Consider the following 72,089-nt stretch of genomic DNA (forward strand, 5'->3'; position numbering starts at 1 on the left):
CATGAACTAATCTAAAGTAGAAGTTAACTATTGCGAACATATTCTCTTCGATGCTTATAACCAGAGTTTGTCAAAAACCATTCGTCAAAACAGTTTCCTACCGGGTACCCAGAGTTAGCTAGTTTGTATGCCTTGTTCGCAAGTCCCCATTCCCATACATTCTGATATGGGTACGCCAACAGGTTAGTCGATCCACCAGGTAGAGGGTCCCCGTTCAGAAAGAATGCATCCTCGTAACCGGCTAGCTTAAGGTTTTCATCAACAATTACCATCTTAGCGAGTCGGCTCATGAAATATGCCTTTGCGTAGACAGGAAGTTCTTCCGGAGTTACGCTTGGAAAAGCTTTTTTGCACGCTGTAGAATTTACAAGTGCTCCGTGCGGAATTGTTTCGCCACCCAGATTGAAGTATTGCAGAGGCATTATATCAATATGATAACGCTTAATTGTCTGGATCACAGTTCTCATGAAATTATATGTTGATTCAACGCATGGATTCATAGCGTCATCATTAAACATTTGAACTGACAAATACTCGGATGTATCTTCAAGGTCCGTCAGGAGATGGTCAATGTCATTACTATTCCGAAATCGTTCCTCCATTGCTTTAATGGCAGCATGGGCATGTGAGGGCATTTGAAATTCCGGGATAATCTCGACGTGTCTCGACTTGGCGTGCATCAGGATATCTTGATAGTCGTTCTGGCGGTAGAAGCCTGACCCAGGTGCAACTGGCCGCGGGCCTGATGCCAGTTGAGGGATGATACAAGTCTTTTCATCTAAGTCATGACATCGTTTAGCACCAACCTGGAACATCACCATTAAATACCATTTGTGTTCTTGTGAAAACGGATGAAAACATGCGTTTTATTTACCATTTCAGACGCTAAAAATTGTGTGTAAATGTAGGTGTGATTTTTTTGGTAGCAACTCGATAGCAAAGCGGTACTCACGATATACAATAAGTTCATAAATGTCACCAGTTTCACTAACAATTAGACATAAATGTTGTTGGGAGCATTACAAATAGGCAAACTATGTGAAAAAAAACGAGAAACAAGCTCTATATCATACAAAAACAGAGACTGTGGTATACAGAACGGGTTATTTTTCAACCTGTCGTCGAGATTAAGCGTGTCGTATGAAAGCAGAATCTGACATGAATTCTAAAGCAAAGTACACAAACCGAAGTGAGTTCCGGCAATGAGGGTATATCAAGACGCCACGCCTCATCGTCTGAGAGGTGAAGGTGCAGCTTATTGAGTTTGTACTGAGCCATGCTGTCGAGGAGATCTATAACAGTCTCCTTAGGCTGGAAGTTTCGTGCAACGTCAAGGTGGATACCACGATACCCGTATCTGTAAACACCCCCAAACAATGGTTTAAACATATATTGACAATGATTTCAACATTGGATATTGCTTACTTCAATACATGTACGCAATTAAGTAAGAGTAAATGTCAAACATGTTTTCTAATTCCTTGAACAGGAGAGTGCGCAGCGTCAAGCTTTCAGTCAAATTACTCGTATTTCTTCAAAAAAACTCTCATACAACTGTTTTCAATTGACGCAAAACAAACGGGGTTTTTTTTAAATAAAATGTAATTTGATTCATGCACCTGATGACTTTATATAGGATGTCATATTTCAACAAGTGAGACAACGTAAAACCTGCCATGATCTATACTGAAACAACCCAATACGCACAATGGTAGTGTATACAACTAAACCAACACACAGGTTCATTTGTCAGAAACCACTCTCACTTTTATCATCTTCCCAACTGTTGACGTTAATGTGCTATTCCAATCCATAAACAAACTGTATGCCTAGATTTTTGCACGATTGTTTTCTTGACAGTTATACGAATATCATTGTAAGGAAATACATATCAATTTCAAATCTACTTGTTTTCCATGTCACGTACTATTATAACAATGCACGTCAAAAAGTATTTTTCATTTCCTATATTATTGCATCATGTTTGACATTTCATTAAAAGCCAAAGAAAGAATCCCTCTGGGGAACAAACCACGTCCCTGGAAGAGGTGATTGAAACTGTTCATTGACATCAATATCGAGCAAAGGCTTAGCTTGTACACGCATCTGATAGTTAAAAAACAACAACACTGAACACGTGTTATACTGACCGTTCAAAGGCAGTCACCTGAACATTAATCAAGATGTAAGCCTAAGCTCTAGTCTATGAAGTATACATAGTAATATAAAGAAATATATTAAACTCGTTTTAATTACTTAATATAAAAAAATACCGATGCTTTTATCATCTTTTTAACAACTTATATATGATATAGCTGGATAAGAAGGAAGTGGTGACATTTAACAGCTAGCTAATATCCATGAAAGCCAGCTGTTTTAGTATAATGATCCTGAATGGTGTTCATTCGGTGTCTCGGTTTCATTGTAACTTATTGTTGATTACAGAACTAGCAATACCTGGGTGCGTCCATGAGTGATGATTACAGAACTAGCAATACCTGGGTGCGTCCATGAGTGATGATTACAGAACTAGCAATACATGGGTGCGTCCATGAGTGATGATTACAGAACTAGCAATACATGGGTGCGTCCATGAGTGATGATTACAGAACTAGCAATACCTGGGTGCGTCCATGAGTGATGATTACAGAACTAGCAATATCTGGGTGCGTCCATGAGTGATGATTACAGAACTAGCAATACCTGGGTGCGTCCATGAGTGATGATTACAGAACTAGCAATACCTGGGTGCGTCCATGAGTGATGATTACAGAACTAGCAATACCTGGGTGCGTCCATGAGTGATGATTACAGAACTAGCAATACCTGGGTGCGTCAATGAGTGATGATTACAGAACTAGCAATACCTGGGTGCGTCCATGAGTGATGATTACAGAACTAGCAATACCTGGGTGCGTCCATGAGTGATGATTACAGAACTAGCAATACCTGGGTGCGTCCATGAGTGATGATTACAGAACTAGCAATACCTGAGTGCGTCCATGAGTGATGATTACAGAACTAGCAATACCTGGGTGCGTCCATGAGTGATGATTACAGAACTAGCAATACCTGAGTGCGTCCATGAGTGATGATTACAGAACTAGCAATACCTGAGTGCGTCCATGAGTGATGATTACAGAACTAGCAATACCTGGGTGCGTCCATGAGTGATGATTACAGAACTAGCAATACCTGGGTGCGTCCATGAGTGATGATTACAGAACTAGCAATACATGGGTGCGTCCATGAGTGATGATTACAGAACTAGCAATACCTGGGTGCGTCCATGAGTGATGATTACAGAACTAGCAATACCTGGGTGCGTCCAAGAGTGTTGATTACAGAACTAGCAATACCTGGGTGCGTCCATGAGTGATGATTACAGAACTAGCAATACCTGGGTGCGTCCATGAGTGATGATTAAAGAACTAGCAATACCTGGGTTCGTCCAAGATTGAGAATCCAGGGAGGGTACGAAATGTCTCTGTGCCGTTCACCGTCAACAAACTCAGTAACGACTGTACGCCGTAAAACACTCCTGCAGGACTTTGACCTAGTGTAATACAAGTACATTGATATTACAACATTGCGTGATAACATAATAATCACCAGTGTAAACACTTTAAATTATGATAAGTTGAGTTAATGTATGTTCATTTATCCAATTATTCTCTTAAATGGTATAATCCTTGCTTTAATTTACTTCATAATAGATCTTACCTTTCACAGAAATGACGTCTGCACAATCAAGCGATTTTATTAAGTAGGATTCAGGGTCGTCAATGCCGGTGTTGCCGATCTCAAGAATAATTGCCCGAGTTGCTACGGGCGTATCAATATGGGGAAGTCGCAGCTTTGCTGCAATTACAGACACATATACAGCATATATGCACGCTGAGTGGCGATGAACACTGGTACAAGGATCATGTTAGTTGTTTTTACAACACAATATACCCTTTAAATGATATGTAACGGTGCCAGCAACTTATAAATGATTTAAGGTAAAACTTCTTCGTTTTATAATTAAAATGACGTATTCTTCTGAAATTATTGTGTTATCTCATTTTTATTTTGGGGGCAAACATAAAAGGGTGTATTCGTACAAAAATTACCTCCAAGAAAGTTTGCTTCATTTAACAAGCTCGGTGCGGCTGTAATTATCCATGAGTTGTCGATCGTAACAGGTCTGCTGGTGTCAAAGCCGACCTCTTTAGGGGTAGGTATTATCCCATATTCTACTGCGCTTGAACCGAGGTCGTACGCCTTCATTCGATTAAACCGGTCTATTGGCGTGAAAGGGTTATACTTGTCATCCATATAGCGTTTGTATTGGTTTGGATCAATGAATTCTTCTACAAATGAAAGATCATCCAGCGCAGTCGCATCAAGAACAGTAGGTGTCAACCCCTTTGAGACTATATACCAGTTGTTGATAACGTCTGTCCTTGACACTGCCCAATCTTGTATGGTGATACGAATTTCTTTAGATTCATTTGGGAGAATTATCCCCAACGATGGGAGAAAAGTCATCTTGAACAGCATGCCGTTGATATGATGCAGATGAACGTGATTCCTTCTGGAAATGTATCCTGCAGGTTTCGGTAAATGGTCTGGCTCAACCATGAAGAAACTATGGAAGAACATATCGACTTCTCGGAGTTCCATTGGTCTTTGTCCTTTGTTTAAAAGAGTAATGACCATTGTATGACGTTTTCCGTCGTATTTGAGGCTGTCCGTCAGCTTTACTCGAACGTCGAGCTTTTGGGCTACATAGTTTAACTCCTGCTGGGTCAAGCTAAGAACATACTGCAAAGCTGTGGATAAAGGTAAGAAAACATATGTTACATCACGTTCCGTTGCAGTACCTGAGTTTTGTAGTTTTGCAGAACAGTTTTATTTGTAGAATAAAAATACTACATGAACTACATGAACTATATGCACTAGTACCAACTGCTATATCTAAAAGTAGACCCTTTCTTGCTCATCATAAAATTGAAAACCTAAATTCATAAATATATTATTTTTTTAGCTTATCTTAATAAGCTTTGCTGCCTATATATGGCAATCATTTAATATTATTTAGTACCGGCAAGAATTCTAATGGTTTTATTATAATTGAACAAAAAACGATCAGCTGATAAACTGAGTAATTTTTATCAAAATAAAAAAAAAGTTGCATAAATACCAATTTAGATAAACTCGAAACCTTTTTTATTAAATTTTGTTTATGTTTAACTAAATAAATATAATATGGGAAATAATTGTGCATTTAATATTTTATTAATTCATTCGATCGTTCGTTCGTTCTTTTGTTCGTTCGCTCGATCGTTCGTTCGTTCGTTCGTTTGTGCATTAATTCCTACATTCATTTCTACATTGATTTAGTTATTTATAAATTTATTTTCTTTTTGTTTATTTAATTAGTGTCACATTGCAATGTTGTTTTCATTATTACGCAAATAATGTTTGATTTAAGAAATAAAGTAAAAACTATAGCCACAAAAATATACCTGTAAATACGAAAGCAATTTTTAAAGTCCACATGTTAGTCCTGTGTTTACTCAATAAGTTGCAGGGGCCGTCAGTTTGAACGCGAGCTCTGAGCCTGCTCTGTTGTAAATGGCTTGTCAAGCAATTAAACGGTCACTTTTCGTAACCGCTACTGTGAGTATTTGTAATTAAAGGCGAAGTAAAGTAGTGGAGGTAGGACCATAAAATTTCGAATTTAATTTACATTCAACACATATAAGTGTAAATAGAGGGAGATATACATATAATATATTATAATATAAAGAATAAAGTAATCAACCAGGCTTTCGGGGTTAAGAGCTATAAACTATTTTTTGTAACTATGCAAAAGACATAATTTCCTTAATCAAATTCTATACATACCAGTGTGTACAGATACATAATATACTTATAATTGGCATTAGGTATAACAAATCATTTATTGGAGATCAGTTAGGTTGTATTACTGGTAGGTTCCTAAAACATTAAGTAAAAACGAGATGAATTTGCTGATGTGATGTTAATCTTTTGACAGTCAATCTAATACATTATCCTTTTAAAACATAAAATATTTGTAGTATTGCTTTTCTTCTATTATTTACAAGTGGTTACATTTCAAACGATGGTGGAATTCATAGCCGATATAAGTTGGTTGCAAAAAAGTACATTTGCTTTCATTTCTTTCAATACCTTTTTAACTGGTAAATGGCTATTTAAAAGTCTAAAATATATGAGAGACTGGATACACTTGCCTGAGATAGGAATATAAAATTCTTAAAAGTTGTGTTCAGGTTTTGTAAATTTTGTATTTATAGCCTTTTGTTAAGTCATTTACATGACTTTCGTGGAAGTACTGGTTCTGCCATATAGTGCTTAATCCACAATCATTAAAATATGTTTAACACTGTCTATCCATGAAGATTTCTTTGTACCAGAATCCTGTAATGCGTTTTAATAACAATACTTAGAGGGAATCGGCCCAATTTGCCATAAAGCATTACATGTGGAGTAAGTCGCTCTTCTCTTTATATTTAATATATGCGTCATACAATCAACCTGTATTTTCTCCATTGAATTTAAATCACCAATGCCCCACAGTTCACAGCCATATAACAACAGTAAAATTATTATCAACAACTTTCAATTGACATTCACAGGTAATTCTAATTTTTTTTCTTTGGTATATAAACTGTATAAAGTGTTTCTAGTTTGATCAATAACATGTTATTTGCGGTTACAACTTTTCTATTTTTTGAAGAAAAAACACACACACCTAAATGGTCTTTTAAAAGCAAGCCCCTTCGTCCGCCATATGCATAGTATCATAGTTCAAATGAGGGTTAACATAAGTTGAAACATTCTAATATGTTGTTGAAATTAGCAGGGATGACATGAATTGATATATAACATATCAAATAAGAGAGCGCCATGTTTTAGGAAACACGTTGAATATCAAAAAAAACATCTATCCACCTCTAATGGTTAGTGTTGATTCGGATAATACCTTAGAAGAAATATTGTTATACTTATGTTATTTGCAGATGACATGGTAATAATTTGGCATTCCTCCGAAGTCTTGGCAAATAGTTTTGCAAAAAATTGTTAGATTCATATTGTAAAAGTTTGGGATTAGATGTTAACCCTGATAAAAGTAAGATTGTCGTGTTCAGAAAACGCGGTCCCGTCAAAATCGCTTAAAAGTGGTAATACAATGGCTATAACTAAGAACCAGTGTGTTTACAATACTGGATGGTTTATACTAAACCAATCAACACTAGCAGGGAAAGGCTTAAAGGCTCTTGATGTCTTTTGTCTTTCAAAATCAATCCTCTAAAACCAAGTACGATATATCGATTATTTGATGCAATTGTATCATCAGTTTTGAATTATGGTTGTGCAATTCTAGGGTTAGGAAAAAAATGAAAAACGACTATACTAGGTAAGGCCTAGTATGATGAAATTAATTGACCTCGTGCAAAAATACGAGCTATTCAACTTCATTTGTGCAAAATTATTGCTAGAACATTCGAACGGTGATATTGTTTTGTTACCAATACCACTTAGTCGAGTGCTAACGTTTAGAATTTAATTCTATTAATTATATATATATCTTTCATCATACATTATAATTCTTAATATAAACATGTTTGTTATATGATACGCTACTGTTCGAGGCAAATAGAATATAAATATTTTACTCAACATTTGTTTGTCCATCCTCAATGTTAGGCCACAACAAGTTGATTAATTGTTTTACGGATTTGGCCAGAAAAAAATAGGAGCGAGCGAATGAAAAAATATACCTTTTTTAATTTAAGGCCAATCAGAGGCGAGCGGAAGCGAAAAACATTTTTTTTTTAAATATGAATATTTCTCACCAAACATATCATACAATTATGTATAAAATGTTTTATGCAATGTGGCACCGTTCATAATATTTAGTGCAGCTGGTGGAATAACGATGTTTCCGTTTCGAGACCTCGTCTTGAAAAAGAATAACATGACGGCCGCCGTTACTTCAATGTCCGTGTGTACGTTAAACAAACAGGTCACTAATTCTAATCGGTCAGTGATCATTTCAAAATAATTTTACTGACTGTACATTTTCATTAAGAAAATAAGTGCGATAAGACCAAAAATTGAGGAATATAAAACACATTCATTTTACTTATAAAGGGTTTTAATATTCTGCCTTTACTGATGTTATTCTGTATTATATGTGTAAATACAGACTATTTCTAGACTAATTTGTTTCGTTTTTCAATTTTAGTTATGGCGAATCTTACGAACAAATGAACAACTTGTTGTGGCCTTAAGTGAAAAATAAACTACATGTATAACACGAAACTAAATCTTGATACAAAACAGAGGTCAGGGGCGACATATTGTCAAAAAGAAAGCCGTTGACAAGACTACTGTGAAAGATTTATTGCTAGGCATTACCAGTTTTAACCATACAACTAATACGAGCATTTACATTAACTGTCCTGAACAATTTTATGAGGGATTTCAGCTTATTTTATTTCACAAAAAGATGATAAAACATTTAATTCATGTTACGGCAACTGTGGTGTGTTTGTTTTGTCGTAATGATGTCCAAACGATAGCAATTGTTTGGGCACATTCAGCTTCAAGAAATGTTGAAAAACATAAGGCTTACCTTTTCAATATGAAATTGTAAGACTTGTTCATTTACAAAAAAGGACTGTGTTAAAGATTAAACATATACTGGTATAATACTCTTTTTTATTATGAAATCGTTATTTTGATAGATCGTTTACTTTTTCAAAAGTTAGTTTTTCATTTCCAATCATAGGGAAGTTTCTTCAACAATAAAAGTAGTTCTACTAGTTGTTATTTTCATTGCTGTTATTTCACTGAAAAAAATCCCCATTTCGACGAAAAGCATTGAAGGAAACTTTATTGTCCCTTTTAAGAGGAAATCAAATGAATGACCCAAGAAATATTCATTCTTTACACGTGTTTATATCTTCTCAATGTGATTGTATTATGTGACATGGGGTCGATTTTTTGTTTTGGTGAAAAGGAGACCGTTGTATTAAAAATAAAACTTCCGATTGTATTTCTTGAAAAATAAGTGCGCTTTATCCGGCAAACGAAACATCAATTTGGTATGGCCTTCTGACAAATGGTACCTTATCTCAAATATAGTGAGCATTATGAGCTAAAGACTATAATGCCGAAGGGATAAATTAGTATAATTTCTTTAACAGGGACGTAACTCATATTATCATTTGTAGTAATATCTTTGGAGTTATGCCATGATGACGTTTGTTTTGTGACGTCATACCACATGTTTTCAGCTCGGAACAAAATGGCACCCGCCCACCCGTCAACCCCTTTAATTCAAATGTTAACAAAGTACGTTAATGTGCAATGTCTGCTCTCTTCTTTACTTTAATTTTCAGAAATTTCAAAATCAGCTGCACCAATTCCCAGCCAATCTGGTTTCATGTTTTTATCACGGGCATACGAGTATAGAACAATTTTCTAGTATGTGTAAACGAAAAAACTAACTCATTCAAGATTACTTTGCGATATTGGAGGAAAAAATGACAATTAATCCATGAAAATATGAACTCACATTAGAACAATACTTAAGTGATAATCATTACAAACAATTTGACATCATCGTCTATGCACTGGATACCTTATCCATACTGTTTGGAATCACCAACAGATAAAAGTATATTTCTTTGTCGTTTGTACAGTTATTTGTACTTAGGCATTGGATTACAAGCCAATGTTGTTTGTTCGATTTATTCATTATATAATTATTGTTTGAATATTGAATTAGTGATTGTATGTAGAAACAATGATAGCAATATTGATTGATTTCTATAATAATTGATTGACTTTGAAGTTTGATTATTACTGAACACTGAAAACTGTTGTCGACTGCCAGGCCATATTCTTCCAAATAATAAACTGTTGTATGGATACAAGTATTGTTGAATTTATTTCCGAGATAATAACAAAGGCGATCGACAAGTAAAACTTTTTTTGTTGTTGTGAAGCCTTCGTACGAAAAGGCAACTTTGAAAATATGTGTCCAATATACTGCTTATGTGAAATGCTTTGATTTTGTTGAAATATTATGGCTTACATTTAACATAACTGTGTGTGTTAGCCGGATCAAAATTGTATACATTTGATCTATTATTGTTTTATATTTCAAAGACATTATTTATAAACGGTTTTGACAACAAAAAATCTAAATACAAATAATTTATTTAAACGAAAAATACCTGTATTTGATTTGTTGTAAACACATCTGCTATAGAATAATAGTGTGTTTGTGTGATGTCTTACGCCGTGTTAATTAAACGCATATAATGTCCAGAGAAGGTAGACAAAACAAATGCATATGTATTCTGTGTATTCACCGACACCAATGGCCAGGTATTAAGTTCTCCCTGTGCCTGTCTGCAGCCGAACCTTCCTTGTATAAGACGATATTTGCTAGCATAGCGCTTACGCAGTGACCTCCCCTATACCATTACATACACCTTGTACAACTATTGCATCGTTTTTGGACTAGGGCACTTGTGGCCTAGTTCATAGCCATAACCGCGATGTCTGCATTTTCAAGCCGCATCTGGGGGTTCACTGACGTAATGTATTCATACGCTGTATTTTGATTGGATTGCGGTTAGCAAATTTGAATAATCAAAGTAGTACCGGAACTGATTACAATGAAAACATCCAATAAAAATAGTTCTCCTAACAATTCAAGCTAACTGTATGTTCTTTTAATGAAGCACAAGAAATTCATACGTAGCGAGTGGGTTAATCGGGTTAATTACATGAATATTCTTGCATACGGTCAAATTATATGCAATAAGAATATGAACATATTGGAAAAGTACGCAGCGAAATTTTTCCGTTCAATGCTCTGTATTGATAGACTGGTACCCTCTTTCTCTTTTATCCGAAAAGAAACCAGTATCAGCTAACCGCGGTGCCCGTCACGCATTCGAAATGTCTTGTGAATTCATACGTAAAGCGAATAAAGCGTGCGGTCTAAGAAGAAAACAACCAGGAAATTTGGTTTAAAAAAAGTATTGTTATCCTTTGCATACAATGTTGGTATTCCGAAGTCGGTCCCTGTTCTTTTTTTCAACATAATTTGCATGTTTCCGTGATATTTTCTTTTCGATACAAAGTTTTTTTAACTTATCATCGCATGGCACATTTTTAAATATAACACGATTTTTGGTATTTATTGATCAAATAGTATTAATGTTTACTAAAAACCATATGCCCCGTACCTGTATAACTTTATATTTTTTAGGAAAAGTAAATCAGGGTACCAGTCTACTTATTGACCTCAAAATTTACTCTGATCAGAGCGGCCGAATGATTCAGACAAACATGTATGTTATGCTACTTCCGGATGCTGATGATGTGAATTTCATAGTGTTTTATTGAGGAAATTTATCAATAAAGCCGCCATTGAATGATTACCACCATCAAAAGGATTTATTTTCATCTTACCGTGGGTAGCATTTTTAATTTGACACGTAAAATTTCAAGCAATACTAGTTCGTTTGAAAAAATCATTTGATTTCAATTTTGCAAAATGGAGATAAAAAAATATCAAATATGCGCATACTTATTTATGAAGTTTCATTCTAAATGAAGCCAAATGTATGAATATGTGCACAGCATCTGTGAATAAGATGATTGTTTACCTATGTGCATAGAATGTCTTGGAGTCACTCTCAGTGTAAGTACATGACATTGTGATAAACCATCGCCATTGATAAAACAATTTTGCATGCTCAATTTTGATTTCCTCTCTTACCACAGGGGCAGGTTGCGTTGTTTTGACATAAAAGTTTTGATAAAGTTATGGCTTCTTAAACAGGGTCATGTCAGCAAATATATGGAAATTCAGGATAAAAAAACAACAACAAAACGGACAGGGGCGTGGTGTGTCAAAACAACACAACCTGCCCCTGTGAAATGCACCAGTCAAAAATTTATATTAACATTAAAGTTATGGAAGCTAGAACTAGTGGCCTCGCAATGCCGGGTGATTGCGGTGGTTTTGTCTTCCCTCAAAATATATCAGGGAATTGCTCTTATCTTAGACCCCTTGGGTGCGGGGGGGGGGTATTCATGGGATTTTACCACCAGTTCGTTCTCGCAGGGCAGGGATTTTACTAGGGATTGGCTGGACCGAAAGTCAAAGTACCTGCTATTCCCTTGGGGGGGGGGGGGGGGGTTCGTGGTTACAACTGACTGGTGCATACTTTACAAGTTCTTTTTCTGAAGACACTTTGTGCTCACTTTTTTGTTTTCTAGCCAAGTATGAATATCAAAAATCAGTCTAAGATACTGTATGGTGATGCATTGTTGTTGATAGATCAATATAAATTTGTGAAATATTTGAGGGAAAGGTACTTGGTTAAATTATTTACAAGTGTAACTTTTGAGCTTTATTTAACAATGCAGTGCCGAATATTGTGGAGATAGAATTGAATTTGTATTAATTAATCAGTTGACATGTGGCGTTTAGGAAACAAAATTAAAATCAAAATATTCAATAAAGTTCCCTTATCATCCAATGTTGAGGAATAGTGAAGTAATAAAGATTTAACCTGAAAACAGTCTTTCTCAAATGCTGCCCAGGCTTTTTTATGCTTAAGAATAACTAACCTCGCGATGTCAGACCAGAAATCATCTTGGCATGAGATTGGATCACTATGGATCATTATGCACCAGTCAATTGTATTCACGGCTCCCACATCCGGGGGTATACCGGGGATTTAGTGTGGATGGGGCTTAACATAATGTCCCTTGGGTGCGGGGCATTTGGTGGGGACTTTACCATCAGATTATCTCTGCAGGGCGGGGATTTTAGCTGGGGTTGGCTGGACCGAAAGTAAAAGTCCCCGCTATTCCGGGACCGGGGGGGGGTCATGGTCACAATAGACTGATGCATTAGCTTGTGTATTCAGATAAAGTTAAGAATATATATTTATTTATATAAGTTATACTTTGCAATCAAAATCAAATATTTGAAAAAGGTATCCTTTATCAATAAATGCAAGTATACATAAATGACTGTGCAAATCTTTATGTATCATCCAAATATGAGTACCTTGCAGGGTGAATGTTATTTGTAAAAATTATACTAAGTGAGCTTTCAAGATTACCTTTCCAATTGCATACACAATGCAGTTTGAAACCTGGATAATTAAAACAAATCTTGGTTGTAGACCATTACTATTAAATATTTGATAAGTCACAGACATTATAAGGTACAGTTTAAAGGGGCTGTACTCAGTTAATGATGAAAAAGCAAAAATTTAAAGAAAAGTGTAGAAAATTGACATAAACTTGGTATAGATGTGTACAATTAATGCATTGAAACTTACTAACTGATGATCCCCATAGTTTACAAATGATTTATTAATAGCAGTTATTTCGTGTTTTTCCATTAAAAAAAAGATTACTAGGTATGTCTACCGAGTAAAATTCATTCCTTATGCGTGATCTGCTGTTGATGTTATTACATGATATTAGCGAGTTAGGTATACATTCGGAAAATTCCACCCAGTAAAAGTAAGTCTTCATATCATAGTGGATACGACACTTCACTGCATTTTTTTATTTTGGTATTTTATTTACAATAACGATATCAAAGAGTAAAGCATTTTATTAAAAAAGTGTCCTTAGATTCGTTACAGGAAAAAAAACTTTTTTGGTGCCAATCTGGTGTTACAGTACTTTCACAATCGTCATTAATTATAAATGAGCTAACTGTCAAATAATTTGAAAAGAAAATTGAAATAATTTTTATTTATTATATTAACCACCAACATGTTATCTCTTGTATGAGCAGTGGTAAGGGAGGTTGCCGTGGATTTGTCTGGCTGAAAACAGGACTGTTCTCATAATTGAAAGACTACTTTTCAGTTACTTGACTAAGTGTCCAAATAGTAGCTAAACATTTCTTATTTTCTTCCTTTTTGGCCTGAGGTCTTTGATCTTTAAGCAATGAATAAAATAAGATAATAATGACAATAGGCTACTATGCTTCTCCCAATAGCAACTAATCGACAATTTCCATATTCGTTGGAAATGGACCTCCAAAATTAAGTCCAAGATCTTGCGCTAGTATGTAAATGTTATGTATAAGTAATGTAATATTCTAAATTTCTAAACAAATCAACGTATTAACAATATCTTGTCAATAAAAAATGCATATAAAGGATTTTATATTGATAGTCAAACAATGGACACTACAGGGTAATCCATGTTCGATGCATTAGAAATGTATGAGCTTGGCGGATTTCTTGCGCTATGGCGTCTTAAATATTTCTTGCGAGGAATAACCGAGGGTTATATTAAGCTTGTCACTATATGGTTTAAAAGATCATTGAGATCCCATTAATAAATAGTAGATAATAATAATAATCCTATAATAGACCTCAATACGGTAGATGACATAATAGACCTCCATGTACGGTAGATGACATAATAGACCTCCATGTACGGTAGATGACATAATAGACCTCCATGTACGGTAGATCGCATAATAGACCTCCATGTATTGTACATACCATAATAGACCTCCATGTACGGTAGATGACATAATAGACCTCCATGTACGGTAGATGACATAATAGACCTCCATGTATGGAAGATGACATAATGGACATCCAAGTACGATATATTACATAATAGACCTCCATGTTCGGTAGATGACAGTCATAATATACCTCCATGAACGGTAGATGACATAATATACCTTTATGTTCGGTAGATGACATTATAGACCTCCAAGTACGGTAGATGATATGAAAGACCTCCATGTACGGTAGATGACATAATAGACCACTATGTACGGTAGATGGCATGATAGAAATCCGTATATGTTAGATGACATAATACAACTCCATGTATGGTAGATGACATGATACACCTCCATGTACGGTAGATGACATACTAGACCTCCATGTACGGTTGATGACATAATAGTCCTCCATGTACGGTAGATGACATACTAGATCACCATGTACGGTAGATGACATGAATGACCTCCATGTACGGTAGATGACATAATACACCTCCATGTATGGTATATGACATGATACACCGCCATGTACGGTAGAAGACATACTAGACCTTAATGTACGGTAGATGACATAATAGTCCTCCATGTACGGTAGAAGACATACTAGACCTCCATGTACGGTAGATGACATGAATGACCTCCATGTACAGTAGATGACATGATACACCTCCATTTACGGTAGATGACATGAAAGACCCCCATGCACAGTAGATGACATACTAGACCTCCGTACGGTAGATGACATACTAGTCCTCCATGTACGGTAGATGGCATGATAGACCTCCATGAACGGTAGATGACATACTAGACCTCCATGTACGGTAGATGACATGATATACATCCATGTACGGTAGATGACATAATATACATCCGTGTACGGTAGATGACATAATATACATCCATGTACGGTTCAAGACATAAAATATCTCTATGTACGAAAAATGACATAATAGACCACCATGTATGGTAGATGAAATGATTGACCTCCATGTACGGTGGAAGGCATAATTGACCAACATGCAGTGTAAGATGACATTAAAGATATACATGTACGGTAGATGACATATTAGACATCCATGTACGGTAGATGAAATAATAGACATCCATGTACGGTAGATGACATGATTGACCTCCATTTTCGGTAGATGGCATAATAGACCTCCATGTACGGTAGATGACATGATTGACCTCCATTTACGGTAGATGACATGATTGACCTCCATGTATGGTAGATGACATGATAAAAATCCATGTACGGTAGATGACATAATAGATATCCATGTAAGGTAGCGGAAATGATAGACCTCAAAGGACGGTCGATGACATAATAGACCTCCATGTACGTTAGATGGCATGATATACCTCCATTTACGTTAGATGACATAATAGACATCCATCTATATAATAGACCTCTAAAAACGGTAGATGACATAATAGAAATCCATGTACGGTAGATGACATTATAGACCTACGTGTACGGTGGATGACATAATAGACATCCATCAACATAATAGACATTTTAAAACGGTAGATGACATAATAGACCTCCATGTACGGTAGATGACATGATAGAAATCAATGTACGGTAGATGACATTCTAGACCTACATGTACGGTAGATGGCATAATAGACATCCATGTACGGTAGATGACATAATAGACATCCATGTACGGTAGATGACATAATAGACACCCATGTACGGTAGATGACATAATAGACACCCATGTACGGTAGATGGCATAATAGACCTCCGTACGATAGATGACATAATGTTCCTCCATGTACGGTAGATGACATAATAGACCTCCGTACGGTAGATGACATAATGTTCCTCCATGTACGGTAGGTGACATAATAGACCTCCGTACGGTAGATGACATAATGTATCTCCATGTACGGTAGATGACATAATAGACATCCATGTATGGTAGATTACATATTAGACATCCATGTATGGTAGATGACATATTAGACATCCATGTATGGTAGATGATATATTAGACCTCCATGTTTGGTAGATGACATAAAAGACCTCCGTACGGTAGGTGACATAATATACCTCCATGTACGGTAGATGACATAATAGACATCCATGCATGGTAAATGACATATTAGACAGTCATGTATGGTAAATGACATATTAGACCTACATGTATGGTATATGACATAATGGACACCACCCATATACGATAGATTACATAATATACCTCCAAGTACGATAGATGACATAATAGCCCTCCATGTATGGAAGATGACATAATAACCCTCCATGTATGGTATATGACATAATGGCCCTCCATGTATGGTATATGACATAATGGCCCTCCATGTATGGTAGATGACATAATGGCCCTCCATGTATGGTATATGACATAATAGCCCTCCATGTATGGAAGATGACATAATAACCCTCCATGTATGGTATATGACATAATGGCCCTCCATGTATGGTATATGACATAATGGCCCTCCATGTATGGTATATGACATAATGGCCCTCCATGTATGGTAGATGACATAATGGCCCTCCATGTATGGTATATGACATAATGGCCCTCCATGTATGGTATATGACATAATACACATCCATGTACGGACGATAGATGGCATAATAAGCATCCATGTATGGTACATGCCATAATATACCACTATGTACGTCACATAAAATAATGTACCCCATGTATGGTACATACCATAATAGACCTCCATGTGTGGTACATACCATAATAGACCTCCATGTGTGGTAGATCGCATAATAGACATCCATGTGTGGTACATACCATAATAGACCTCCATGTGTGGTAGATCGCATAATAGACATCCATGTATTGTACATACCAAAATAGACCTCCATGTATGGTTCATACCATAATAGACCTCCATGTGTGGTAGATCGCATAATAGACATCCATGTATTGTACATACCATAATAGACCTCCATGTACGGTACATACCATAATAGACCTCCATGTGTGGTAGATCGCATAATAGACATCCATGTATTGTACATACCATAATAGACCTCCATGTGTGGTACATACCATAATAGACCTCCATGTGTGGTAGATCGCATAATAGACATCCATGTATTGTACTTACCATAATAGACCTCCATGTACGGTACATACCATAATAGACCTCCATGTGTGGTAGATCGCATAATAGACATCCATGTATTGTACATACCATAATAGACCTCCATGTGTGGTACATACCATAAAAGACCTCCATGTGTGGTAGATCGCATAATAGACATCCATGTATTGTACATACCATAATAGACCTCCATGTGTGGTACATACCATAATAGACCTCCATGTGTGGTAGATCGCATAATAGACATCCATGTATTGTACATACCAAAATAGACCTCCATGTGTGGTACATACCATAATAGACCTCCATGTGTGGTACATACCATAATAGACCTCCATGTGTGGTAGATCGCATAATAGACATCCATGTATTGTACTTACCATAATAGACCTCCATGTACGGTACATACCATAATAGACCTCCATGTGTGGTAGATCGCATAATAGACATCCATGTATTGTACATACCATAATAGACCTCCATGTGTGGTACATACCATAATAGACCTCCATGTGTGGTAGATCGCATAATAGACATCCATGTATTGTACATACCATAATAGACCTCCATGTGTGGTACATACCATAATAGACCTCCATGTGTGGTAGATCGCATAATAGACATCCATGTATTGTACATACCAAAATAGACCTCCATGTATGGTACATACCATAATAGACCTCCATGTGTGGTAGATCGCATAATAGACATCCATGTATTGTACATACCAAAATAGACCTCCATGTATGGTACATACCATAATAGACCTCCATGTGTGGTAGATCGCATAATAGACATCCATGTATTGTACATACCATAATAGACCTCCATGTACGGTACATACCATAATAGACCTCCATGTGTGGTAGATCGCATAATAGACATCCATGTCTTGTACATACTATAATAGACCTCCATGTGTGGTACATACCATAATAGACCTCCATGTGTGGTAGATCGCATAATAGACATCCATGTATTGTATATACCATAATAGACCTCCATGTGTGGTACATACCATAATAGACCTCCATGTGTGGTAGATCGCATAATAGCCATCCATGTATTGTACATACCATAATAGACCTCCATGTACGGTACATACCATAATAGACCTCCATGTGTGGTAGATCGCATAATAGACATCCATGTATTGTACATACCATAATAGACCTCCATGTGTGGTACATACCATAATAGACCTCCATGTGTGGTACATACCATAATAGACCTCCATGTGTGGTAGATCGCATAATAGACATCCATGTATTGTACATACCATAATAGACCTCCATGTACGGTACATACCATAATAGACCTCCATGTGTGGTAGATCGCATAATAGACATCCATGTATTGTACATACCATAATAGACCTCCATGTGTGGTACATACCATAATAGACCTCCATGTGTGGTAGATCGCATAATAGACATCCATGTATTGTACATACCAAAATAGACCTCCATGTATGGTACATACCATAATAGACCTCCATGTGTGGTAGATCGCATAATAGACATCCATGTATTGTACATACCATAATAGACCTCCATGTGTGGTACATACCATAATAGACCTCCATGTGTGGTAGATCGCATAATAGACATCCATGTATTGTACATACCAAAATAGACCTCCATGTATGGTACATACCATAATAGACCTCCATGTGTGGTAGATTGCATAATAGACATCCATGTATTGTACATACCATAATAGACCTCCATGTACGGTACATACCATAATAGACCTCCATGTGTGGTAGATCGCATAATAGACATCCATGTATTGTACATACTATAATAGACCTCCATGTGTGGTACATACCATAATAGACCTCCATGTGTGGTACATACCATAATAGACCTCCATGTGTGGTAGATCGCATAATAGACATCCATGTATTGTACATACCATAATAGACCTCCATGTACGGTACATACCATAATAGACCTCCATGTGTGGTAGATCGCATAATAGACATCCATGTATTGTACATACCATAATAGACCTCCATGTGTGGTACATACCATAATAGACCTCCATGTGTGGTACATACCATAATAGACCTCCATGTGTGGTAGATCGCATAATAGACATCCATGTATTGTACATACCATAATAGACCTCCATGTGTGGTACATACCATAATAGACCTCCATGTGTGGTAGATCGCATAATAGACATCCATGTATTGTACATACCATAATAGACCTCCATGTACGGTACATACCATAATAGACCTCCATGTGTGGTAGATCGCATAATAGACATCCATGTATTGTACATACCATAATAGACCTCCATGTACGGTACATACCATAATAGACCTCCATGTGTGGTAGATCGCATAATAGACATCCATGTATTGTACATACCATAATAGACCTCCATGTGTGGTACATACCATAATAGACCTCCATGTGTGGTAGATCGCATAATAGACATCCATGTATTGTACATACCAAAATAGACCTCCATGTATGGTACATACCATAATAGACCTCCATGTGTGGTAGATCGCATAATAGACATCCATGTATTGTACATACCATAATAGACCTCCATGTGTGGTACATACCATAATAGACCTCCATGTGTGGTAGATCGCATAATAGACATCCATGTATTGTACATACCAAAATAGACCTCCATGTATGGTACATACCATAATAGACCTCCATGTGTGGTAGATCGCATAATAGACATCCATGTATTGTACATACCAAAATAGACCTCCATGTATGGTACATACCATAATAGACCTCCATGTGTGGTAGATTGCATAATAGACATCTATGTATTGTACATACCATAATAGACCTCCATGTACGGTACATACCATAATAGACCTCCATGTGTGGTAGATCGCATAATAGACATCCATGTATTGTACATACTATAATAGACCTCCATGTGTGGTACATACCATAATAGACCTCCATGTGTGGTACATACCATAATAGACCTCCATGTGTGGTAGATCGCATAATAGACATCCATGTATTGTACATACCATAATAGACCTCCATGTATTGTACATACCATAATAGACCTCCATGTACGGTACATACCATAATAGACCTCCATGTGTGGTAGATCGCATAATAGACATCCATGTATTGTACATACCAAAATAGACCTCCATGTATGGTACATACCATAATAGACCTCCATGTGTGGTACATACCATAATAGACCTCCATGTGTGGTACATACCATAATAGACCTCCATGTGTGGTAGATCGCATAATAGACATCCATGTATTGTACATACCAAAATAGACATCCATGTATTGTACATACCATAATAGACCTCCATGTGTGGTACATACCATAATAGACCTCCATGTGTGGTACATACCATAATAGACATCCATGTGTGGTAGATCGCATAATAGACATCCATGTATTGTACATACCATAATAGACCTCCATGTACGGTACATACCATAATAGACCTCCATGTACGGTACATACCATAATAGACCTCCATGTACGGTAGATGACATAATAGACCTCCATGTATGGTACATACCATAAAAGACCTCCATGTACGGTAGATGACATAATAGACATCCATGTATGGTAGATGACATTCTAGACCCCCGTACGGTAGATGACATAATAGACCTTCATGTACGGTAGATGACATTCTAGACCTCCGTACGGTAGATAACATAATAGACCTTCATGTACGGTAGATGACATTCTAGACCTCCGTACGGTAGATAACATAATAGACCTTCATGTACGGTAGATAACATAATAGACCTCCGTACGGTAGATGACATTCTAGACCTCCGGACGGTAGATGACATAATAGACCTTCATGTACGGTAGATGACATTCTAGACCTCCGTACGGTAGATAACATAATAGACCTTCATGTACGGTAGATGACATTCTAGACCTCCGTACGGTAGATGACATAATAGACCTTCATGTACGGTAGATGACATTCTAGACCTCCGTACGGTAGATGACATACTAGACCTCCATGTACGGTAGATGACATTCTAGACCCCCGTACGGTAGATGACATACCAGACCTTCATGTACGGTAGATGACATTCTAGACCTCCGTACGGTAGATGACATACTAGACCTCCATGTACGGTAGATGACATTCTAGACCTCCGTACGGTAGATGACATACTAGACCTTCATGTACGGTAGATGACATTCTAGACCTCCGTACGGTAGATAACATAATAGACCTTCATGTACGGTAGATGACATTCTAGACCCCCGTACGGTAGATGACATAATAGACCTTCATGTACGGTAGATGACATTCTAGACCTCCGCACGGTAGATAACATAATAGACCTTCATGTACGGTAGATGACATTCTAGACCTCCGTACGGTAGATGACATAATAGACCTTCATGTACGGTAGATGACATTCTAGACCTCCGCACGGTAGATAACATAATAGACCTTCATGTACGGTAGATGACATTCTAGACCTCCGTACGGTAGATGACATACTAGACCTCCATGTACGGTAGATGACATAATAGACCTCCGTACGGTATATGACTTTTTCAATAAGGACTAAGAAATATTGACGTTTTTTCAAGTGAACTGTTTGATAAAATATTGTTAATTACAGTGGCGGCTCTACCGGGGGGCACAGAGGACCCGTGCTTCCCCCTCCCCAGCTGCCCGGCAAGTTTTATTTTTGGTGCACATCTTTATTGATTTAACTGTACAAATAAGTTGTTTTGTTACAATTTAAATTTTAGCAAATAAACAACTGAACCTGATTAACGTGTTCCGTTATTTATGGTATGCCAATTTCAAAGTATAATATAGTATACGACACGAAGAAGTTCATGAAAATGACATCGGGGCCCGAACATTCGATAAAGATAAATCGGCGCCGCATTTTACACAGACAGCTAATTAAAAGTAAACAAATATGGCTGCATACGGGTAAGTCTACTGTTTTCAGTATATATCCTATAATACAAGAAATATAAATTGAAGGTATTACATATACAAATGTATATGTACAGTAAAACCACAAGATATTTTAACTACTTTTGCGGGCCATTTCCGACTATAAATGCGGATTGCAAGTGTTGTATCAATCATGTGTTTCCGAGACGGACCCTTTTGCCACGTTGCGTGGCGGCTTTTGCAGGAAACACATGGACTATACGTGAATGGAGTAGTATTTGATACACACGGTAAGCATGTATTACGTTGATAGTTTACGTTGCTTTCGTTGTTCAATACATGTATTGTCTTTAAAAAAATTGAGTGAACGTGTTCAATGAAAACATATAAACAGGCAATTTGTCAAATATGAAGACATACATGTATTCTTTTAAAGGTATTTACATGAATAACAGAAAGCACATGCATATACAGAAATAATATTTAACATAATACATCATTCAAACACAGTATACTTCTTTCACAAAACTTATCTACAGCGCACATTCACTTGTACTACTTTGGCAGACACTATGAAGGCACACATTAAGTTTCACGTAAGTTTTATGTTAAGCCTAAGTCACACATTCAGGATGTTTACTGCCGTCCTTGATAGGACCATTCCCGATTAAAATGTGACAAAAGTCTGATCAATATCCTGTGATTCGTGGCTGGAAATTCAAACTTTTTTATTAAAATTTGTAAAAATATTTATTTAATCACGACAACCATCAGATACTGTTCAGGAGGCGTCCCGATCCAGCCGTTTCCAGTAGAATTCGTCCCGATTATCCCGTTCTCAATCCGATTTTGATCCGATTTGTATCTTTGTCATGGTAAAAAACGACCGAATCTGTCCCGACAGCGTCCCGATTCTCCCGAATGCGATCCGACAGAGATCCGACAGTGACCAGACAATGAACCGACGCTGACGGCAAGATCTAGACGCAATCTGGACTCAATCGGCAAGAAACGGCAATGCAAAATTTCTCCAGATCATGCCCGTTCCACAGGACACTGACCAGACAACACAGGACATTGTTACGATTTTGATCCGATACAGCAGAATCTGTCACGACATAGTCACGATTGTAATCCGACTAGACAAAATCGGCTGAGTTTCCCGAATGTTACGGGACGCACCTAACTGTCGGGAGTGCTTGGCCGACCTCTCCGGACCATTCCCGATCCGTAGGACTCTGTTACGAACATATACGACTGCGTTCAGACAATGATAGGACATTCCAGATCATTGAGGATAGTAATCCGACTTTTTCGCTTTTCGTGTCGTAGCGCTGTCTGATCTCAAACGGGAGCCATAATCGGCACTGTGTGAACGCCGCACAACATTAATTGTCAACACGTTTTTTCTTGTTTGGCACAGCCAAATTTCATGTCCGTACATTAATAAATATTTCATCACAATTTTTGTCTGACCACAGTCGTCAAATTCAGGATTCACAGAATTATAATAAAAACATTTTAATCGAATCATCAAAAAATTAAACATATATCACAATTTTCTAAAACGAGTACAATGTAAATCATCGAGTTCAAATATCGTTCGTTATAATTTAACGAACATCACAACACGTTATCTTCTTCAGCCGGTAGGGATGTATTCCTGTGTCTCCTTCATCTCAACGTAAATATTACTCGATTGGCACGCTCTGAAAAATCAACACAAGTGACTTCAAATTCCAAAACACCGACTGGCTAGATGTATGCCTAGATCAAAATTGGTATGTGTTTCGGGTAAACCAATCATACCAATGCTGATCGAGTTCAGTTTTATTCAATGACTTGATTGGCTCCTTTATAGAAGAAAGTAATTGCAAATATAAGTGGAGAAGAAAGGTTCACAAATAAAGTAAAGCATAAGTAAAAAAATGAAATTAATGCACTAGAAAAAGAGGAAATAATATTGTTGAGCCTTTACTCGAACAGGGCATTGCCGAAACAAAACACAAGGCATGTAATTTGAAATGTACTGAGGAGTATAGCTCTCCTTTCCTGGCCTCCAAAGTTTCGTCCCAGACTCGAGGTGCCATACCCGGGAGGTGAGTTTCCAAGAGACGTTTTGAGGTATATGTAAAGCAAAGTAGTGAACAATGTTCTAGTAACATTACAATGACATGGCAAATATCATAGGATGTTATAATATTCGACATAGAAAGAAACCTGAACATCACAAATAGTGTACATGCAGGCGACAATTTGCAAATAATTGTTTATATTGTACATAAGATAAAACAAGGACATTACAATCCCTCATGAGACTTTGTAGTTCATTGAAATATGATGTATGCTCTTCACAACAAATGCGTGCGACATTTTCAGTCAACAGTTTCCATTATTGTCGTTAATGGTACTCCAAGCAATCGTAACGTATGTCTTTTATATAACATGTATAATTTGTTAACAAATGAATGCATCAGATCTGAAGTTGTTTATATTCGTTATTAAGTCACATAATAAGAGAAGTATGCTTACAATCTACAATTACATGTACACGTTGTTCCTGATAAAAAAAAAATGCCACAGCAAAAGTCGCTAAGATGACATGGTCTACACCAAAGTCTGAAAATAATTGACATCATTTGTCTAGAAGAATTCCGTTTCGATATTTAGTATACTATACAAGGCATGTTATGCGTGATGGCACATACATCTGGCAAAACGAAAACTGTACCGACCTTTCTGTCGAACATAAATAATATGCATTTTCTTATGCATATTGCTTTTCGATCTGGGAGTCAAAATATTTTGTATAAAAACGGTAAGTTTAGTCGGTATATTTTATAGCTCAGCCTGTTTACTCCTAGCAATATATTCAACCATATCCGACCATGTTGAGATAGGCAAGCATGAATTACGTTTCACAAGCGGATTTGGATGGGACGCACCTGACGCGTGACCCCTTTAAAATCGTCCAAATTTAGGTGTTATTGCAAAATGGGAGAAAAAAGATATATGCACCATTTCCGAAACAAATTGTCATAACTTTCTAGAAGGAGTAAGTAAAAAAAAAACATGCAAACAGTTCATACCATATACTTTCTGTTCCGAAGGAGGGGCGCGTGTCAACAGTATGCGTTTAGCTATTGAAATTTGTCAAATACAGAGATTACGATCTAAACTTTACCAGATTTGTGTGGGAATGTTTTTATTACATAAAGACATGACAAAGACGGTAAATTATATGTCGACGAACGGAACGTAGATTACAATTCTCGAAGCCTACCCTACATTGTCAGGCTCTACTTAAAGAACTGAAATGGTTTAAAACTGATCGTCCGGTTGTAAATCACGCTGGCCGGGCTACGAACCTTATAGCCTATGAAATGGTCTCAGCCTAGATAATTTGTAACTGAGAAAATAAAAACAACTGTCGGGGTTTTTGTTATTTGCCTTTGCATTTGACAAGTCAAATGTTATTTGTAGATCTCAATATATCCACTTATTATAGTGTTGACTGCAGTGCCAAAAATGCAGAGGCTTGATTTATCAATATTAAGTACTGAAAGATTGGCAGTTACAGAAAAGTTGGTCTTACCGTCGCCGACGACGCCGTTGCGCCTTGCCAACGTTAACACATTGACAATGTGAGGGAACCTCAACCGGAAGGAAGGTTACGGGAGGCCATGTGCTCAATCGTTCGTCCCAAACCAGCATCCAATGGTGACGAAACATCTGCAGACATTCCCCGCGACTACACGTACTGTTTGGTCTGCCAAATATGTTCAAATTTAAAATAAATCATACATATGTGTTTGTTTGATCCTTGTTTCTCTAATGGAATTTTACTATACTACATGACGATGAAGAACTAGTAGGTTAAAAGAGATATAACAGAGCGGCCACGGTGTAATAGTCGGAAAGAAGAATGCCAGGCGTATTGAAGAACACGTAAACACCTAATTTGAAACAGGCTATTTGAAACAGTCAATAAGGAAGTAAAATATATTCTGGTACGTACTTGCAACGTCCTGTTGGTACAAACTGAAAGGCCTTGTCAAAGTGAACGACTTTAAACTCTTGACTGTTTACAGATGTAGTGTTGAATATTTCATATCTGTAGTCTCTAAAGGAAAAATAGAAAACACATTATTATGAAAAAACGCGTTGAGTGATAAAACGGTAGTTTACCAATGCGTACATTTCTGTATATATATGCATAGCTGTTAATGACACTGCAGAATACGTTTTCATCAATAGTATGTTTGATCGCTCTAAACAACTCTTGCTTTGAAAATAGATTTGCACTAAGAGTTTTATTAACAAATACCAACTGTTTCTTAATATATAGATTCAACATTCCGCGGATTTACAAACTGAGTTCAGAGCATCCGAATCAGAAGCAAAATGTAAATGAAGTCAAATGTTTCTGTATTCTTGTTTTTTTAAGTATGAACAAATCATTTAATTGCAAGTTAACAATATTGCAAGGTAAACTTACGTGTAGCAACAACCAGGATTTATAAACTGGTTGATATGTGGCAACGTATTGGCAACGTACGACTGTAGATTTGCTTCTCCAGGATTTTTATGAAGCTTTACAACAGGGAGTTTCGACAAATCATCCCTGCCTACAAACAGCCCTCTGTATGAGTTCATAACCACCTCACGGACTGAGTCTCTCGACTCCCAGTTGGAGCATTGGCAGCCGTACAGCCACCATCTCTGGTGGGTGCATTTGGTGATGGTAACCAAAAGAGCGAACCACACCACACATAACACACTGGGCACGTTTATTGCTTTGTTCATCACACACGTTAAAGACATTATACACTGATTTAATCTAAAAAAAATATTAATCAAAATCATAATCAAAATAAAATACATGAAATAATAATATTCAAAACAATAATAATTATTATTATTATTATTTTATTATTATTTTGATTACAATTAATAATAATAATTATGCGTATATATGCGGCGTCGTATGTTAGTGTACATGTTTATGTATTTGCAATATATTTTTGTAAATTGTGATTTTTTAAATTTATGTATATATAACGTTGCGTACGATGTTGGCGTACATTAGCGTAACCGACGTTATCGTCATTTTTAACCGTTTTAACGTTGCATGGATTACTTGAGGTGTTTTTCGATAGTATGCTATTTTTTTCTGCTCCAGTTTCGAACTTCATCTTAATAGTGGAGATGAAAGTATTTATACATTATTCATTTTAATTTAATTCTAAACAAATAAGCTATGAGTGAATTATATTGCAATGTTCGTATATAATCGTAAACGTAAACATTATTGAGTTTTCAAACGTAACGTCGACATCACATTAATATCAAAGGCTGTGACATCGTGGCTAGATTTTGCAATTTTCAAGTGTTAAATTCAGTTTATATTCAACTTAAGACAAATGCACACCAATTTGTAGTCAATTTTATGTTCTTTTAGACTGCAGTTGCAGCTTTATAAACAAATGCATATTTCTTTAAATATTTCGGCAAGTTACAACTTCGTTAATTTATTTTTTGGCATTTTTTGACACGTGTGACTTCGCGGCTAGATTAAAGTATATTATAATAAACGCTAAAATCAGAGTCAAAATAGGACAAACACTTACTAATTAAAAGGTAGAATTAATGTACTTTTTGTCGACATAAATATTATAGAAAACATACAATAGATAAAAAAAATACAGAAGTTTTAACAAATCTGGTCGCGGGAAAACATAAAATCTTACTTTTTCAACTTGATATGTCTTTCGCTTGCCGTTTTTTACCGGAAATCTTGAACTGCACATGATTAAAACTACGTTATATATAGTTGACGTCACGTCACCGAGTCTTCTTTTTTGGCCGAAAAAAATAATTTTATTAATTTACCAAGCCGCTAAACAATGCGCATTGGTAAATTATGTTACATCTTACTTGACGTTTTTGTGATGTTTTCTATTGTTATATGTCGAATTAAATTTATACTAATTAATAAACCTACATGCAATCCCATTTACTATTTGGGCGACAGTTTTGCCTTTCTTGTCATATAAGAATATCAACAATCGTATTTCTATAACTTTCATGAAGCATTGAGTTGCAAAAAATTAACAAATTCCCGATGTACGCCAACAACGTACGCAACGTCATTATATAAGTAAAAATATATGAGGAAAATAACCAGAAGAAAATCGTAAACATTGTTCGACATTTTCACATTTGTACCTTGTTGTTATTTCTTAAGGACTACAGCATACCTTTGCAAATTCTGGCAAAGAAGTTGGATTTCATGAGTTGGAATTTGGAGATATCCAGATCAAAGAGCTACTGTTCTGTTAGTGTCGCGATGTATTCTATACGCATATTCTTGAACACTGTTATCTGAAATATAACATACAATACACAATGAAGAAACCAAAATGAATTAATAGTTTGTTCGCTGTGTCATGGTTGTATTGTCGCGTCCTCCTAACCTAGATACACTTGTTACAGGCACACTACAGCGTCGATGTGACAAGAATATAAATATTATCTAATTGTTCCATGCTGAAGAGCGCTTGTTTTTTATCTGTTTATGCGTGGATACAATGAAAATGAAAATATTTAAGACTAAAATCTAAATATCCGGCCCATTATAATTTATAAATGTATATTACTAAATGTTATTCACTACGACACACGATCCATCCACTAGTTTCCATCGTTTTAAAATACAACGTCAACATTTGTCCGATTTGTTTTATATTTCTTTCTCAGTAAAACTTTTTACTTATTTTATAATAAATGTCATGCCCCCTTCACATACATGTACATGGATGTTTCTAACGAGTCATTACGGATCGCACAAATTCACTGACCCTTACGATTTGGCTACTTTTACGACCAACTTAAGAGTTGTGTTACGAGGTTTACGAGCTTTTTACGGTTGATTACGAGTTATTACGATGTATTTATGGAAAAATTCCACGATTTGAAACGAGTTGTCACGGATAACTACGAGAACACAAATCGTAAACTAACCGTAACAAAAGGTAACAAATAATTGTTACAAATCGTTTACGTTTTCTTGCGAGAAGTTTACGGATAGCTTCGGATTGTTGCGAGCGATAAACAATACTCTATTGTTACGAGTTTTTTTACGGAAAAATAAATCCGTGGATAAAATTGGTAAGAATATTTTTGACATGTCAAAAAATGCATTTCCTTTCACGGATCCTTCAGAGTGTCTGCGAGTTGTTGCAAGTTTATTACGGATATCAGCGAGTTATTTACGGATGCCTACGAGTCGGCGATCCGTCAGGAGTCGCAAGGAAAGTCCATGTATGTGTAAGGGTGTATTACCATTGACTGATATAGGATATTCGTTTAAGTCTGTCTACTAAGCTTTTTAAGTTTGAAGTGAAGCTAACCCTTCTCATTAAATGTCCAATTGCTGGAAATTAATGTCAAGACAAAGCTCAGTTTAAACGAGAAGCAAACAGTGAATACGTTTCATGACGAGGAAACCTCGTTAGCTTGTGACATAATCGTCTCCCCAAATAATGATAATGTGGAAAAAGGTTGACAAGTGGTTGAGAGGCAACAGGCACAGCCGTTTAGGATAACACCTGTGAAAGTCTTGTTCCAATCACACACACAATGTATTACAAATGTATGTATGAGACGGCTTTAACAATTTGCGGCTAACAATGATTGTCTGAGATTTGAACATCTTTATATTTCATATGATATACGCGTTGCATTATCTCATTCATTTATTTTTCAAAATATCCATTATGAAACATTTATAAAGTTGATTATTTTATAAGAAAGAAACTATGTTCATTTGGGTCTACAACTTTTTCAGCAGGTGATGGCTGCATCTGGTCGTAGAATTATTGAAATCATTTGTCTACTTTGCTTTTATAGGTATGTATCTTCATTTTGATGTAGGGAACGAGTCCTTCTTAATCATTCAGAATTCACTTCATGTCATCTAACTGACTAAGAATACAACCTCATTTGCTGATACATTGTCGACGCAAAATCTGACGCAGTGAGTTTATTTTGCATTTTATGAAAGTTGATAACGTTTCTGTTCTACTGTGTATTTATTTATTCACGAGCGGGTGTCTAATTTGCGTTGGAAGATCGAAGTTTTCGTTGACTGCAGTGCCCCATTTGGTTTTTAATTTGACGACTTAATGAACACGATGCTGGTCATCGTTCAACAATTATTGACCAATAAATAATTGCACATGGTTGTATCCACCAATGGACTATGTTGTGACCTGGCGGCGCGAGTCTCTGTCTCGCCTCATGTTAATTTTATGTTTTTTTATAATACTTACTACTTTGTGAACTGGTGAACCGAGGCTCCGACCGCGTGAAGTAAATTGCACCTGTTTTCTACCTCTATTCCTTTTTTTCTATTTTCAACTTTTAATGTTGACAACTTGCCTCAATCTTCTGTATTAAATCCTGCAATTATGTTCGTATCTTTTACAACTCATTCTTTAAGCTTTTCGGTATTTATAATTATACATACATTTATCAATTAAAGATTCATAAGTAAAGCCAAACAGTTAAATGTCTCTGAAACATCATTATGAGCAAGTGGTGTATTGTTACACCTGGTATATATGCATATAGTCCGTTGACCGACGGAAGGTTAATGTAAAACTGTCACACTGGACGTACGAAGTGGCAAAACTAACACGTGCGGGGGAGAGTGTAGGAGGATGGCATGCCAACATGTTACAGTTGGCCAATGACCTCAATGAATGTGTTGTGACGACAATAAGTTTTCCACTTTTAACACCCTCACTTCTCGACATGATTCCTTTATAGTTTATGTATGTGGTAGAATTGAGAACAAATTTGTAAAGAGTTTTCTTCGAAAAAAATGTAGAATAAGATAAGATATGCATGACCAACTGCCTCCGATTATCCAAAGAACCTCGTGAATTTTATTGATTAAATCTTAAATGTAAATAACAAATAAAAAATGCTGATGTGTTAGAAATCAAATCGTTGCGATGGAAATATACAATGAAAGCAAATGGTGTAGGCGCGACAAGAGTGATTATACTTATTTTTACAATTCTGTTAGCACGCAAAACATTGTAACCGATAAGTTTCTGCCATAACCTGAGAATAGGCAATGTAAATTGGCCAATTTTAATACAATTAGCTAGTTTCACAACAGTAACTGAAAACGTTAGAAAAACCTATATGTACTATGATATAAAATATATTGCTTTCATGTCGCAAGTGTATTGCTAGTGTAAAGTTAATTAAATAAAACCCATTTTGGTTGATGACGTTTGGATCACTTGAAGTGGGTGATGTCTTTTAGTCAAAACATATACATAATTCTAGCGTAATTATCTATAATTATCGACTCCCCTCGATTCCTCGCCAAGATTTATTTGAAAATATTCGGCTTCAAATTCACATCAACGTTACAATCGTATGAACGTATTTAAATCAAGCGATCTATAATTCGCACTTTTTAAACCGCATAACAGCATTCGTCCCATGTTGTAACCCCGGCGCATTAATTATTTTACATGTCATGTCGAAAGGACGATCGGACTATACCTGTACTTAAAATATGTCAAAATAGAAAGTAAGGCATGTTAAAAGCTGCACTCTGACATTTTTGACATTTTTAAGTGTTTGTCTTAGAATCAGTTGATTTTGGTACCAATGCCTTCAATAAAATCATATAAGATAATTCACAATAGAACTGACCTCAATTGTTTTGAAAACTGCCGAAATTTTCATTTTTCTTACAGCGTTAGTAACGCGTTTAGCAATAAAACAGCATTTTTCGAATGTTATTATGTAAAACTGTGATCTGATCTTTTGACAGCAGTCTAGTATCATTGCTTTCAAGACATTTACACAGAAATTGGCTCATTCCAAGACAAAAACATAAAAAAAGTTGTCAAAACGGTCAATCTGTGGGTGTTCAGCTCAGTCAAATTTAGCTTAATTATTGGCAATGCTTTTTATAGTACTTATACTTAGTAGAATCATGAATTAACATTGAACAGCAGGGTATACCGTAAAATAGCAAAGATGTTTTACCTTGACTTTGAGGAGAGCCATAGAAATAAGTACATGCATATTGCATGCCTTTAGATGGCCATGAATGTAGTTGTGTTACCAAATTAAATATGTATAAGAAATTGCTATGTAAAAATCAAGTTCTGAACCCCTCCAGGTTTCAAACAAAGTTAAATCTCAAATATCATTAGTTAAACCTACCCGGTACCGGCATTAGAAGCAAGATGATAATTATGAATGCACATAAAATAAAGAACATCTGTGTCTTAAATGTGTATGCCAAAGATGAAATATTAAGGATAGAGATATCCTAGTATATTTATCTTATTATCAGATTTATAGTGTGGCACATTTTAAATTTTCAGCTTTCACTACAATGACCGACGGGATATTTCCATAGCTGATTTATCATAGAACAGGCCTCATTCCAATAGTACAATCATGTTTTACCAGTAACAAACTGTTACACTTAATTTCCTTATTGACCTCGCATATACATGTATGTAGACCTCGCATATACATGTATGTAGACCTCTCATATACATGTATGTAGACCTCGCATATACATGTATATAGACCTCGCATATACATGTATATAGACCTCGCATATACATGTATGTAGACCTCGCATATACATGTATGTAGACCTCGCATATACATGTATGTAGACCTCTCATATACATGTATGTAGACCTCGCATATACATGTATGTAGACCTCGCATATACATGTATGTAGACCTCTCATATACATGTATGTAGACCTCGCATATACATGTATGTAGACCTCTCATATACATGTATGTAGACCTCTCATATACATGTATGTAGACCTCTCATATACATGTATGTAGACCTCGCATATACATGTATGTAGACCTCGCATATACATGTATGTAGACCTCTCATATACATGTATGTAGACCTCTCATATACATGTATGTAGACCTCTCATATACATGTATGTAGACCTCTCATATACATGTATGTAGACCTTTCATATAGACAGGCTTATACACTGTAGAGCTTGTAAATAGTTTTGACCTGCATATATTGGATGTTCAACCATATGAAATAGTTGTCAAGATGATCAAAATTGTCTTCAGTTTTGAAATTATTCATCAATATTATTTTGAAGTGAAGTTTCTCACGTATTCTGGCTGCATGTATCTACAAGCAGGCAACCCAATTAAAATGTCTGTGCTTAAAACCATGCATTTATAAGTAACACTTAGGAATGAAAATAATATTTAGTATTGTAAAAATGCTTTTTTAACGTAAACTGTCCAACAGAAAGGCGATTACTAATTTCTTAAAAAGAAATACACATTAGTACTTCATGATATACATTTTATATACAGTAATTAAGCTTTATTGATGTATCCAAATTAAATACCTTAAAATGATTGCTTAGCATAGGCCGTAAGGATAAATTTCTTCATTCAATAACTGAATATTCCAAATAAATTCATATTCGACATTTATCACATCTAACATATCATACTTTTCAAATAGTTTAATAAACACACACAGCTGCGTATACGTCGTATTTCATATATAACACTGCCAAACCTACCCTTGGTCTGGTTGGGCAAATATATTTATTATAGAGCGCAGGGGCTGGTCTCACAAAAAACTTAGTACAGGAACTGAATAAAATTGGTCCATATGCGCATTTAATATCAATAGTAATAATAGGCCAGTCCAAGACGGATCCCGACGCACACGTGATTTAAGAACCGTTGAGAAGAAAGAAACGTTGCGTGCAGTAGGTCCAACTTCTCAAAATAATGGATCAGAAATATGCTTTGCTATCCTATGTAAGTTTTGCACTACATGTGTATAAAAATATCCTGTTATCACCCTTTTCGATGACTGGATGTCGGATAAACGTGTTGATATCCTTGGCCGCCGGTAGCGCAGATGAATAAAATGTGATGTGTATAAAGCCTACAATTCTGACCTTAAGCTATAAATCTAGAACTTATTTTCGTTCACACCTTACATTCATTTCCGGATTTCCGGTGAAGCCGCGCTGGAAAATTCCATGCCAAATGCATTTAAAACGCGCAACATTCTTATTTACTGTATGTTTCGTTAAAATAATAATATAGCTTTTCAATAAAGCAAAATAAAATATATACTTATACAAGGCCTTTAATCAGAAAAGAAATAATATAAATAATTATAAAAACGCGATGTTTAGAGGAACTACTTGACTAAATATTTATCTAAAATAACTACGCGTCATGACGACGGTAAACAATGGCACATGCAATTTTCGGTCAAATGAACAGACAATGCATGATTCTGTGTCAATTTTTAAACAAGTGGTGTTTAAGGTATGCAAGAAAAAAACATCTTATCGAATCATATGTTTCCGGAACGGTCGAAAAATCATATCCGCGGGCGCGCTGCGCGTGTCGCTGACTATATTCTGAAGAAAGCATTTTGGTTCTTTTATTTCTTGTGAACGTGCCTGTATTTTCCAAGTGGTTGCCATAATCATTGACTCTTGTTTGATTTTGTTGTGGGTTTTTTTTTTTAAATACAAGACATGACATAATTTGAACTCGACATCCCGTGTTCTTTTTTTTACACGTATTTATGGGTCAGAAGAATTTAAAATCAGTCAAATGCCCTTCTTACTTTGGTATATAATAAAGACCTTAAAATATAATAAAAACATGCGATTATTTAATGTAATATAATTTACGTTATTTTGTACATTATTTTCATGTTTTAAATAAATATATATTCGGATAGATAAAATTCGCCGATAAAAATCTAAATTTTAAAATAGCTTTTGTTGAAGCAGTTCATGACTTAAAAAACAACAACATGTAGATTAAAATATTCGAATATAGGTTAATGCAAGGGTATGCCTAACATGCGTGTATTTTAATAACAACGTTCAAGTACTTGTTTTACATGTAATAAAAAATAGTTAAACTTACATACATATAATTATAGTCCAATTATTTAAAAAGTGTTGTGATTGGTACAATTAAGTTATATTTCGCCTCTGTATGTGTTTATTTACATAATTTTAACTTAATAAATATGCCGATATGCATAAGAAAATTCAATCGACGAATAAACAAAACCATTGTCATAAACGAGATTAACATATTTGAACCTAAAGGAGAGTTTAACAAATATTTAACATACTTGAACCAGTTTTAATGATATAAATTTAAAATATTTAATGTTCGAGGGATAATAAAGTTGAAAAATGTATGATGAAATGAGGACTGGAGCTGCAGTGCGTGTTGAGAACACTTGGTTCAGGGCGAAGCACACACTTATCATTAATAAGTTTTGAAAGTTAATATCGGAACACCCCTTGATTGTGTTTTATCATGAATAGAGGCGCTCTTGCTTAATCAATATATAGTTTATATTACAAAATCAAGATATTTTAAATAACCTTATCTTCTTATTGTGTACACATTACATGTCTTTGAATAGAGCTGACATATAACGTTATGCAACATAATTAAACGTTTTTAAAAATGTTGAACAATGTTTACTTACATTCGCTGTTACTGATTTTCGCGAGATAAACGTCAATATCTGAACTCAAAATGAAAACCGCAATATCCATCTATTTACCAATTGCTATATTTTCACTTTGCAAACGCTTTGTTTGGCAAGACAAAGCAACAAGTGGTTATTACGAGCCCTTACACGATGCTAGATACACAGGATGACAGATCCATACCAACCAGCCATAATGTGCCTCGTTTATACCAACTAGGTCCAGCCAATATCAGGAATGACAAATCATCATGCCTGTGGCTGCTCGAATCTGAATTTGTGAAATATGTCACTCCCGACTGGGTTTGCAATTTTTTATCACATTTTTTTTGTATTTATTAACATGAATATTGTGTGGCCAACAGGTTCGAATGCATAAGTTACCTGTAATTAAGGCCAGACATTAAATAAATGAAATGAAAAACAAGGATATCTCTAGATGAATGGTAAAAGGTTCATAGCTCAATTAAGTATACGTATTTAACAAAAACGCTTGAAAACAGTCTTTGAAATAAAGACAAAATGCGCCGAGATTGTTGTCAACGTAAATGCACGTTTGCACACACTTTTGTTACAAAAAGCAACGAATTAATATAATTATTTCAACCGTTTTATATCATACGTTTTGTATAAGCCAAACACCTGGTATGATTCTGTACGAAAGCCAAGTATGTCTAGCCATGAACACGTATCCATCAGAATCAGTTTACGCCTTGTAACGCTAAGTTATTACTTACGTTATTACTTTGATAGACATTTAATTAAATATTTAAAGCACTAAGCACCTGTTATATGAAGGATAATGATGAGTAATTACAAACCACTGCTTTACTCTTATAATATTATATATTAATAATTTTCTGACTTTTTATATCCGTCGGTAAATTAGTATGCGGAACCAGTCGTAAAGAGCAGCCGAACGTGATCGTGTCCAAGGTTTACTACATTTGTTTTTGCTTTATCATGCTATTATGATATCTATGTAGTTTTTCGTCCTAAATGAAACTAATCGTTTAAGTACTTACTGTTTGTGTTGTGTTTCCAAGTGTCGGAGATGTCCGAAGTTTTTTTAAGTTCAAGACGTTTTTATGCTCATATGTAAGAAATCGAAATGCACTGATCCAGTCTTTTCAAGTTGTTCTATTTCAATATTTGTAATTAGTAAAATGTTAATTTTTTGCATCATCATGGGATTGCAATTTTTCTCTTCATTTTCATTTGATGTTTAACTATGAAATACGTACAGTCACTACATAATTTTAACATGCTGTTGAACATCCCTTTGTCATTTCAATAATACATGGACAAGGTATCCTATTGTTTTAATAAAACACAGAATATTTTGCCGTTTTCATTGGCTTACGTAAAATATAAACACTGTTAATTGTTTTTCATTTGAAGTTTCAACATATGTTAAATCGATACTTTCCTTCTAAAACAAAACTGTTTCAAACAATTTATCTTGAAAGAAACACATGTTCCAGATATGAACGGACCATTACACACACTGAAGTATGGTATATTAACGTTATGTTATACATAATGAATATAGGGGTTGCGAAAATAGAGGGACACGTTTCAGTTGCAGTTCGTTTTGAAAGCTTTTCGCGACATTTCACCTTAAACTTGTACTTGTAGGCTCGATGATACTTGAAAAACTTACTTCCCATGTGTTATTGTACATGTCATTCCAAACCTGTACAATGAACACATACCACAATGAAGTGCACACAAATATTCAACACGTGCACAGTTGAAACTACAACAGGAGACTAGCAAACAACTGGGCACAGCCTGAATGATGCTTTTTTTAAATATATTTAATCAATGAATGTTGGCTCTATCGCCTTTGAAATATAAATGAAAATAATGGGGTTCACGGGAAGTGGGGTCAAACCGATCTTAGTAGCATCAAAACTAATACGGACAAGCTTAGAAACACGATGATAGTGTCAACGTCCACGATAATAGTATCAACGTCCACGAAGAAAGTGTCAACGTCCACGACGATAGTGTAAACGTCCACGATGAGAGTGTCAATGTCCACGATGCTAGTGTCAATGTCCACGATGATAGTGTCAACGTCAACGACGATAGTGTCAACGTCCACGATGATAGTGTCAACGTCCAAGACGATAGTGTCAACGTCCACGATAAAAGTGTCAACGTCCACGACGATAGTGTCAACGTCCACGATGAGAGTGTCAACGTCGACGATGATAGTGTCAACGTCCGTGATGATAGTGTCAAGGACCAAGATGATAGTGTCAACGTCAACGACGATAATGTCAACGTCCATGATGATAGTGTCAACGTCCTCGACGATAGTGTCAACGTCCACGATGATAGTGTCAATGTCCATGACGATAGTGTCAACGTCCACGATGAAAGTGTCAACGTCCACGACGATAGTGTCAACGTCCAGTGTCAACGTCCACGATGATAGTGTCAACGTCCACGACGATAGTGTCAACATCCACGATGATAGTGTCAACGTCCACGACGAAAGAGTCAACGTCAACGACGAAAGTGTCAAGATCCACGACGATAGTGTCAACGTCCACGATGATAGTTTTAACGTCCACGATGATAGTGTCAACGTCCACGACGATAGTGTCAATGTCCACGATGATAGTGTCAACGTCCACGACGATGGTGTCAACGTCCAAGATGATAGTGTCAACGTCCACGATGATAGTGTCAACGTCCACGACGATGGTGTCAACGTCCACAATGATAGTGTCAACGTCCAGAATGATAGTGTCAACGTCCACGATGATAGTGTTAACGTCCACGACGATAGTGTCAACGTCCAGTGTCAACGTCCACGATGATAATGTCAACGTCCACGATGATATTGTCAACGTCCACGACGATAGTGTCAACGTCCACGATGAAAGTGTCAACGTCAACGACGATTGCAACGTCCACGATGATAGTGTCAACGTCCACGATGATAATGTCAACGTCCACGATGAAAGTGTCAACGTCCACGACGATAGTGTCAACATCCACGATGATAGTGCCAACGTCCACGATGATAGTGTCAACGTCCACGATGATAGTGTCAACATCCACGATGGAAGTGTCAACGTCCGCGACGAAAGTGTCAACGTCCACAATGATAGTGTCAACGTCCACAACGATAGTGTCAATGTCCAGGATGATAGTGTCAACGTTCACGATGATAGTGTCAACGTCCACGATGAAAGTGTCAACGTCCAAGACGATAGTGTCAACGTCCAGTGTCAACGTCCACGATGATAGTGTCAACGTCGACGACGATAGTGTCAACATCCTCGATGTAGTAGCAGTAGTAGCAGTAGCAGTATCAGAAGAAGTAGCAGTGGTAGAAGTAGTAGTAGTAGTAGTAGCAGTAGTAGTAGTATTAGTGGTAGTGGTAGAAGTGGAAGTTGTTGTTGATGTTGTTGTTGTTGTTGGTGGTGGTGGTGGTGGTACCGGTAGTGGAGATGGTAGTTGGTAGTGGTAGTGGTGCCACCCATTCGTGTATCTTTACATTGCCACCACTCGTGTATCTAGACATTGCCACCACTCGTGTATCTAGACATTGCCACCACTCGTGTATCAGGACATTACCACCACTCGTGTATCTAGACATTGCCACCCCTCGTGTATCTAGACATTGCCACCACTCGTGTATCTAGACATTGCCACAACTCGTGTATCTAGACATTGCCACCACTCGTGTATCTGGACTGCCACCACTCGTGTATCTGGACATTACCACCACTCGTGTATCTTGACATCACTCGTATATCTAGACATTGCCACCACTCGTGTATCTGGACATTGCCACCCCTCGTGTATCTAGACATTGCCACCACTCGTGTATCTGGACATTGCCACCACTCGTGTATCTGGACATTGCCACATCTCGTGTATCTAGACATTGCCACTACTCGTGTATCTTGACATTGCCACCACTCGTGTATCTGGACATTGCCACCACTCGTGTATCTGGACATTGCCACATCTCGTGTATGTAGACATTGCCACCACTCGTGTATCTTGACATTGCCACCACTCGTGTACCTGGACATTGCCACCACTCGTGTATCTAGACATTGCTATTACTCGTGTATCTAGACATTGCCACCACTCGTGTATCTGGACATTGCCACCACTCGTGTATCTAGACATTGCCACCACTCGTGTAACTGGACATTGCCACCACTCGTGTATCTGGACATTGCCACCACTCGTGTATTTAGACATCACTCGTGTATTTGGACATAACCACCACTCATGTATCTGGACATTGCTATCATTCGTGTATTTAGACATTGCCACCACTCGTGTATCTGGACATTGCCACCACTCGTGTATCTAGACATCACTCGTGTATCTTGACATTGCCACCACTCGTGTATCTGGACATTGCCTTCACTCGTGTATCTAGACATTGCCACCACTCGTGTAACTGGACATTGCCACCACTCGTGTATCTAGACATTGCCACCACTCGTGTATCTGGACATTGCCACCCCTCGTGTATCTAGACATTGCCACCACTCGTGTAACTGGACATTGCCACCACTCGTGTATCTAGACATTGCCATCACTCGTGTATCCGGACATTGCCACCACTCGTGTATCTAGACATTGCCACCACTCGTGTATCTAGACATTGCCACCACTCGTGTATCTGGACATTGCCACCACTCGTGTAACTAGACATTGCCACCACTCGTGTATAATTGTAAAGGAGAACGGTAATCAAATTGACAGTGAGTATTACGTGGTTAAAACGAGGTTAACACTTGTCAAGAGTGCGATCAAGTATTTTGGCTTTATTAAGACAGTGTTAGTTTTGAGGTAAAAAAGTTTATGGCATCGTTATACAAGAAATGACATGCATTTCGTTGGTCGTTAAAACGTCGTTTATATTAATTCTTTCGTCAGATGGTTCACTCAGATCAAAGTGACTCAAGAGTTCAGAGTAATAAAGATTTACTCATCATAATTGTATCCCAACACTTCAAAGAACTCACTTTGTAACACCCTATGTATCTCTGTTAAATGAAGGCTGCAACATTATGTCATAGCATTCATTAAGTATGAAAAACAGGGATTAACACTTTATAAGAATAGACTAGCTCAAAGCGTCAGCTGTATGTTTTATATGAAACTTTTGTTTCAAGGTGTCTAACCCACAAATAAGCCAGTTAGCTGATCACTTACAAGTAAAATATAAAAGATCTAAAAATACGTTATATATAAAGTATTACAGAGCGTAAATTTATTGTTTATCTCAACTAAAGGAGGACGAAAAATTACAAAATTTGATATCGTAAATGGGAAAAAGCGTACGAATACTGTTATCTTTGGTATATTTTGTACGTATTTTTTTATTTTGAACTTATTACATTTCAAATGATAACAAAAATGATCACCAAACATACGAAAATCACATAATTGAGTACGTTTATATCATAATAAACCAATACCCACACAGCCCCCAACCTCTTGGAAGGGAAACTGCAGGCACCAGACCACCATCACCCTCAAATTGTTTACAGCATGATGGAAACTTCCAAGGGGAAGCACAACATCACAATGTCTATGATCCTATACACTGTATGTTAAGTTATGGTGCCTGGTAAATACATATCATTTTGTATCGTTTGAAAGGGCTGTTGGTGCTAAAAGATAAATGTATAAAACAACACCAAAAATAATATATCTATAAAGCTTTTTTGCCTTCAAAGATTGCAGCTGAAGTAATACTTTAACAAGTTAATGTTTAATTTTCTTTTGTTTATTTATTTTGAATATAAGTAATCAGTCATCAAATACTTTTCAAGTGATACAAAAATTACATTGGGTCACTTGGGATCAACATTGGACATTGTGGTTCATTGAGCTATCAAAGAGCTAGATTATTTGTGAGTCGAATTCCTGAAAGACATACAGATCCAGATCCCAAACGAAAAACAAATACTGGATCAAACATTTAAATGTTTTTGGCAATGTTATTACTCTCTCTTGATTTTTTTTAACAAAATAACGTTTTACTGAATGTTCTCGCCTTATGATTGACTATGTTGAAGACCAATGCCAACCATAAAAAAATGAATCAAATATATGTAAGGTTAAACAACATAAACCGCTGGCTTCTGAGAAGTGCACGAGACATAAACCGTGAGCTTATGAACTTGTACGAGACATAAACCATGAGCTTATAAACTTGTACGGGACATAAACCGTGAGCTTATGATACTTGTACGAGTCATAAACCGTGAGCTTATGAACTTGTACGAGACATAAACAGTGAGCTGATGAACTTGTACGGGACATTAACCGTGAGCTTATGAACTTGTACGGGACATTAACCGTGAGCTTATGAACTTGTTCGAGACATTAACCGTCAACTTATGAACTTGTGCGGGACATTAACCGTGAGCTTATGAACTTGTACGAGACATAAACCGTGAGCTTATGAACTTGTACGGGACATAAACCGTGAGCTGATGTACTTGTACGAGACAAATACCGTGAGCTTATGAACTTGTACGATACATTAACCGTGAGCTTATGAACTTGTACGAGACATATACCGTTAGCTTATGAAGTTGTAAAAGACATAAACCGTGAGCTTATGAACTTGTACGGGACATATACCGTGAGCTTATGAACTTGTATGAGACATATACAGTGAGCTTATGAACTTGTACGAGACATAAACCGTGAGTGATAAACTTGTACGAGACATATACAGCGAGCTGGTGAACGTGTACGAGACATATATCGTGAGCTTATGAGACTTGTACGAGACAACATCGTGAGCTTGTGAACTTGTATGAGACATATACCGTGAGCTTATGAACTTGTACGGGACATATACCGTGAGCTTATCAACTTGTACGAGACATATACCGTGAGCTTATGAACTTGTACGAGACATATACCATGAGCTTATGAACTTGTACGAGACATATACCTTACCCTAGAACTTGTACGGGACATATACCGTGAGCTTATGAACTTGTATGAGACATATACCGTGAGCTTATGTACTTGTACGAGACATATACCGTGAGCTTATGAACTTGTACTAGATATATACCGTGAGCTTATGAACTTGTACGAGACATATACCGTGAGCTTATGAACTTGTACGATACATATACCACGAGTTGATGAACTTTTACGATACATATACCACGAGTTGATGAACTTTTACGAGACATATACCGTGAGCTTATGAACTTGTACGAGACATATACCGTGAGCTTCTGAACTTGTACGAGACATTAACCGTGAGCTTATGAACTTGTACGAGACATATACCGTGAGCTTAAGAACTTGTACGAGACATATACTGTGAGCTTCTGAACTTGTAAGAGACATGTTCCGTGAGCTTATGAACTTGTACGAGACATATACCGTGAGCTTATGAACTTGTACGATACATATACCACGAGTTGATGAACTTTTACGAGACATATATCGTGAGCTTATGAAACTTGTACGAGACATATATTGTGAGCTGATGAACTTGTACGAGACATATATCGTAAGCTGATGAACTTGTACGAGACATATACTGTGAGCTTATAATACTTGTACGAGATAACATCGTTAGCTTATGATACTTGTACGAGTGGTTTATCGTAAGCATATGAACTTGTACGAGAAATATACCGTGAGGTTTTGAAACTTGTACGAGACACATACCGTCACTTTATGAAACTTGTACGAGATAACATCGTTAGCTTATGATACTTGTACGAGATGTTTATCGTAAGCTTATGAACTTGTACGAGAAATATACCGTGAGCTTGTGAAACTTGCATGAGACATATATCGTGAGCTGATGAACTTGTATGAGATATATACCGTGAGCTTACGGATTGGTACGGGACATATACCGTGAGCTTATGAACTTGTATGAAACAAAACCGTGAGCTTATGAACTTGTACGAGACATATACCGTGAGCTTGTGAACTTTTACGAGACATATATAGCGAGCTGATGAACGTGTACGAGACATTTATCGTAAGCTTATGAAACGTGTACGAGACAGATATCGTGAGCTTATGAACTTGTACGGGACATATATCGTAAGCTTATGAACTTGTACGACACATAAGCCGTGAGCTTATGAACTTGTACGATACATATACCGTGAGCTTCTGAACTTGTACGAGACATATACCGTGAGCTTATGAACTTGTACGACACATAAACCGTGAGCTTATGAGCTTGTACGAGACATATACCGTGAGCTTCTGAACTTGTACGAGACATAAACCGTGAGCTTATGAACTTGTACGAGACATATACCGTGAGCTTATGAACTTGTACGGGACATATATTGTGAGTTTATGAACTTGTACGACACATAAACCGTGAGCTTATGAACTTGTACGAGACATATACCGTGGGCTTCTGAACTTGTACGAGACACAAACCGTGAGTTTCTGAACTTTTACGAGACATATACCGTGTGCTTATGAACTTGTACGAGACATATACCGTGAGCTTATGAACTTGTACGATACATATACCACGATTTGATGAACTTTTACGAGACATAAACTGTGAGCTTATGAACTTGTACGAGACATATACCGTGAGCTTATGACCTTGTACGGGACATATATCGTGAGCTTATGAACTTGTACGACACATACCGTGAGCTTATGAACTTGCACGATACATATACCGTGAGCTAAAGAACTTGTACGATACATATACCACGAGTTGATGAACTTTTACGAGACATATACCGTGAGTTTATGAACTTGTACTAGATATAAACCGTGAGCTTATGAACTTGTACGAGACATATACCGTGAGCTTATGAACTTGTACGATACATATACCACGCGTTGGTGAACGTTTACGATACATATACCACGAGTTGATGAACGTTTACGAGACATAAACCGTGAGCTTCTGAACTTGTACGAGACATTAACCGTGAGCTTATGAACTTGTGCGAGACATATACCGTGAGCTTAAGAACTTGTACGAGACATATACCGTGAGCTTAAGAACTTGTACGAGACATATACTGTGAGCTTCTGAACTTGTAAGAGACATGTTCCGTGAGCTTATGAACTTGTGCGAGACATATACCGTGAGCTTATGAACTTGTACGAGATATATACCACGAGTTGATGAACTTTTACGAGACATATATCGTGAGCTTATGAAACTTGTACGAGACATATATTGTGAGCTGATGAACTTGTACGAGACATATATCGTAAGCTGATGAACTTGTACGAGACATATACTGTGAGCTTATAATACTTGTACGAGATAACATCGTTAGCTTATGATACCTGTACGAGTTGTTTATCGTAAGCATATGAACTTGTACGAGAAATATACCGTGAGCTTTTGAAACTTGTACGAGACATATACCGTCACTTTATGAAACTTGTACGAGATAACATCGTTAGCTTATGATACTTGTACGAGATGTTTATCGTAAGCTTATGAACTTGTACGAGAAATATACCGTGAGCTTGTGAAACTTGCATGAGACATATATCGTGAGCTGATGAACTTGTATGAGATATATACCGTGAGCTTACGGATTGGTACGGGACATATACCGTGAGCTTATGAACTTGTATGAAACAAAACCGTGAGCTTATGAACTTGTACGAGACATATACCGTGAGCTTATGAACTTTTACGAGACATATATAGCGAGCTGATGAACGTGTACGAGACATTTATCGTAAGCTTATGAAACGTGTACGAGACAGATATCGTGAGCTTATGAACTTGTACGGGACATATATCGTAAGCTTATGAACTTGTACGACACATAAGCCGTGAGCTTATGAACTTGTACGAGACATATATCGTGAGCTTCTGGACTTGTACGAGACATATACCGTGAGCTTATGAACTTGTACGAGACATATACCGTGAGCTTATGAACTTGTACGAGACATATACCGTGATCTTGTGAACTTTTACGAGACATATATAGCGAGCTGATGAACGTGTACGAGACATTTATCGTAAGCTTATGAAACGTGTACGAGACAGATATCGTGAGCTTATGAACTTGTACGGGACATATATCGTGAGCTTATGAACTTGTACGACACATAAACTGTGAGCTTATGAACTTGTACGAGACATACACCGTGAGCTTCTGAACTTGTACGAGACATAAACCGTGAGCTTCTGAACTTTTACGAGACATATACCGTGAGCTTATGAACTTGTTCGAGACATATACCGTGATCTTATGAACTTGTACAATACATATACCACGAGTTGATGAACTTTAACGAGACATATACCGTGAGCTTATGAAACTTGTACGAGACATATATCGTGAGCTGATGAACTTGTACGAGACATATACTGTGAGCTGATGATACTTGTACGAGATAACATCGTTAGCTTATGATACTTGCACGAGATGTTTATCGTAAGCTTATGAACTTGTACGAGAAATATACCGTCACTTTATGAAACTTGCACGAGACATATACCGTGGGCTTCTGAACTTGTACGAGACACAAACCGTGAGCTTCTGAACTTTTACGAGACATATACCGTGTGCTTATGAACTTGTACGATACATATACCACGATTTGATGAACTTTTACGAGACATAAACTGTGAGCTTCTGAACTTGTACGAGACATATACCGTGAGCTTATGAACTTGTACGGGACATATATCGTGAGCTTTTGAACTTGTACGACACATAAACTGTGAGCTTATGAACTTGTACGAGACATATACCGTGAGCTTCTGAACTTGTACGAGACATAAACCGTGAGCTTCTGAACTTGTACGAGGCATATACCGTGAGCTTATGAACTTGTTCGAGACATATACCGTGATCTTATGAACTTGTACAATACATATACCACGAGTTGATGAACTTTTACGAGACATATATCGTGAGCTTATGAAACTTGTACGAGACATATACCGTGAGCTTATGAACTTGTTCGAGACATATACCGTGATCTTATGAACTTGTACAATACATATACCACGAGTTGATGAACTTTTACGAGACATATATCGTGAGCTTATGAAACTTTTACGAGACATATAGCGTGAGCTTATGAAACTTGTACGAGACATATATCGTGAGCTGATGAACTTGTACGAGACATATAATCTGAGCTTATGATACTTGTACGAGATAACATCGTTAGCTTATGATACTTCTACGAGATGTTTATCGTAAGCTTATGAACTTGTACGAGAAATATACCGTCACTTTATGAAACTTGTACGAGATATATACCGTTAGCTTATAAAACTTGTACTTGACATATACCGCGAGCTTATGAAACTTGTACGAGACATAAACCGTGAGCTTATTAAACCTTAAGAAGACATACCTGCATAGGAGTGCTTAAATCCTCCAAGTAACGTTTTTTACTCGTGCACGCTTTCTTAAAACTTCACATGTTTGCCATCATTGTCAGTAATGCACAATACTACAAAATACTTTTGAATATTATTTTCATAAGAACAATAAATAAATATCATGTGTAAACTGTATAGATACATACACAAAGTATATGATCACATTGTTGTAATGTTACCAAATGGTCGTGTGAACGTGTCCCGAATGTCATTAAATAATAATTAGACGTCGTTAACGTCAAGAAATTACTTACCTGGCTAATTCGTTACTTGTGCTTGAGTATAATGAGACAAGCGAACAATTCATTTAAACCAGAAAAAAGTTCTTTTTAGCTCAAACAAGAGGCAACATTATAGTTTCCGAAAATTTCAATAAAAATTAATTAACCAAAACTACTATTTTTAAAACAAAATACATGTACAACCCAAGGGACAAATATTTTCGTAACATGTATACACATGCAAGCAGGTTTCTCGACAATATCTAGAATAACATTACATCTTTTATTATAATACAATAGATATTTCGATATTTGTGTGTGAAATTGTAATAATGATAATAAACCAACAACTAGAATGCATTTTTTTTAATAACTGATGCTTGTAGTCCGACATGTGAATTGAACATAATTAAGGGAGACAAGTCTGTCAAGGCAGCAGGTCTTCTCATTTTACATGAAAAGGTCAATATTATAAAAAGGTGAACCTTGCAGTGTTAATTATCGAAAGATGGTGAAGTGCAAATAAAGGAGGAACATAAGAAAATTTGTTGGTGTTTATTATCCAAAAATGTGAAAATCTTACAAATTGAAATAACATTGTTTTATTATTCCTCCAAAGTCTTATTTAAATAATGGTTTATGAACTCCAAATGTAACCATCAAAAACATATCTAGGTATCCAGAGACCATAGCACATGTCTCGCGTATGTTTAATTCTGCTTTAACATTTGTTAAATTTTGATATAAACGTGCGAATTTAAATTTTCATTCCCTAATATTTACACCTCAACTTCCATTCCTTAAATGAATTGCCTTTCGGCAATTGCGTTCATCAATCGATGAACGCAACATCTTCGGATATGTTCGGATCGTAATTCATTGCATAACAATATACCTGAAAGCGATTGATCTTGTTATTGGTTGTATTGTGTCTGCAGGTCCCGTACAATATAGATCAACATTTTTAAAAGTGTTATTTTATTATATTTTAAATATATTGGTACCAGAAGTGTTTCAATTTTATGTTTTAAAGTGATTTCAAGTGGTTGATCTTTTCCCGCGTTATTGTGACGTCATTTGAAAAAAAATGTTTCCGGTTATAGTCGGGTCGTTCTATTTACAGAATGGGTAAGAACAGATTACTGAAAGGTTTTCTTAAATGAAATGAAGTATTTTTTTAACGTTTCTTGAATAAAATAATGGACTATTGGTGTAAATATAAGGAATGAATTGCGGGGTTGATGTCATTATCGGGGATATGAACGCAATTGGGTTGGTCAAAGTACGCGTGGAGTCCTTCGGACTCCACACACATTGACCAACCCAATTGCGTTCGTACCCCGATAATGACATCAACCCCGCAATTCATTCCTTAAATAAAACCCTGAGCCCTGCGTTAAGTTACGACGTTAAGTTACTCACGTAAGCAAACGTTTGAAAACTGTTTGTGTTGTATCCTTGTTGCTTCGTAGCGCGTACTAACTGCAAATCATATCGCATACGTTAGTCGCAAACACTTTAAGAAACAGTACGCCAATATAGCACGAATTCACGACGTTTACAACTGCTCCTATGATTGTCAGCTTTAGTACTGCGCTGGTCCTATGTACAAAACTGCTCCTACGATTTTCAGCTTTAGTACTGCGCTGGTCCTATGTACAAAACTGCCTCTATGATTTTCAGCTTTAGTACTGCGCTGGTCCTATGTACAAAACTGCCTCTATGATTTTCAGCTTTAGTACTGCGCTGGTCCTATGTACAAAACTGCCTCTATGATCTTCAGCTTTAGTACTGCGCTGGTCCTATGTACAAACTGCCTCTATGATTTTCAGCTTTAGTACTGCCTTGGTCCTATATACAAAACTGCTCCTATGATTTTCAGCTTCAGTACTGCGCTGGTCCTATTTACAGAACTGATCTTATGATTTCAGCTTTAGTACCGCGCTGGTCCTATGTACAAAACTGCCTCTATGATTTTCAGCTTTAGTACTTCCTTGGTCCTATGTACAAAACTGCCTCTATGATTTTCAGCTTTAGTACTGCCTTGGTCCTATGTACAAAACTGCCTCTATGATTTTCAGCTTTTGAATGCGCTTGTCCTTTTTACAAACCTGCTGTTATGATTCACGATGAAATGGCCCGGCCCTTATGCTTCTCCTTACAGTTCTCCTTTATATTGACTGGAAAGGAGTGGAGTTAAATTGTATTGCCTTGTGCGAATCTGGTGAAGGATAAATCTATCAATAAGGTATTAATGCTTTTGAAATTGTTTAATTGTAACCATAGAATATTCAAATTTGATCTTAAATCAATTAAGTATTAGTTCTACTTCTTCAAATAAACTTAAGGGAATAAAATAGCGTAGCTATATATTTCTGGGTTTTACCTGTTTTTCATTCAGGTTTTAAGTGAAAATTGCATCCGATCATTTTGTTTTGTTTTATACCCAATGCCAACTTTGGAGAAATCCAGAAAAGCGAAAGTACCTATAGAGTTATATAGGGAAAATATGGTTAAAAAGTTCTCAATAATTAGTTTTTCAACAGAACAACTAACTTCCTACATCCATGCCCTTGAAGATGATGGTTTTGTTTTAGTTGTATGATTTTTGCATTTTGGTCCTTTATAAGGGTTTTGTTTGTCACCCAAAGTTACATTGAATTAAGAATGAGCTTAAAGTTGTTTTGCTATTAAAAGTTATTTTAAGACATCATATCGCTTAGCTTCCAGCGGATTACAATGCAAAACTGTTTTTCTCTTTCAAACGCACTTTTCGAAAAAAAAAAAAATTAAAAATATATTTTAGTCCTTTTTGAATATTTATGTAAAATAAGAAGAAAATCGATGCCCAGAAAGTGTGCATTCAACTAGCTGTACGATAATGGTTTTATTGCCCCTCCTGTGGCGTAATCACAAAACGCTGGCAAGGTTATATCACTTCGGGTATGGCGAAGGAGATAAAACTAAACCTGAAAATTATCGTCCTATCACACTTTTGAGCTGTTTACGTAAATTATTTACTTGTGTTTTAAATAACAGAATAACAAAATATGTAGAAAACAATCAAATTATAAACAACTGCCAAACTGGTTTTAGAAAGGGATTTAGACAATAGATAATATGTTTGTCTTACAGCAATCAAGAGCAAACCTAAACCATCACAAAACATGTTCTGTGCATTTATAGACAAAGTACACTAGAAAATAGACTTTTAACAAAGTATGGAGAGAAGGACTGTGGAAAAAAAGTACAAAAATGCAATATTGATGGTAAAAGTTTAAACGTTATAGGGATTATGTACAACAGTAGTATATAATAAGTCATGTGTGTTCTCTCCAACTACATCAAAGTACTCAGATGTCTTTCCATCTTACAAAGGAGTGAAGCAAAAGGGGAAATCTTTCGCCTCTTTTATTTCCTCGCTTCGTTAATGATCTTTACAGTTACCTACAGTCAGTACAAACAGTTAACGGAATTTCAGTAAATCTAAATGAAGATAACGCACTATATTTGAAACATTTCATTTTGTTATATGCGGATGATACAATTATAATAGCGGAAACAGCAAGATTACAAACTGTTCTTGATGCTTATAATAATAATGGTACTTATTGGAAGTTAACTATAGATACAACAAAGTCTAAAATCGTAGAGTTCTCAAAGGCTAGGCCACCAAATTTTAATTTCACACTCAATAATCAACCACTTGAAACTGTAAATGAATACAAGTATTTAGGAGTTTTGTTTAGTAGAACGGGGTCTTTTTATAAAAAAATAAAAATAAAAAAACATGTTGCATCGCAGGCAACACGATCCACTTTTAGTATTTTTCGAAACTCTAACAGACTAAGTTTTCCTATTAACCTCCAATTATAGAATTTTTCAATAAAACAGTAAAGCCAGTATTGCTTTATGGGATAGAAATATGGGGATATTGTTACCACCATACTATAGAAAGAGTCCAACTTAAATTTAAAGTATATTTTGAAAATGAAGAAATCTATACCAAAGTATATGGTTTACGGAGAAACTGGATCAGTACCGCAATAGCTGTAGATATCGAAGAAAGAATGATTGTTTATTGGACATGTCAACAACAATACAATTAAACTTTCTTCAGTCATATATACATGAATGTTAAACACAACGCAAACTTTACCTGAGAATATTTTAAAATTCGTTACAACTGGTTCTTTGCTATAAAGACCATTTTAATAAATTGTGGGCTTATGGAGACCTGGGAAAATCAACAGTTCATGAATCCTAAATGGCTTAAATTAACAGTTAAACGTAAATAAAAAGATTTGTTTTTAACAACATGGTATTCACTATTTGACAATTTGCAGCAATAGCCAATTCTATAAATGTTTCAAAACGTCTTTCGGCTATGAGAATTACATTCACTCTACACCAAAGTCTGTACTTTATCCAACCATACAAATAAGAATAAGAAACCATAGGCTACCAATAGAAACAGGTAATTGGAATAGAACACCAGTCAACGAAAGACTATGTCAAACATGTAACAAGCTAGGTGAAGAATTTAATTTCTTATTTAAATGAATTAATTTTGATATTGAACGTAAACAGTTAATCAGACCATATTTTTACAAATATCCAAACATAAATAAGCCGCTCGTGTAAAATAGATTCATCCCAACCTTCGCGCAGGGTGTTCTGCGGAAACTCGGTAAACCTCGTTTCCGCAAAACACCCTACGCTCGGGCTGGGACCAATAATACATGTAATCTTACTTCCAGGCTCGAGTTTGGATGAACCTATCTTACACTTCTGGCCATGAAAGGTACTTATGCCCACGAGTAAAGATAAAACAAGTACCCGTGCGGTACTCCTTTTTGACTTTTTGAGAACGATTTGACTATTTACATAATCTGAATCACTGCGTGCACATCCATGACATACACGAATTATCACATATCTATACGCACATTATTTTCACTACACACAAAAGAGTTCCAGCGAAGAAATACATTTTAACTTTATTTTGTTTAACTGAGGTGGGATAGAAAGCATATTCCATATAACCGCTCGTGTAAGATAGGTTCATCCAAATTATTTGCACATTGAGCATTTACAAGAGGAACCTGTCAATTTGCGGATTCCAGATAGTTTTTAGAGCACCTTATTTCCTTTGGGGGGCTGTTCCATACCTGACTGTCATAAAAGCTTCAAGGTTTTAAAAAAATATTCTGGTGAGATACCGTACCTATGGATTCAAATGAGTTACAGTAATTGAATTTTGGGGGATTAGATTTTGCTGTGGGCCCGGGGGTTTCATCCATTCATGGTAAGGCCCCTTAGGCGTACATGTGTTTGCTGCCAACTGCTCTGTTCTTTGAATATTGCATGTTTGCACAAACAATTTGATACATTGTTCTTTAATTTGTTTCCCGCTACACAATAATGGTAACGATGACATACTTATTAAATGCCCTGCGCCGTGACTAAATGATGCAATTTATTGTGGGGAAGGCTGTCAAAACGCCCACGACAATTACGGTCGGATCATCCACAATTTATTTTTTTATAAAAGAAGTCATTATGTGCACCGTTGTCCTTATGCTAATGTGCTTTCCGTAATATTTATTATAAGGACACTTGAAAAAATGGTAAACTATGAGTCAGATTCGGGTTATGTAGGTCATACGCATCTTTTTTCCCCAGAAACCCCCTCAGCAGGCCACCTGTTGTGTAAAACATGTAAATTATTGACCATAAATGTATTCATTTTTTATTACAAAATGTGGGAGACATGTCACTGAAATGCAGATTTTATTTTCATATAAATTATTTAAATAAGCTTTTGACTGAAAGTCCTTCGATCATCACTGCTCTTCGCAAACTGCAAACAATTGTAGTTTAAGTTAAACACTGACAGAAAGATAAATGTTTCATACGTATCAAAGATGTTGATAAGTGTATACACTATTAGTATTAATACACATTATTATATTTGTGCATTACATGTGACCATGGACCCAAACTATAGTGTTAATGTTACGCTATGTCACAAATAATCATTTAAATACACTTAAACAGTATTTATTCGTAGTGTTCTTTTCTTATTTAATAGCACATGCATTGTACGCTTGGTGTTATAGGAAACATGTTATTGTAATTAACATGTCTATTCCATTATAGACATAGTTATATGGCCGAATAATTCATACCTCTTCACTGTTATTTCTAAAACATAACACAGCTGCAAGAGAAATTTCTGCTATATATTTTCTTCATAGAGAGGGGTTCAAAATTGACTTAGTGTCCTTACTAGAAGCCTAGAACCCTACGAGATTCTACAGCATTGCCAACTTTGGAGCTCTATATCAGGCTATCGGCGATCTCGATCGATTTCTCATCTTAGTGCAATAGAAGCGTGAATATAGGCTAGTTTAGCAATATTAATCTATCGGACGAATGGCTAGATTAAGACAGATTTATAAGAAATGAAGAATTTTTGAGGGTCATTAAGTTGGTCCGTCTTTTTATTATAAGTTTCGATAGAAAATTTTAGTTTTGGACGATTTTTGAAGTAGCCATAACTAAGTCGAGCTGTTCTACAGAGGAAACATAAGTTGATAAAATACTAAAATCTCAAAATATCCCTGCTAAACATCATCTTATAATTCGTGTCTCTTTAGGACCTGTTTCTGGTTTCTACCCAAGAATCGGACCCAGGAGTTGTTCTTATTTGCATTTGCTCGTGAAATGGTCACGTGATAGGTTTGAATGGACGCGGTTTTCTGAACAGGAAAGAAAAAACTAATATTTTGCTAAAATCAAGTATCTAAAGCTAATCTTTTTCAAAAATATCATTTATGAATGATTTATATAGACTGTGGACTAATTTTAAAAGTACTTAATGGGCAAAAATAAGACTAAAAAGGATAAGAAAAGGAAACATAGCAGTGACACAGGTAGTGAAACAGGTTTTTCACAGGTGAAAATTCCAGGGAAAAATCCGAGGAACGGTAATTCTCCATTATCGGAGACATTTAATACGCTAATAAATAGTTTACAATGCGATAGCGTTAGTGATACCCTACATCTAGCAAATAGTGTTTTGTTCAACGATTCGGACTTGCATGTTTTGGACAATTCGGTTTTTGTGACCCCCACCACCGGTGACTCGTTGCCGGCAGCGGAGGGCGTCATGGCGGAGAGCGATTACATCACCGTCAGTGCTGAGCCAGCGACCGGCCACCAGTGTGCTGCTACTCCAAGACAACAACCGGAACTGACACCGCTCCTCGCACAAGCACCGAAAGTAGCCATTGATATGGGATCACCGACGGAGGCCATTATTAGTTATCTACAGAGGATCGAACTCAAGATAAATCATATGGACGAACGACCGAACGCCCTTGATAAACTCGATGAAAAGGTCAGTAAACTTGAAATTGTAATAATCATGATTTTGATAGTAATGATTGTATTTTTGAAGAGCTTGATACTCCAATCACCGTGCAGGAAATTGAAAATATAACAAAAGTATTAAAGAAAAATAAAGCTTTCGCCGGTGACAAATTGTTAAATGAATACTTCATTGCAACTATTGATTGAGCTGATAATAATGATAATATAAGTGATGCCCAATTCGGTTTTAGAAAATGTCGCTCAACAGTTGATGCAAGTTTTGTGCTGAATGCTGGCTGCTATAAGTATTTTTTTAATGAAAATAAACGCTTAGCCTGTGCATTTATAGATTTTAAGAAAGCCTTTGATAGTATATATAGAAATGGTCTTTGGGTTAAGTTATATAATGTAGGTGTTCGTGGAAAAACGTTGGTATAAACAGTATTTATTCTATATAAGTACATGTAGCAAATACGTACATTACATACATAATAATTAAGGATTGAGGAGATAGCTTAGAGCTAATATTTATACCTCTCTCCTTATCTGTCAGTTTATAGAAGCAAACGTGTAGACATTTTACCAAAATTAAATACAATGCAAAGTTGTTCAAAGGTTGTAATAGTTGCGTCTGTTGTAAAAGAAAACAATATGTTTGATGTACTAATGAATGCAAGCATCTGAGGCAGGAAAAAGATATTTTCAGTAACATTCTCCTTTTTTAAATTGGCACAAAGGTATTAGAAACGAATTAGATAAGTGGATTGGAAGAAGAGGAAGAAAGAATCAAGTTTAGACTGGTCATGTCCGAATTTAGGGGGAAATCCCGAGTAGGCCTTTTGTATCTAAGAAAATCTTTTCGTGTAGGAGATAAATTTATGAACATCTTTGAATATGGTTCTATTTGAATTTTCGTTTAATTGAGAGTTTCCAAATAGAAGAGTCTGGATAGTAATATGTTCAGTGGGCTGGAAACTTTGAAAAATGACTTGTCTCTGCTGGTGGTAGAGTTGACAATGAAAGAAATAATGTTCTGTTGATTCGATTTGGCCACATTGACAAGTTGGATCTGAAACAATATTCTTTGAAAACAGATGCTCTCGAAGGTTGCTACAGTGATTCCTAATGCGTGAATGATTAATTGTGTCCTTGCGAGTGCCTTCGTAATAAAATGACGGAACATCTGTTATAAAGAGAAGAAAGTTTACGTTTGAAAATGGTAAGTGTATCGGCCTCCCTGACGTGTACAGGAAGCTCATTCCAACAAGCAATTGTTGAAGGGATAAATGAGGATGCAAATAGGTGTGTATTGCAAAAGTAGTTCCTTGTAGAAGAAGAGTTCCGAAGGTTATAGGAAGTAACATTACGTACTTGTTCTGGGACAAGAGATGAAAGATATGTAGGTGTAAATGATGTTACCATCTTGTAAAACAATGTAAGTCTATGCTGTGGAAAAACGTTGAAAATTATACGCGATAAGTACTCTAAGGTAAGAGCACGTGTAAGGAAGTGTAGCTCATTTTCTGATTACTTTGAATGTTCTAGACTATAGGCTTATAGCAAGGTGAAGTCATGTCTCCGATATTGTTTTCTTTATTTCTAGAAGATCTGGAGTTGTATTTATTTGATAGCATTGACTCCGGTATTACTTTAGAAGAAATATATTTCATACGTACATGTATGTTATTTGCAGATGATATGGTTATAATGCGACAATCCCCGGAAGATTTGCAAAAAAGCTTAAATTTGTTGAATTCATATTGTAAATGTTGGGGATTAGAAGTTAATCCAGATAAAAGTAAAATAGTTGTGTTTAGAAAACGAGGCCCTGTTAAAATTGTTGAAAAATGGACGTACAATGGCTGTAACTTAGAAGTTGTTGATGATTTCAATTATCTTGGAACGGTGTTTAATTATACTGGAAGTTTTATATTGAATCAATCGACACTTGCTGGTAAAGGTTTAAAGGCTCTTAATGTCCTTCTTTCAAATGTTAAAAATAAGCCTTTAAACCCAAGTACAGTATGCCAACTGTCTGATGCATTTTTCTCATCAATTCTTAATTTCGGTTGTGAAATTTAGGGATTTGGAAAAAATAAGGAAATTGAAAGGGTTCATCTGAAGTTTTGTAAATTATTATTACATGTTAAACAGTCCACATCGACAGTGTCAATTTATGGTGAACTAGGAAGATATCCATTGTATATAATAAGACATACACGAATTATAAAATGTTGGTGTAAAACATTAAATAGCGATAATATTATCATTAGTACATTGTATAATAATCTTTTATCAGATTGTGCGAAAGGGAAAACTAATTGGGGTAGTAATGTAAAACTGTTGCTTAACACAACTGGTTTTTCAAATGTTTGGATAAACCCTAGCTGTGTCGATGTAAATACGTTCTATTTAGTTTTTAAAGAACGCCTTATTGATCAATTTAAACAATCTTGGTATAATTCTATACATAACAGCCTAGTCTTGTGTACTTACAAACATTTTAAAACTTCTTTTGAATGCTCTATGTATCTGGATAAATTTTCTTCAAAGTATCGAATTCCTCTTTATTAAGGTATACATTTTGGCTTTTTTTGCATACCATAATATATCTTTAAAAATCTAGCTTTCATTATGAAAATTATTATATAAATGTTTACTAACTAGTTGTTAGTCCATCCTCAGTGTGTAAGTGAAATGTTAGTGTAATGTTAAAGTATCTTATGTTAAAGTTTTATGTTAAAATATTAATTATCAGTTCTTTTCTCATGTCTGAGATTTCAAACCTATCATGTTATCGTTGTATAAAAAATGTTTAATTGAATGTATTATATCTATCATGTAATGAGGAGCACTTTGTGTTCAAGTTACGTAATAAATAAGTTTAATCTTGAATCTTGTCTCTTTAAAGTCTATAATTGACACCGACATTTAATTAAAGCCATTTTCACACCTTTATTATGACAGTTTGTTATTTTTCTAATAGCAGTGTATAACAAAATTGGTTGAGAAATTTCGGAGAGGGACAGATAAAATGAAACATTAACCGCTGTTGCTATCATTTAGTACCAGTTTTTTACACAACAAGTTACAAACATGCGTTTGTACTTTTATAATTCAAAACGAATTGATGTAGTTGTGTTCTACTGAATTAAAACTTAGATAAAAGGGAACGCACATGTATGTGTCCGTGATGTATTACCTATGACTTTATAGTCTTCTATCTGTGTATTCTGAATTAACCATGCCCTGTTTATTTCATAGCACGTTGATTTAATTTCATTTTGACACGTTATGAACACCCAGTGCACTCGTTATCAAAATATGCTGACAAAATTTCATGTAAAACATTTTTCGCCAAACGAAAATTATTTACGATATATTGATAAACAGGTTTGGTTGAGTGCAAAAGGTAGACCAAAATGTATACAAATAAGAATAAGAATTGAGCATTACTAATAAACATGTTGACTCGACGTAGACATGCAAATTATTATCTTTCAATACCCTTATTTATTATCTTCCATAGCCCATATTTGTTTCCAATATTGCCAATTAATCTTGAAACATTAACATTTTATACGAAACTCGCAAGTTTTTAACGGTCTCGCATCGAATATCGTTATTTCAATTAAATAATAATGATATAAGAAAAATAATGCAGTCAAGCATAAATCACAAATTATTTTCAGAGCGAACAAAGGAGCAAAATATTTATGGAATAATTTAATTACTATAAATGACGAACTTCGTTGCACATGCAATACCAAGTCAAGTCAAGTCAATACTTTTATTCACTCTAATTCATCTACAGCATGAAAACATCGGCTATGGTAGATGCTTCTTCTCCTACCCCAGTTTAACAAAATGAAGTAAAAATGATTTGTTTCGCTGGATACGCAGTGATTCATATTATGTAAATAGTCAAATCGATCTTTAAATAGTTCTGAGGAGAGTGCAGCCTTACTAGTATTTCTTGAATGGAGCATGAAATTATTTTATGGTGCCATTTGAAGCGAGAAATAGTTTGAATTTTAAATATTTTCACAAGACAAGGTTTCCATGATGCTACAGACGACGGTCTTCAACAAGGGAGGTTATTGTGTGATGACAATAAAAATGGAGTTCCATACAGGTACTTGTTTTATCTTTACCCGTGGGCAAGATAAGAATTTCCAGCATGGCCTAATTTTTGGATCTACTTATCTGAGTTAGGAGGAATGGCATACCAGAAAAGATCTCAGCGGACATTTTAAAAAATGAACAACAAATAATCAAATTAAGTTACAAAGGGTAATACCAATTATGATTGTTTCAAATTTATATTCGTCAAACACATACAACTACTTGTGTTTTTTGGCAAGTATTTTGCTTATGTGTTACGACTTGGCATTTTCAATTAACATTCTTACACAATGGTAAGTGCTGATATTGTCCAGTGGCCAGGCAGAGGTTTGGATCAGGGGCGGATCCAGGATTCGACGTTAAAGGGGAGGTACCTTAGGGACGTGCCCTTTTTACTTGCGCCCCTCCCTCAGTAACAAAATATATGTGGTTTAAAGTGTTGGCACTGGGGTTGGGGGTCCTTTCCCAATGAAATTTTAATAATTTCTAGTCCGAAATGGTGCATTTGGGCGTAATTTATTACTTTTCTTCTCCTATTTTGAAATAAAAAGTAAACTTGAACGATTTTTTTTTTTTGGGGGGGGGGGCGCCGGTTACACCCCTCCCGGAATCCGCTTGCGTGGATGGTTACCCATAGTTAGGGATTGACCCAATCATGGGAGCAATCATGCATTTGTATGCTACTGTTTCTGATAATATGAGCAAAATCTAATAGTATTTAAATTACATGATAACCATATTACCTTCTCTTAGCAATACTTTCCAAAGATTTTTTCTTTCAAGCTAGATTAATTATAACACTTTTAGAAACTACACATCAATGTACCATATTATATCATTACGAAAGTTGCTTTAAAGACGAACTCTGTGAATTCTGCAAACAAAAAGTGATATCCACCAAAAATCTGTTAATTGATGTTGCAAGTTGTAAGCTCTGAATGATGCATGATACGAAAGCAATAATACAGAAGGCAAGATGCTGTTGCAAGATGTATTGACTTACCAATGGTCTCCCATAGCACAATGGTTCTACATATGATCAACTCGTACAATCTTGCAACCATGCTATCCACCGTAATGCATTTCTCCATCTGCACAGCACAGATTGTTAGTGCATATAACACGCGTCTCGCAATCATCTCTATAATGCTTTACGTCCTTTAAATCAGTCACGGGAACACCTATACTAGGCCCCAAGCCCTACGCACTTTCAGTGCTTTTATTTCTGAACAACAAGCGAATATGTTGACAGCAAGAAGTCGGCACTGACGACAACGATTACATTACAAAACATGTAGACATTTACAGGTGATTGATGACATATTTAAACCTTAATGCACTACAATATTGCTTATGAATTAAGTGCTTTTCTCTTCATATTTAAGATCAAGAGGTATATTCCATCGAACTCAATAACCAAGTGAATGTTTACACCTTCCTTCGCCACACTTCCAAGATGTGATGGGGTTTTCATTACAAAATTCAAACCACATCAAATGAAATTATATGGATACAATATGTTTATCAAATGATTAACCTCTTCATTACTCTCTCCACCCACTTAACCATTTCCCCATTTTTCCAGCACTCTCTGTGCTATGCTTTTAGGAACACCGTCAAGATAACCCGTTCCTGCATATATTTTTTTGGCGACAAACACGTATGATAAGCACTCAATACATAAACACACCCAAAACACTTGTGATTTTTTTAACTGGACCTTAAAATCAAATGATTTGGTTCATACGGCACTCATTTCAAATTCTCTCAGTCAATTTTTTACCAAATTTGGAAATTTTGTGTGTTCGTAGAAATGCAGACGACTCGATGTTGTTGTTTTTTTAAATGTTAAAACCAAGAAATGGTATATTTTGATCAACTGGACATTGAATAATGCATTTGATAGTGATATTTTGTCAAACAAAGTGACATGCAATACATTTCTTGCCAAAAAGGCACTTGAAAAAAGCAGTTTCAAACACACTATCAATTTATTAGTTTCACTAAAAACTAGCTTTATCTGATAGCCATTTTCACTGTCCGCCATCCTAGTGCTTGTGCGTCTGTTATTATAAGTCGTTTTGCCCAAAATGCCATTCTTTGCGGGTTTTGTTTTGCAACTGAACCAGGACTCAAATGGCATTTTAGCATCTAATGGGGCTGTTCTACACATTTTTGCACATATTTCAAGTTCTCGCTGTCAAGTTTTCACCGAATTTGGAGAAATGGTGAAAACAACAACACGGAAGTGACTCAGCACACTACTTTCATGGAATTGTACAAGTTCAATGCTTTAAAAATCCTAATTGCTAAAGAAATTCTCTTAATTGAAAGGTTGCCGATTGCGCATACAGAACATGACAGACTAGTAAAAGTTGAAAGATGTCAAATGTGACAAAAGGGTTTCCTTAATAAATATATAAACCTATGACCTGAAACAAAGGCTGAAATGAGTGATGCTACCTCAGAGCAGTCATCAGTTTTGAGGCAATATGTGCATTAACTGCGGATTAAAACACCTTCCAATGCCATGGAAATTCAGTCCAATGCCTAACCTATAGTAAGTCAAAGCGAAAATTGTTATAGGACACGAGATCCAGTAACTTGATCATTGATTTTACTATTGGTAAAGATGTCGCTGATTGCTGCTGTGCTCTATAAAAATCCATTATTGCCCTCTGATACCTTTGTAAGGCATAATTATTGGTTGTCCTGGGTGTTTTGGGCGACAAGAATTCAAGGGAGATCAGTAGATCGCTTCTGACAGCAAGTTAGCAGCCAATAAACACAGCAGTCTATAAGAAACCTAGCAGCCAATTATTACTTTTACCACGAAACAATGAATGATGAAAGAAGAAAGAAGCAAATTAGTCGATTATGAAAGGAAACATCCCCTACGTGTCAGTACCCGGTCTTTAGAGGTCACATCGCCTCCTTTTGGCCGTACCAGCCACCCACAGCAGGCCATTGTGCCAGTTTAACAAAATAGGAGGCCCTAGATGTTGGGGATATATTTTGGTCAAGCTAACCAAAAGATGGAAGTTAATGGGTGGTGCTAGGTGATAATCGAGGATGTCCCCTACATACATATAAAGGTCACATCGCAACCTTCTGGCCGTACCAGCCACCCAATGTAAGTCAGTGGGTTTGTTTTACCCAAAAGGAGGTCATAGACGTGGATGATCATTTTTGGTCAAGCTTACCCCTAGATGGAAGTTATTGGGCGGTGCTAGATGATAGCCCTGGATATCCCCTACAAGTACACGGTCGTTGGGGGTAACATCACCTCATTTTGGCCGTACCAGCCACTTAAGGTCCTAGACGTTGGTGGTCAATGGGTCTGGATGACCAGGGTGTCAAACCAAACCAACCTGATCATGTATGTATTTTTTAATCGATATTCTTTGAAAATTAAATTCATTTTATAAAACAAAATAACGTCCAATCCTCGTTCAGCGCTCATCGGAACATTAGTTTGAACGCTGGACATCTTGTATTACAAACCACACTTCGATAATGTAAATGCTATTTTTTCAATCGGTTTTCTTTCAATTTCATATTTATTACATAATACAGAATTACGTCCAATCCTCGTTCAGCATTCACCAGTACATCTGTTGTTGTTTTTTTACCCCATTTGTTTTCTTTTACTTGCACAATAACGTACATAACAAGAGCATTTTCACTGCAAACATTATTACCATTTTAATTAATTTCCTTATTGACTATTGTGTTTAATGCATTTGGTGTTGTGTTTTTTGTTTCGTCGTATCTATTTCAGTAAGTTAAAGAAAACAGTTATCGGCTGCTTACTTGTCACCTATTAAAGACTAATAGATAAATTCCATTACAACTCAATAACCAAGTAAAAAAAAACAAAAAACGATGTCTCCATTTCATTAAGCTCAGAGTAAGTCGCAAAGCTTCTACAATGTGACGGATTTTGCATTACCAAATTCGACTCAATGCAGTGCGCAGAGGTTGAGATCAATATGTCACGTGATGGAATGATGCGCTTTGAGTGGATAGTAATTCTTTGTTTACGTTTCGATGTTCATTCATTTTTGGGCGCAGGGATACTACTTTAATATTATCTTTATCTTAGTTCAACAAATTAAATGATTAAAATAGATATTGCGTTATGATTTCTTCTTGCTTTGTCAAATCTAGCTCGGTTATTGGAAACATAGCTTGCAATTTATAAAGTCTAAAATAACAGACGTGTTATACGGGATTCTTCCAATCCCTTACGTCTAAACGGATTTGTGCAAAAACTCGGTGGGTTTGAAAAATATTAAAATTGTATTTAGTAAAGTATTTTATGTTTGAAATGGATAATAAAGGTTTATATTCGTATTTTACCACGTAAGTACAAAGCTATTTTGAACAACACAAGCATTAAACACATATCTACCTTTCCAATAAAACGAAACTTGACTGACACAGACAAAAATTATGCCAAGCGGAACAAATCGACCCAATCGTAACAACTCGGGCACCTCCGACAAGCTTCGTGATAGACCTCGTAAATACAATCGTAACAACTCGGCCATGACCGAAATGCTCCGATTGTTGTAAAACTGTGAACTGCAGCCTTGCGTTGTGTTTTGACAGAATGAAATGAAGAAAACCCCATCAAACTCATAATTATTCGTTGGATATTTATTTTTTGTGTACGGAACTAATATAAAATAACAATATCTGGTAATATTTCTTGTTTTTATGATATTTTATAGACTAACCCGGAATCCCGATCGGAATAACTACCCACTTTTGGTACAAAACAATTTGTACGTGAAGGATTTGCCATATCAAAAATCGTAAAAAAATCCGTCAGCTTACAATTATTTGGACAAGCAATTTATGTAGTCCGCACTTTATCAAACTATATTTTTGGTGGTAAAGAGGCAGACGACACTTGTTACTATTAATGGGCATTTTATGTTGTGAGTGTCGAGTCTGTGGCTACACTGAAAAGTGTTGAAAACAACCCTGTTCAATTATATGGATACCATTTGTTCATGAAATGAACATTTCCTGAAAATCAACAACAATTAATTTATAAACTTAAAACCACTGATTTCACTGAATAATTATCATTCCATTTCCATCATGTCGACTTCCAACACCACACATTCACTTCGAACATTTATGGTCATGCTTAAAAGACTGGGAGATTCCCCCAGTCAAACAAAGCCTATGCAGCGATACGATACGTAAGTTGAAAGCCCCGCTTAGGCTATCTAACAATTTTGATTCAGGTCATTGATAAGAAGAGATGTTTTAAGCGCTTTGAGGTGACTTTTATTTATCTTAAAATCCAGAATGAATTATAATAATGAATAGAGTATGCCTTCTTGTTTATGGGCGCTTCAAACTAGGCGTAAATGAAGCCGACCAAGCGAATTGTCCCCCAAACATTGACAAATTACTGTGTTACAAAAATAATGGAATGTAAGTGGACTTGTTGCACTAATACAATTAATAATATAACGAGGTCGATGCATTTTTTGTATACACTATCAATCTTACAATGTTAAAAGCTAAACCATCTATACATGCATATACAATCAAGTTGGCAGTTATATGGCACCAATACATTACCTATATGGCCACTGACGGTATGGGATGGCAGCACTTTCAAATTCGACTAACATGTATTTAAGTAAGAAAGCAAGTCTGATATATGCACGCGTAAGAAACTATTTAAAGCTATGTAAATACATGCAGGTACCATGCTTTGTCATATCAAGATGACTTTAGTTATTGACATATTGTTTTCTTCCTTGTTTTTTAAGCTGAACTATTTATTAAGCTGAGATATGTTGTCATTGAAAGAAGTTTTGGATTAAGTTTTACTTTATCGCATTTAAGATAAAGTTGTCGTTGTATGCTGTTGGGTTTTCTTTATTAAGAACTTGCTGAACACTGACTTCTCCCATAAAAACCTACAGACAAACAAACAAACGATCTTTACTGTATCTGTATGCCGCAGACAAACTCAGGTATCGTCAAATCTACTTTTTGCCATGGCACGTTAAAAGGATTAATGCGCCAGGTTTAAAATGGGACGTATGGTGGTGTTATGCGGTTTAAAATAGTGCAACGTAAGACCAATTTATTTAATAACGTCCATAAGAATGCTACTTCAAAATGAACTTGAAAGCAAGCCGAATAATCTTTAAATTATCATGGGGAGAAACCGAGGGGAATAGATAATTATCGTTTTAAGTATCACAATTCGAAATCAGGACACCGTCAGATGTATTTTGACAGAAATGTTAAATGAATTAATGCGCCGATACAACAAATTGGGACATGTGGTTTTATGCGGTTTAAAATAGTGCGAATAAAAAAACCAACTTTATTTAAAATACGTTTATAAGATTGCAGCGTTAATGTGAATATGAAATCCAACCGAAGAATCCTAAATAATCTTGTCGAGGAACTGAGGGGAATAGATACTTACAGATAATGATAGATGTTTTACTGTATCTTTTTAAAACAGCAAAAACGCCCACAGCCACTATCTGGTCTCATTTAACTAAATTTATTCTGGAAATAAATTTGCGAGATGAAGCATGTTATTATAAGTTTTTCAGTTACTGCTTAAAAACTAGCAAACAGTTCATCAATTTACGTTACTTTATCAGAGGGTCCAACGTGTTTTGTGTTTTCCGAATTTTAAGTGAGAGAAATGTGTGATGCGGAATAAAATGGCGGTGTTCGAAAGGATTTTTGTGTTTTGGGAGGATATTTTCACCTTGTAAGTAAGTTATATCAGTTTTCTTGCAAATAAAATACCCCTACCCGGAGGCCACACGTGTAAGCTTCTCTCAGTTTTTAACCAATGTTTCTAGAGGCTTAACAAAAAAGTTATTGAGTGTATAAGCTGAACGATTACTTGTTTACAATGTGAAAATAGAAAATTGCGTGACCTAAAACTACGTTTTTACTCAAAGTGTACCATTCTCTTACCTATTTTTCATTTAATGTTTGCTTTTTTTCCTTTCGACGGCTAGTGGACATACATGGGCACTATACGGCCGATTTTTTATGTTTACACACCTTTTATGTTGGGCGAGGAAGTTTTATGCAGTTTTGTGTGATGCAGAATCTGAATAAGCGTGCGTTAATAAAAGTGTAATTAAGACACGAGCTGTAAGACAGGTGATTATTTATAACAAAAGGCAAATTATTAATGAACGAATTTTGCAATTTAGACTAGTGTGTAATCTGAGCAGAACCGCTAATACCCGCGTACACATTTCAGCTGTACTGTTATAGAAATATGACGTTTACGGCACAAAATGGTCAGACCAACAATTTTACGGCACGTAACATGAAGATCAATACAGGATTTAAGAGTCGATTTTTAAAACAAATATTTCGTAATTACCACATTTAATATTAAAAATGCATATTAACAAACACTAACTTATACTAATTCAGAAAATTCAACATATTAATATTTAACATAAACTTAATATAGTCTGATTGGCACGTATTTGGGCCACCGTTTTGGGTGCATATGGTGAAGCCAACTTAAGTGAGACAACTTAAAATCAAAGAAGCCAGCTGCTAGCTAAGAATAAAATCACACAAACGTATGCGATCACATTACATTTAAGCGATCGCATTCTGCGCAGTGTAATTTATCTGCAGTTGTTGTTTTTCGTTATAAACTGATAGCTGGAACTCTTCAACAAATGTTGATTTATACTCTCGAACAAATGTTGATATATACTCTCGAACAAATGTTGATATGTGCTCAATTAGCTCAAATGTATATTTGAAATCCACGATTTTGAAAAAGCGTACGTAACGCGATTCGGCAAAAGGCTGTAGCGTGATTTGCTGATTGACGTTATCACCTGATGATACCTATGTATTCAATAAAGGTTAAAATATCAGTCATCTTATGTAATTTTCCTTATGGGCGAATGAATATGGTACAAGTTTTCCTTTTGTTTCTTGAATATACCGGCGATGGTTCGCTCCCTATTATAACCAGGGCGTTTTATACTTAAATTGTTTGTTTTTTCTGCAATTTCGGTATCAAAGAGTAAAACAATTATAATAAAAGTGTTTTCAGATGCATATACGGGAAAGCTCATTTTTGGTGCCAAAACATGAGCGAGTCCCCTTAAACTTCAACAAGCAGGAAAAGTTTCAAATAACAGCATGTATTTCATTACAAATTACAAGTATTTGATTGGAGGCTTAAAGCTTATAACGACCAACTTGGAAATGCATGTTCGAGCTATTGCTTGAGCTTCATTTCTGTTTTAATCACAGAAAACGTCTAGGTAGAGTACGAAACGACGACACGGTGAATCATACCAGCCCATTGCAACTTGTCCTAATATCTTCAATTATTTTGTTTGTCAAGCATTACTTTTCTAAAATGCTTTCAAATGAGTTTTGAGTGTAGTAAACATTTACACAAGTTTGATTTCGCATTGCCTGCAGTTTTGAGGCTAATGTCCGTCTTATATGCCAAAATATCACTGCAAAGCTTGAGCTTTTTATACATACATGGTATGCAATTAAATACATTCATCAATGATATAATGCACACAGAGGCGTAAAAGAATAGGTTAGTAGAACTTCACCGCTTGCAAGTATTCACTGTGCCTTGCATGCTTTGTCTACATGCTCGGTAAAATTTATTTGGGCTCAAAATTGAAGCTATAGAAAATGAAAAGCAATATCGCAATGTGTCGCTGTGTAAAATTTCTAAGAGTATCTTCTAGGAGTTGAACATATAACCACTTTTTATCTGATTATCAAACCTTACACCAATTTGGCTTTGTCTTAAATACTTGCCGATGTGGTTAATATATCAAAATAATCATCAGTCATTTTTCTTCGAAATATCATTTACGTGGCAAGCACTGGCAAGGTTCTGCCTTCCATTTTAATTGCATTCATTACTTTATCCGTTGAGTTTATCAACCTGTTGTGCAACTGATCTCAGAGGGACAATAAGTATTCTCCACACGAACATTTAACATTTTTTAAATCGATCAAATGGGTATACGAAAAATGTGTTTTAGAAATTAACGTCATTTACTTTTAGACCCGTGGTGACCCATGTGAGAACACCATTGAAGTCACGTGATTCCACACCTGCATAATCACTTCGGGGGAACGGACACCGGAAATAGCTCAAAAAGTGATAAATCGATAAGCGTTTGATTTTGAAACATGCAAAGTTTTCTATCATTTTTTGTATTTTATGTTTATATATTTATCAAAATCGAAGAGTTTCGAATAACTTGATCCTGTGCAATATACGACTATGATGGAAATGTGTCTCTTCTTTAGTATAATAGCCCAATTCTCGCCTTAAAATACATGATCGCTCACAAATGTTCATTTATGTGGTACGATTTCAAACATAAATCAACAAATTGAAAATCAGAATAAAAACTGAATGGAACGATTTCATTGTATTACATTATCTAGTAATGTGTAAGATATAAATACGATATATTTTGTTGTTACGGAGATATTCATACCTTTTGATACCCTGGCGGTGTACTGGGGATAGATGAAGCAAATAAATAACTGCACAGGGGATAGCTATTAAGTGGACTGGGGATAGTAACGATGTATTTAGAATAACGAGACTGTGATAGTGATTACGGCCATTTACCTATACGCGAGCTCGAGGGAAATTGTTTGATGTTGTCCATATCGAGGGATCAGAGCAAAAAAGGTTGCTGTTTTTTTGTATCTTTATGCACTTAAAACTGTTTCATTCATACAGATTAGTTCACCATGATGTGTTTTTCACCAGCATCAACGTTCGAGTCGCAAATATCTAAATATTTGAAATACGCCGGTAATCTGATTTATTGAGGAACACAAAACATATGGCCGTAGAATTTATATGGTGTTTGCTATTCATATATATAGTATTGCTTTGTAAATCAAGTAGGTACGTTTTCGCACACAGAAATTCATCAGTAGGGAATGAGATTTTGTGATAAAATTTGGAACACGTGAAGCTTTTTTCTAAGCTTGGGTCGTTGTTGCTATTACTTAGAACAGAATAATGTTCTCTGCTCGTTCACTTCAGTGAAAACGTATGTATTGTGACCAACCCTGATAATTAAGCAGCTTGAATATATACGTCCATTTAAGAGAGCATGGATCAAACTTATTGTTAACTAAAGTTTGCTCAATAATTTCTTATCAATTGTACTTTCACTTTTTGCAGATTATTTGAAAGTTCGAAATAGACATACATGTATATTGTATATTGTATATTAACAGTGTGACTATCAATTTTTGTCCCATTTTACATGTTATCACCAGGACACATTTCTCAACTTTGAAACTATCCTCAGTACATAATACTCTATCCCCAGTACAGTATTGTGAACATTTCTAAGGGCATATCTTTAACAGTTTAAAAGTTTAAGTTCTTACAATAAAAATAGTTGAGCTTATGCTTGTAAAATCCTTCGATTCAGATGTTTTATTTATTCGATATATTTCCTAAAAATAACAATACTTATCGAAATTCTGTAAGTTTCGAGGTGATCATCTCAGATTTGAAGAAACATTTTTCGAGGTCTGCTAAAACTTAAGCACTTTAAAGTACACCATAGGCCACATTTAGCATTCAGCTATTAGTTCAAACACTTGTTTCATTTGTGGATATGGTAGATATGCGTTAACACACTGGTAAAGAAAAACAACTGCATAATTGTCTGTTTACTTACCACTTTTTGAGCTATATCCGGTGTCCGTTCCCACACAGTGATAATTAAAGATCATGTTTGTAATTTATGTATTTGCTAATAAGTATAGAAAAGAACACACGACGTTATTTAAATGGCTAAGATACTGGAGGGGTCCGCATTCGGCACAAATGAATCCACCTCATTGTATATTCATACATACGAGATTTTACTATCGAAACTTGATGAAACAGAGCGTAATAGTGCACCCGGGCACCAAAATATTACGCAGCCACTTAGAGAATGAAAATTTGAAAGGTCGAACGTTTTAGCAAAACGATTGAAACAATTGTGAATAAACATTGGATAGAAACACTTTTCCTAAGTTTTTTAGTTTGTTTCATGATACATGGGTATTCAGTCATCCATCACTGTCAGAGACCAGTCTGATTCGCTTGAAGACATGTCGTTTTTTTTCATGTGAAGATGGAAGAGCACGCTAGGTCGCTGACACAATTTGAGGCTTGGGTGGAGTTAACAATCATCAGCTAATAATTATGTTAATTGTTATTTGCATTTTTCAGTAAGTTCGTATTACGTATAACAACGACAAACAGTTCAAAACGATGTTTGAACGATGGTATAACATCGTAATTAATATGTTCGAGAGTTTTTTGCATCTGTAATGTGTTCAGTATGAAAGCTAACGTTCGAACATTAAGCTTCTATAAGTTCAAGTAAACCTTTGAAAAACAGGATTACCATTATTCTCCTAAACGGTAAGTTGTTCATTTACAAACATATCGTTATTTTTAACTTATGGAACCTATTTTAAATTATTTTAGTGGCAACATTTTCCGATTGATAAGTGACATGTTTAAACAGTTAAAAAAGAACATCGTATTTATGTTCGAGCAGTTGTTTCCGTCTGCGATTTGTCTGTATATATAAAGCAAATGTTCGAACATTCACCTTCCAAGTAAACCGTTTGAAATACAGGATAACCATTTTTCTTATATATAGTTTATTTCCAAACATATCTTCTTCTTTTTTTAAATATGCAACCTTTTCAAATTTCAAATTATGTTTTTGGCAACATTTTCTTGTTCAAAACGTGTTAATTAGTTTCGGACAAGGGGAAAGTAGTTCTTAAAGTTGATGTAATTGATAGTTTCACTGTTGTTATATCACTGATAAAACTCCATATTTCATCGTAAAGGATGAACAAAGATATTTGTCTTACCATTGCAAAACATTACTCATTTGAATTACAAATCAGCCCCTTTCCGAAATTTAGGACATGGTCTATCCGTTATGGTCCAGATGAAGTCTACATTGATTTTGATTGTAAACATTATGATTGTCCTTGTAAACGGAGCATAACCATCGCTATATAATTGATGTATTTGTGCAGCAAGCTCATTTATAAATGCATTACTTTGTTACAAAGTAATCTGTCAATGTTCGGGGTCAAGCCATGAAGCGCACATGAGTAAGAACGCATTCCTTTGATATTATAAATATGTAGGAATACAAACAACTTTAAATGATAGAAAGTGCAAAATTTCTTGTTTTATGGACATTTTTGTGGATGAATATATGTATTGTTAAATGTTATAAATAAAAATCATTACTTCGATGCACAAACTAAAAGATTTATAATTGAACAATTTAAAAATATTCAAACCGTCATGAGTTAAGTGTTAAGTGTCAGAATCATTTATAAACTATATCTTTATGAATACAGTATGGAATTCTTGACAAAGAAAAATAATCATGTGTACAGACAATGGCCAATACATTCATGTATGATTCTGACAGTGCCATACAGAAATACGATCATGACTTTCGAAGTAACTTTTAAAAGTTTAATAAAAGAAAAGGCAAATCATATCGCAAATCGGCAGTTTAAATTCTTATCACTATTCTTATCTTATGTACTGACCATGACCAATGTGAAGCCTTTTTTTTTTCAAGTACTCTGCAACTGTTGATGAAAAAGTCGACGATGTCGAAAATGGTAACCGGTATGTGTCTGCAATGCTTCGTAGGCGACACAAA

The 72,089-nt window shown here is 35.9% G+C and overlaps 3 protein-coding genes across 6 annotated transcripts in view; all 3 read right to left on the reverse strand.

Annotated features, from left to right (window-relative positions):
• LOC128229217 (beta-hexosaminidase-like) overlaps positions 1 to 5,605 on the reverse strand; it is an 8,282-nt gene extending 2,677 nt beyond the window's left edge. The window contains exons 1-6 of the mRNA XM_052940967.1: positions 5,514 to 5,605; positions 4,116 to 4,817; positions 3,724 to 3,861; positions 3,442 to 3,556; positions 1,186 to 1,357; positions 102 to 806 (exon numbers count right to left, since the gene is read on the reverse strand). Of these exons, the coding sequence (XP_052796927.1) occupies positions 102 to 806; positions 1,186 to 1,357; positions 3,442 to 3,556; positions 3,724 to 3,861; positions 4,116 to 4,817; positions 5,514 to 5,547 (1,866 nt within the window). The 5' untranslated portion in view covers positions 5,548 to 5,605. The remainder of the gene's footprint in view (positions 1 to 101; positions 807 to 1,185; positions 1,358 to 3,441; positions 3,557 to 3,723; positions 3,862 to 4,115; positions 4,818 to 5,513) is intronic.
• Positions 5,606 to 23,058: 17,453 nt separating this feature from the next.
• LOC128228560 (uncharacterized) lies at positions 23,059 to 47,793 on the reverse strand. Of its 4 annotated transcripts, none has more exons than XM_052939939.1 (7): positions 47,584 to 47,793; positions 30,962 to 31,091; positions 28,889 to 29,012; positions 27,127 to 27,468; positions 26,647 to 26,751; positions 26,224 to 26,397; positions 23,059 to 24,337 (listed from the first exon to the last, which is right to left on the reverse strand). In XM_052939939.1, exons 4-7 carry the CDS (start codon positions 27,450 to 27,452, stop codon positions 24,271 to 24,273), a joined length of 672 nt encoding a protein of 223 aa, XP_052795899.1. In that variant the 5' UTR covers positions 27,453 to 27,468; positions 28,889 to 29,012; positions 30,962 to 31,091; positions 47,584 to 47,793; the 3' UTR covers positions 23,059 to 24,270. The 4 variants fall into 4 exon arrangements, with proteins under 4 accessions (XP_052795899.1, XP_052795896.1, XP_052795897.1 ...); XM_052939936.1 differs by lacking the exon at positions 47,584 to 47,793 and adding an exon at positions 36,220 to 36,442; XM_052939937.1 differs by lacking the exon at positions 30,962 to 31,091.
• On the reverse strand, positions 38,114 to 38,698 carry LOC128225992 (uncharacterized). Its single transcript, XM_052935885.1, has one exon. It carries the CDS (start codon positions 38,696 to 38,698, stop codon positions 38,114 to 38,116), a length of 585 nt encoding a protein of 194 aa, XP_052791845.1.
• Positions 47,794 to 72,089: the final 24,296 nt, after the last annotated feature.

Source organism: Mya arenaria, chromosome 3 (genome assembly GCF_026914265.1).
Source record: "Mya arenaria isolate MELC-2E11 chromosome 3, ASM2691426v1".
Classification (NCBI taxonomy): Eukaryota; Metazoa; Mollusca; class Bivalvia; order Myida; family Myidae; genus Mya; species Mya arenaria.

Bases quoted from the DNA above. Each gene is read 5' to 3' on its own strand.
- LOC128225992 (XM_052935885.1), bottom strand. From the start codon at position 38,698: ATGTTGACACTATCGTCGTGGACGTTGACACTATCATCGTGGACGTTG.
- LOC128228560 (XM_052939937.1), bottom strand. From the start codon at position 27,452: ATGTCTTTAACGTGTGTGATGAACAAAGCAATAAACGTGCCCAGTGTG. The intron at 26,398-26,646 runs GTACGTACCAGA...CATATTTGGCAG, and splicing joins GTACCAACAGGACGTTGCAA to ACCAAACAGTACGTGTAGTC. The intron at 24,338-26,223 runs GTAAGACCAACT...TTGATTTTTCAG, and splicing joins CAACGGCGTCGTCGGCGACG to AGCGTGCCAATCGAGTAATA.